The sequence below is a fragment of the Camelus bactrianus genome, chromosome 14 (genome assembly GCF_048773025.1).
Source record: "Camelus bactrianus isolate YW-2024 breed Bactrian camel chromosome 14, ASM4877302v1, whole genome shotgun sequence".
Classification (NCBI taxonomy): Eukaryota; Metazoa; Chordata; class Mammalia; order Artiodactyla; family Camelidae; genus Camelus; species Camelus bactrianus.
Genome location: NC_133552.1, coordinates 17,415,584 through 17,471,913, shown reverse-complemented (window position 1 = coordinate 17,471,913; position 56,330 = coordinate 17,415,584). Strand labels below are relative to the sequence as shown.

The 56,330-nt window shown below is 41.7% G+C and overlaps 1 protein-coding gene across 1 annotated transcript; it reads right to left on the bottom strand.

The window, feature by feature from the left end:
* Window positions 1-1,028: 1,028 nt before the first annotated feature.
* LCP1 (lymphocyte cytosolic protein 1) lies at window positions 1,029-50,459 on the bottom strand. Its single transcript, XM_010951393.3, has 16 exons — window positions 50,331-50,459; window positions 30,724-30,811; window positions 29,973-30,136; window positions 29,674-29,803; window positions 27,802-27,934; window positions 25,339-25,420; window positions 23,256-23,421; window positions 21,559-21,701; window positions 18,740-18,835; window positions 16,655-16,850; window positions 14,371-14,449; window positions 13,658-13,772; window positions 12,620-12,753; window positions 7,599-7,722; window positions 4,764-4,888; window positions 1,029-2,812 (listed from the first exon to the last, which is right to left on the bottom strand). The coding sequence occupies exons 2-16, from the start codon at window positions 30,785-30,787 to the stop codon at window positions 2,680-2,682; spliced, it is 1,884 nt and encodes a 627-aa protein (XP_010949695.1). The 5' UTR covers window positions 30,788-30,811; window positions 50,331-50,459; the 3' UTR covers window positions 1,029-2,679.
* Between the last annotated feature and the right edge of the window lie 5,871 nt (window positions 50,460-56,330).

The following is a 56,330-nucleotide window of genomic DNA, read 5'->3' as shown; positions in this document are numbered from 1 at the left end:
CCATATGAGCGGACTCCAGAGCACACCACGAGACACGGGGGTGGGGAGGTGGCCTACCTTCCACTGGAGACCCTTGGGGACAATTTGACTTTCTGATGCCACACTTGGTTGACGAAAATGTAATCAAGACTTTTAAATTTAGAAAAATGATCATGCTTCCACTGCCGCATTCCTTTAGCCTCTCTTCCCCCAGAGTCTTGGTTTTCTTCCCTTGGTAGTGTTTCTTCTGTTTTCCTGTACCCGTTCAGCCTTTCTGTCCAGGAACCCATCAGTGCAGTCTACACACAAAGAACACCACTCACCATTGGCAGCCTCTTGATGTGAAGGGAAGACCGCTACCTCCTGAGTGTAGAAGCTGCAGGAATAGTCCAGCCAGGAAAGAGCCATCTCCCAAAAGCGGCCACTGGTGATGCAGGGGCACATACAAAAGCCCAGCCTCCTAGCAGCTGTGTAGGTGAGCGACACGTCTGCAGGTCAGGATGTGACCATGTCAAACAGAGGCTTTTCTGTCCCAGCAGCCCACCCCCTGGAGCCGGCTGCAGCAGAACCCCACAGCCGACCTCTCCCTCCCCCACCAGCCCAAGCTAGAGAGGAGCCCCCAGGAGCTGCTGGCCTCAAAGGTTCCTCCTCAAATCACCCTAGAAGCCATTTCACACCAGTCCCCAGGTCTGGCTTTTGTTCATGACTGGGTTCAACGTGTTTCTGAGAATTTGTGTCTTACCTTTAGTTTTCTCCTCTTTTTGGTCTTCTTGGTCTAACTTCAGTTTTCAGCTAAAATACATCTCCTTAGACGGTTTCCTCTCTGCTAAGCCTGTCACGCCCAGCCCTCATTAATCACTCGTTACACCTGTCAGTTAATTGTTTAACAGCTTTCTTTCCTGATCAGCTGAGCGCAATGCCGGCCTCATTTACAGGCATGTTCCCCAAACCCTGCGCAGTGCGCAGCACACATCAGGCCCTTGGTGCATGTTGGTTGAATGAATGAACGAGTGAGTTATTGTACACTCTTATGAAACCTTCAGAAGACGTCCAACAGAGGGAGGATTTTATTTGGAGAGGTCTTGAACATTAATTCACCTTCATTTACCCTTAAGGCAGTAACATTCTTCCTGGAGGCAGATGGGGGAGGATCATCGGAGGCTACATTAAATGCAGATTAAGACAAAGCCAACCACTTTGCATTCAGATGCAGCAGAGACACAGGGGATGGGCCCAAAGAAACCACGCACTGGCTTCCTGAGCCCACTACCAGGGAATAGATCCAGCGTGAGGCATTTCAATTGCTTTGGAAAATGGCCAAGTTCCATTACATAGCACCCCTAAAGAGGATACCTCAGTGATGAGCCCTTTCACCACGAGAGAGGGGGGTCGGGTTGTGGGTGCCCAATGCTCTGCTGCAATTTAGCCTTTGGTAGGTTTTCAAGGAAATTGTTTAATCTCTCAGAAGTGCTCAAATTCACACTGTTCCTTTGCTTTTGTTTTGGAATTCTTTAAACATCCAGTAAATTAGCTCTTTGTTAAGCAACTCAGCCAGCTAAGTCTGTGTGTATATAAGTGTGTGTTGGAGGGAGGGGAGTGGGGGCACCGTTTGTTGGCACGTATTGCCCCTGGGAGCTTGGGGGTATCAAAAAAGTAAACACTGATACTATGTCCTGGAAGCAATCAGATACAGGAGGATTTAAATGCAAATGAAGTCAGAGCAGGATGGTTCCCAGGCACCAGAGATTTAGCCATCCCACCATAACTAGACGTAATAGCAGGGCTAAATATCTGGAGAGGCAGCACCAAAGGGCAGATGCTCTATTATGGCTCCACACTGCCCCCCAGTGGCTTTCTGCTCAATGACACCCTCCTTGGATCTAACTTTCCGCGGAGAGAGTTAAAAATCTATCTGAAGGCACAGTATGCAGGATGTTAGATCTAGTCTGAGCCCAGATCCTAGGGCTAAAAACAGAGGGCTTCCTATTGGCTGAACAAACAAAATCTGATGACATTTGGGACCCTCGTCCTGAGAAAAGGCTCTGATGACGAGTCTTCTGCAGGTTACCAGAGACTCTTGGGACCCCAACAGCCCGACTGATTTGTCAGATGAGCCAAGTGGCCCAGGAAGGAGGCTGGTCAGCAGAGCGGGGCCGTGAAGAAGGCATAGCTCTGAGAGGGCGGAGAGCCAAGCCACAGGCAGATAGAGTGTAGGGGAAGGGCGACGCGAAGGAGGCTGCAACAGATCAAACGCTGGCCTCCAGAAGCCGGTTTTAGGACTGGTTTGACGATTCTCCCCTCCTGGTTCTCACCTTGAACAAGAAGGCAGCCACATTAAGCTGGCTGGAAAGATTATGTTAAAATTAACAACACTGCGGCTTCTCTACTTGACTCCAATGGCAAAAGTGGGAAGGGTGCCTCGATAATAAGTTCTTTTTTTCCTCTAGATATTCAAAGAAGCAATCAATTCAATGATTAGAAAAAATTTGTAAGAGACTGGATCTTTTGCAAAGAATAAAGCATTTTCTGTTAAATACACGAAGGCTACTTGGCTGCACAGATATACCCCTTTTGGAATCTCGTATCATGTCACCAACTTGAAATCTTTGGAAATGCTTGACGGGTCCCTGCGTTTCCGGGGAGCACCCAGGGCTGAGCAGTCAAAAACGCGCATGCGCCTCCAGCCCCGCCCGCTGGGTCTTACACCCTCTTCATTCCTCTCCCCATGAGGCAAGCAAACACTGTCATGACCATCTTGGGGTTCACTTCAACCAGATCTTCTGGAAGGGCATACACTCTTGCTCCAATTTTTCGGGCCATGGAGATGGCATACCTAAAAGAGAAAAGAGGAAGAATGAGGGGACCCCTCAGGATCAGTTACAGTCGTTCTATATACGCCATCTCTGTGCTATACACTCCAAACCATAGACTACACATAGAGCTCACTCCTCGCGTGGCGGGAGCAGATCACAGGCTCCCTCCCACGTGTGTGGGCCGATCTGGGTTCGACAAAGCTCCTGACTCCATCAGACCTGCGGTCCGGCCTCCTGCTAATTACCAAATTTATTATTTGTCCTCAGAGAGTTTCCTAACTCCCTCCCCTTTTGATGCCGACACCATGCTTATTCTCTTGGGCTGTCCAGTGGCAGAAAAAGTCATAGAACTGAACAAGAACGTGTGCGAGGGAAAGTCTGCAGACTATGTTTCAACTGTAAGAACATTTGTACAAGGAAGAGGAAAGGGGACGTCTGTCTGTAATACCTCAACCTTATACATCAATTCTTTCACTCCTTGTTCCTTTCTAATCCTCGCCTACATGTATGTGTATTTATTTATGTTACTGTAACAGTAGAATAACCGAGTTTTACATGACACATTTTTCACATAAGATTATCATAGCTGCATTGGAATATTTTTGCTCTGTTTATGGTTAGATGAAGATAATTTTTATTAGTTGTAATCTATTTTCAAATGAGCCCCCGCTGTTACCTGGCAGTTCTTTTACTCGCTTCATTTATTATCTGGTAATGGTTACTACAGAGCTTCTCCAATCCACCCGAGTCCCACCCCTCCCTCTGCTCTCCTAAAATACCTTTACTCTTACTCTGGCCATCAATTAAATTAAGAGCATCAGGCAGGAGTAGTTCCCCATTCTTTCTCCTTGTCCATCTCTCAATCACTTCTTCTATATTAATTATTAATAAAATAAAATTTATTTTCCATTAAAAATATAGAGGAAAAATTGTTCAAAAGTTAGAAACTAGAGCTTAAAAAACAAAAACCAACCATGCTTAATCTTGCCACCACAGCCACTTTTTAGCGTTTTATATAATTCCTTGTACTCATTTTTCTAAATAATTTTGTATCTTTTGCCCTTTCAAGCTAGTGCTTAGCAACCTGGGCTCTGGAGTCAGACTTTGAATCTCAGCTGAACAACTTAAGATTTGTTAATCCTCAAGCAAGTTCCTTAAACCTATCACATCCCCCTTGAACATTTAGGCTCAAGGTCTTTTTGTTCTGTTGTTTTTTAAAAAAATGTCTGGGTCTTCATCTATGTCCTTCCTTCCGCTGCAATATTTGTCCTACCTCTCTCACCTGTTGGGCTCCTCCTTACTGGTCCTTTCGATCCACGCCAGCTTAGATGCTACATAGCAGGGCTTCAGTTCCCTTTCCATCCCCTCCGGAGCACCCGGAATCCTCCTTCCACACTATCCATCACACTCTTCTGTAACTGCTGTCTAATTACTTATCTTCTCTCCACTAGATTGTGCATCCGCATACCAGGAACCCACATCCCCCACTGTTCCAAACTGGGAACAGAGAGAAGGGCGCTGCTGGGGTTACGTGCAAATGGCAGCTGCTCTCAAGCTGGTGAAGACTCTGGTCTTGGGCCCCACCTCTGCCCACGCACATCCACGGATACTCACAAACAGGGGGGTTTATATTTGTGGCCACTGTGGACTTTATTTAGGAAGTCTCCCAAAGGTTATGATTAGGAAATTGGTTTTCTGAAACTAGAGAATTGCCTATCAATCGAAAGAGTCAATTGTTTTCCATTTCAATTGTTTTTAGTTGTTTTTTGTCTTGTGCCTGTGAACACTTGGGGCCTTAACCTGCTATTGCATGGTATGGAAAATAATGATGGTGGGAACGCATAAGTCATGAGAAGAAAAAGCATCAACAGTGAAACTAAAATGTCTGCACAAAGGCGCAGGCACTAGACCTCACAGCTGCCCAGCGGCCAGTTGGTTCTCCCCCCCCGGACCTCAGGTTTAGTTACATACTTTGCATTGTTGAGTTTCTCTTCATCGTTCAGGTTTTCTGTCTTCAGAAGGTCATAGTTAATGGAACCTGGCTGGATGGCGTCGATGAGATCCAGAACAGGCAGACTTGTGCTAATCTTTGGATCCTGCACAGAGAGAAAGCATGGGTTTCATCAATATGCCTCCAAGTTACTTCTATTTGGCTCAAGGGTCATGGGTGGTTCTTTCCTCTTAAAGATGAAACATATACATCCTGTCTGGGAAATGCCACATGTGTGTGGCACATGGTGGTTCCAACCCACTGTCGTTTCTGTAGGGACATCCGTAGCCTCCCGGTGGCTCACTAAGCAGAGGAAACCCATTGTCTGCCAACAGACAGAGGGCCATTCTCAAATAGTGAATGGAAGTTTGCACAACTAGAGGAAAACAGAGGGGCTAAAGTATGTTTTATTTAACTACTGGTTATTGGTAGAGGAAGGGATGATTTGAAAAAAAAAAAAATCAGAAAGGAAAGACTAAAGATATTAAGAGGAATCTTGCTTCATTTGAGAGAGGAACATCCCAGGGGTAACGGGCAGGGACAGTGACGAGGTCTCAGTTGGACAGGAGATTTCAGTAAATGGTCCTCTCCTAGGGACCTCAGGGAAAGAAAAGAGTCTGGGAGACAGTGACAGCAATTATATTAGATGCAACGACAGTAACTAATATTTGTTTGTATCTCACGGTGTGCTCAGCACTTTCTATAGATTATCTCACTTCTTGCCATAGCCTTGGATGGAGGCAGCTAATCTTAATTTACAGCGAACAAAGGGAGCTTCTGAGGTCAAATGACTTGCTGATAAGTGGTGGGGCTGGGATTTGAACCAGCTATTCTGACTTAAAATCCTGGGCTCTTTCTTTGGCACTTTGTAAGCGGTTTGATGGGCACACCCAGAGCTGTGAATGCTTCTAAGGTGAGAACGCACAAAACTCTGCACCATCTTTTCTCTCTCCCCAGGGACCTGTGAGTACAGACATGGAGAGGCAACTGCGTGTCACCGTCTGAGCAGTCAGGTCCAAACACCTCACACCTTGAGGGTCCATATCAGAACCAATTCTAAGCAAGAAGCAAGACATAGGACCCCTGCTAGAGGCAAGGTCTTTGCAGTGGTCCTCTGTAGACACAGAATAACATACTTTTAAAAAGTTTGTTTATGTATTTATTTATTTATGTATTTATTTATGTATGTATGTATTTATTTATTTATAATGGAGATCCTGGGGATAGAACCTGAGCTTCTATCTCCACAGAATTTTTTGGTGAAGAAGCACAGGGGAAGCCACACGGAAAGACACGAGTTTTGCCTTCATTCTTACTTTCTTCCCGCAGTCTCGCTGGGCTGACGGGCAGAGAAACGGCCAGCAGCTGGCCACGTTCATAGGTGAGGGACAAGGGCTGTTTCCACTGTGGTTGATCAGGAGTGGGCTGTGTTTATTTTTTAAGGGTTTCACTGAAAAGCAGTGTGGGGCTAATTTGACATTTTCCTTTTGTGGTCCTTTTTACCTGATCAGTTCTGTAATGACTCAGTGAGAAGACAGAAGAAAATAAGCCCAGAGCATCACAAGGAACAATAAAACCTGTCAAACATTTCCATGAATCCTTACAGGACCATCCCAGAAGCTTCAGGGTAACGCAGTGGGCAGCATCACTGCCAAGGGACAGCTGTTTCACAGAGAGATGCACCCGTGGGGCTGTTTAACCGGTCACTGCGTGGCCATGGTCACGTGACCCATCGATACATTCTGCTCTATAGCCTCACCTCGCAGCTAAAAGGTGTTTTCCCCTCTCAGATGGGTCACCACCTGCAGTTACCCGCTGTAACCTCAGGAGTCACCTGAGCTCCAGTTCCCTGACTGTAAAAATGGGGAAGTGGTGAAGCTGTCTTCACTGCATCTGTGACGATGAAATGAGGAGCCCCCAGGACAAACAAGGGGCCCCTGGTACCCAGAGCGCGATCCAGCCTGAGTGCCTTTCCCCACCGCCTTTCCAAATCCCGCTCTCTTTATGGAAGAACTTGCTCACATCTGTCCGGCCTCCACTCCCACCTCTCCTCAGCTCCCCAGATGCAAGGGATGCTAAGTGGAGGGGGTACCGAGCTGGCTGTTTCGTGTGCTGAGCTCACCAGCCTAGAGACAGCCCTTCTGCCCTTTCTGGGAGGGGAGAGATTTCCACTTTTTTCTTGATTTTGAAGCAGAGGACTGATATCATGATGAACTGCCTCATCGACCCTGTTAACATAACGGAAGGGGCCCCTCCCCCGAGTCTTGACCTTTAAACCAGAAAAATGTAGTTGAGATGCAACACAGACATTCTAATATGGACCAAGGGTGCAGGGCCCTTGAGGAAGGATCCAACTAATGTATAAAACATGAGCTGAGAAATGTAATAAAATATAATGCTGTGATTAATAAAAAGGGGATTTGGATACAAGTAAACAACTGCTTTTTCTCAAAAAAAACACCGCATGGGAGCTCTTTAAGCATTTTACATTTCACCTTCATTATGTTAATAATCTGAATCATGGAGCTGTACACATTTAAAAAATATTATGTTTCTTACTCCTTCGGAAGAACGATGCCTAAAATCACATATAAAATGGGTTTTTTAAATTGGTTATTATGGGAGAAAATGACAAGAAATTCATCAACGAACTGACCTAGGAACATCAAAACAATGCTTGGGTCATTCAAGCAAAATCAAAATGGGAGGGGAGCCTCAGAGACCTCTCCCTGGAGGTCGCCCTTGAAACCAGAGTGAACACAGTGAAGATGAGCACGAAGCTCTGGTGGCCGTGAGCAGCAGACAGAGCATGTTACCTTGAAACTAGAGATGGATGAACTTTTCTCCGCTTCCTTCAGTGTCTCATTCACCCAGTTGACAATAATGTCATCGTTGACCTTCTGCCCGCCTCCAATGTCTTCAAGAATATTCAGTGTGTACCTGAGCGAAATCAGGAATGATTTCTCTTTTGTAAGTAAGTTCATTTGTGTCTTTTTCTTTTTTTAATACAAAACAGAAACAAACAGACATAGAAAACAAGCTTATGGTTACCAGGGGAAAAAGGAGGTGGGGAGGGATAAACTGGGAGTTCCGGATTTGCAGATACTAATTACTATACACAAAATAGGTAAGTAACAAGTTTCTACTGTGTAGCACAGGGAACTGTATTCAATATCTTGCAGTAATCTATAATGAAAAAGAATATGAAAAGGAATATATGTATGTATATGTATGACTGAAACATTATGCTGTGAACCAGAAATTGACACAACACTGTAAGCTGACTGTACTTCAATAAAAATAAAAAGAATGATTTCTGGAGAAGAGTTGCTAAATAATTCTTTATCACAGAGAGTTGCCAGCATAGAAAAGTTCTTTTTTTCCCCTGGGTCTGTCACAGAAGATGGCCTGGACAACATTACATTTGAGGATAAAAAGAATATATAACAATATTAGTTCCTTTTAGAGTAACAAAATGTAAATTTATGGTGAGAGAGAGATGCAGAGGGAATAGCACTGTCATTGTCAGATGAGAAAGCAGAAGACAAGAGAAGGAAAGAGAACGGAGCCAAGGATTTGAAGCAGTGATGCTTTTCTTAAAGGAACCATTACCATCAAGGCACAATTCAATGTTAGAAAAGCCCAAAGGGGTCCTCTGCCACCTTAAGGGAGATGCGGGGGGGGGGTGTTAAATGGAATCAGACGCCTGCTTGTGAGGACATCAGAACAACAAAGGGAGGAAGGGTTAGTATCGGTTGGAGACTTCATTCTAGACAGTCCACTGGGCACCAAGTGCAAATTCGAAATTTAAAAGATCAATTTGGCTTGTGTCTACCTAGGATTTTCCTTGTGAGATAATCACTCCCTATCATCAAACACGTTTGGGGGGAACTGTGCTATTAAACGGAATCTTCCAGGTAAGATCTGGATGTTGCTGGTGTTTGCGCACCGCGCTGGGCTGAAAGGCCCTCTGTCAAAACACAACGGCCCCTGCAGCCAGGGCCTCACCCAGCAGTGGAGGACGGGTCGGGTGTGCGGCTGGAGGGGCCGTGATTACAACTTACATGCCTTCCTGGCACCGGACACTTGTTTTATTCATTTAACATGTGACTCAGAGGGACAAGCCTCGTTCTGTTTTTCCAGGACCTGTCCCAACTTTACTGCCCACAGCCCGCTTGATTTGGGGAGCAGCCTCTCTTTTGCCTGCCTCTGACTCTTGGTTCATTCTTGGTAACATATCACTGCCAGCAGCCTTCTTGCCTCAGGCTTTTGTCTACAAATTTACACACGCAACATGCCAGCTTTCCATTCTGAGAACGATTTCCAGGCTACTGAAGGGGAAAGGGAGGTTTCAGCTTCCATTTGTACTTAGGGGGAAACAATGACGTGCCATTTATTGTCCAGATAAATGACCAAATTAGCACATCTGTGCAATCTAATGAAATAAATTCCAGCTAGAACTGGCTCTAAATTGATTAGATCTGTTACTGTGTGGCACAGAGAGAAAAAAAATTCCTTTCTGGTGGTATTTACATAATTATCAGTCATTTCATTGCCGTCAATAGTAACGTATTTCTCCGTCCATTTTCTCATAAGCACAGTTCTTGTAAACACTCACGAGCAATATGACTTATTAACCAGCTGGAGACACAGCAACAAACTGGACTTTATCATATACATACCAGCCTTAAACAATGACATTGGGTTGCATTTTTAGAAAACTTCCAAAACAAAAATCATATTACAAGGTGATTTTCAGATATTATGAAATGTGAAATAGAATAGAGTTGTCCTGAGTTATTTTTTAATCACAAAAATAGAAAATATCAAAGATTATTTCAGCTCCAAACCCATGATTGATTTATCTGCTGCAACTAAAGACTTTTGCTTTTTTTTTTTTTAAAGCAATCAGTACCCAAAGTCAATCTGTTAAGAATTAAAAGCATGTGTGAAAGAAAATAGAGACTAGCTCAGAAATCATTTCCGAAAATATACTGGTGAGAATGTCCATTAGGAACTTTCAGTGATGTTCTAGATACATGCAATAAATAGAAGCTAGAGGTAAAGTTTCTTTAGCGCTAGAGTTTTCTGTGCCAGAGAAGCCTTATGACGTCTGCCTTCAGTCATTACAGAGATCCCAGTTTAGAAAGGGGGAGTGGAGCACCATACTTGATAAAGCAAATGTAAATCAGGTAGTTAAGTTGGTTATGATCACTTCTGATTATCCTTCCTTACCTGGAGACACTAACGTAATTACTCCAAGGACCATTATAAATATTAGGATCTGCAGACAGTGGCTTGGGAATAAAGCTCAAGTGCTTAGGGACAAGACAAATCCTGTCTCTGCTATTACCTTGTTAGACATAATGTAATGTGACATATGGTTTCCAGGGCTTCCTTCCAGGTAGGAAAATGAATGCAGTCACACTAACATGGGTTCTAATTAAGGAATGGAGGACTTCTGCCTGCCTCATGCTTTCGTATGCAACATGGCTTATTTTTCTCACCATTTATTTTCTATCTGTATACTTTGTTATATTCTACCGTTGTTTAAATAATACAGCCACATAGCTCTCATGTTAATCAAATTTTTATTTGGCTCTAAAAGATATCTAAAGTTCTCTGTTAAAGAACTAGCAGGAAATTCTGCTACTTGTCATGATGCAGTAACAGAGACCAGATTACTCATTGCCTTAAACACGTAAAACACAATGAAAAAATATGAAACAATGCTGTTCAGCCACTGGACAACAGGAAGTGTAAAACAGTGGTCCCCAAGAGAAGGAAAACAATTGTGGTGAGCCCTGACTGTCCCAGCATGTTGCATGGAGAGGGTCCAGGCTGCAGTGGAGGGAGAGGGTCCAGGCTGCAGTGGCGGGAGAGAGAACTCAGACAGAGCATGGCCATCCTCCTGAGTGGAGGAGACAGGGCTGAGAACTAAAGGAAGCCAGGGCACCAAGAATTTGAGTGGCAGAACAGCAGGGAGCAGACTGCTGCCTGGAGAGGACCAGTCACCTAGAAAGAAAGCTCTAGAGATCTTCAGAGGGTTGGTGGCAAGTCTTTAGCTGAGTACTACTCAGTGCACGCATGTGCGGGAACTACTGGAGGCTGGGAAAAGAACTTTCAGAATGAATGGACAGGATAATTCTTGGAGCTCACACAGGCTGGAATAAATTGGGTTCCCACCAGTCAGAATGGAAAAATCTCATGAGACATGGAACATTCAGTAAAATACTCAGAAGAGCGGATCTCAGTATTGAGAGATAAAATTAGCTCAAGACTAATTAAGCTTTTAAGCAAGCCTCGAAAGGATCAAACCGTGTTTAAGTAACTGCATCCCAAGACAAAATTCAGGAACGTTTAAAGGGTTACAGAAATATCCAGCACACTGTAAGATAAAACTCACAATGCCTCACATACAATGAAAAATTAGTAGACATGCAAAGAAGCAGGAGAATGTGACCCATAATGAGGGGAAAAATCAGTTAACAGAAACAGACCTAGAACTAACAGTTATTGTAATTGTATTGTATATATTCAAAAAGGTTAACGAGATATGGGAGATGTCAGACCTAAATCAAATTTCTATACATGAAAACTATAATGTCTGAGATAAAAAAACATATACACTGAATGGGGTTAACAGTAGACGTTGCAGAAGAAGAGAGTGGTGAATTTAAGACAGGGCAATAGCAATCTCAAATGAAACAGAGAGAGGGAAACGCAAAGGAAAAAGATGATTTGAGCATCAGTGAACTCTGGGCTAACTTCAATGACCAAATATATGTGTACCTGGAGTTCCCAAATAACTAGGGTGGGTGGGTACAGGAGTCATATTGGAAGAAATAAAAGCCCCAAATTTCCCAAATTTGATGAAAACTATAAACCCACAGATTCAAGAAGCTCAACAAACCTCAAGCTCAAGAAAAACCAAAGTATATCATAATCAAATTGCTTAAAATCAGTGATTAAGAGAAAATCTTAAAAGATGCCAGAGGAAAAAAGATGTATTATATACGGAGGGACAAAGATAAGAATGACAACAGAGCAACTAAACCTCAATTTAAAAAAAAAAAGGAATGACAACAGATTTCTCATTGGAAACAATGGAAGCCAGAAGTCAATGAACATGATCTTCAAAATACTGATAGAAAAAACTATCAGCGTAGAATTCTACACTCAGAGAAAATATCTTGCAAACGTGAAAACGAAATAAAGACGTTTTCAGACACGAAGGTGAAATAATTCCTCACCCATGATCTGCACTATTAGAAATACTTCTAGTAGAAGGCAAATCATATTAGGTGGAAATCTGTATCTACACTATACAAAGAAGGACACCTGAAATGACAAATATGTAGGCAAATAGGGCATATTTCTCTCCTTAGTTTGAAAGTCCTGTTGAAAGATAAGTGACTATATTTACACAAATCAGTTAAAAGGATGGAAAAAAGATATGTCATGCTAAACTAATCAATAAGCTGGAGTGGCTTTATTAATACCAGGAAAGGGAGGTTTCAGAGAAAATGGTATTACCAGGCATAAAGAGGGTCACTCTGCATTGAAAAAGGGTGTTTCATTGAGAGGACATACTCTAAAACACTGATGACCCTAATAACAGACTTTCAAAGCACCTGAAACAAAACTGATTGAACTGAAAGGAGAAAGAAAAACAAAAAAGCAAAACAGGACACCCCCACAACAGTCCTTTGGTTTTAAGTTTAGCTTAAAATATAGTTTTATTGGATTAAATCACATCCCTGAAATTTGCTAGTATTTTATTTTGCTAGATAATATAACCCATTCAATAAAATACCATTGCCCTGAGTTGCATTACCTTCTCATCAACTGCCAAATCAGGGCCAGTGTTAGGGTGCGGTTTCCTTCATTGAGATCTTGCCCACCGATGCCAACCAGGGAAAACTTAGCTTGATTCTTCCCCAGTTCCACAGCATAGTTACAGTTCTCAAGCTGTTAATGAGCAGGGAGGAAAACAATGAATGTCATCATCTCTATGATGAGAAATACCAGAGAAAGTAAGATAATAAAATAAAGCCACAAAAGGAAATAACTTAAGGGCAGATCGAATGACCTCTCAAGTCTCTCCTGGGTCTGCAATTCTGGATTCTAAACTAGTCAAATAATTTTCCGCCTTTTCTTCAATAGAACCCCTCACTTCCACTAACAAAAATATTCATAGTGTACTTCAAGTGCAGAACCCAAATGAATGACTGTTATAAACATTTTCATGGCTATATCACACTATGTAACTGGAGGGCTATAGTTGGTAACCTGTCTATAATATTCCTAAAATGGTTAAATTCAAAGAGATTGAAATGGCAAATCTGGATTCTTCATCCTGTACGCACACAGTAGACTGAGATGTGGGACAGGTATTCCTGTGGCTACTATGCCTAGATCACTAGGTTACAGAGACAAGAAATGCAGGGGAAGGTTTGCCTCAACCCCATGACTGCTTTTACAAAACAACATGTCCTCATTGCGTTGAGAGTAGACATATGATTTGTACAAGTCAAACTGTTAGTACCCGGCTTCAATTCTTTAGAAAATTAGAATGAGGATCTTGCTGAGAGAAAAGCAACCCTGTAGCTCTGCTTGCTCTAATTACCTTAATTAGAATTTTTACATCATAACATTTAAAGACATCCAACATGGAATTATAAATAAGTAATCAACTGAAATAATGAACCCACTTTAATCAAACCATTCAGATTCCTGATTGCTGTACTATAATTGAATCCCTGGATAAACATTTCTTATCTAAGTTTGGCCTCCTGATAAAGTATTCACAAGGCGCTCTTGCAGGCTCGAGGCTTCACCTGCCTACTAGAAGGTCAGAAGAGTCGTTGTTTACCTTCTTCATATTACCCCCCAGTTTGGGGTATGGCGGTTTGTTTACTCTGTTCCAATCAACAGGGACTTTAATCTTTTCATAGAGCTGGAAGATGACCAGGGCATCTGACAAGTCACTGAACAAAAACAAACACAAGAGAATTCTCAGATCCCCAGCATTTATGAAGGGCCTGCAGTGGGCTGGGCACTTCCTTACACCTTAGCTCAAGGCACATTCACGGGAACTTGGTGACATCAGTAGCTCTATCTTCAGAGGTGAAGAAACTCTGACTCAGTTTCAGAGAAGGGGAGGAAACTTACTGGAGGTCTCCCCCGTGTGAGGGTGGGGGTGGGGTGCCTATGTCCCTTCAACAGAAACATGCTGCCTCCGGGAAAAGAAATGTGATCTAACAAATGGCACAGGAGACACAACCATGAACTTAACATTGACTGTCTGGCCTGCATGTGAGCAGATCCTGGGTTTACAACGTGTATCAATTAGTCCTTTTGCTGCTGGGGTATGATTTTGTACTAAGCACACAGCAAAGCTGACGGATGGAAGTGAGTTCCTCAGATGAAGATTCAACATCAGTCTCTCAGCTTGGCATTTCCCCCTGCTCATCCAGGTGCACACATTTTGTGAAGAGCATTGCACAGGGGGTGGTATTTGAAATCTTGGGGATCTTTCCACATCGTGGTATCTCACATTAAGGAAGAGTCACCCAATATTCTTACCTGTACAAATGATTGACTCGAGGGTTAACACCCAAGGAATTCATCCAGTTCCTAAATGTCCGCTCTTCTCTTGTCTCACCTAAATGAATGAAGACCGGTTATCTTCCAGGCACCTAGAAACACTCCTTTTTTTCATGATCAAAATTTAATGAAAGAGGCTGTAATAAACACTGAAAATAGAATGAAAAAATATATAAACTCTAATTGATTTGGATGAGGGTTTCTATTCTCTTTGTTTTTTGGGGGGGTAATTAGGTTTATTTATTAAATTTTTAATGGAGGTACTGGGGATTGAACCCAGGACCTATGCATGCTAAGCACGCACTCTACCACTGACCTATACCCTCCTCCTCACCCAAGAGTTGCTACTCTGTGTTAATTTTTTTCCATTTCAATTCAACAAGTGTTTCTATGACATCTGTTAGTAGCATGCAAGAGCCCGTGTGGGGAAACTGTTACGAGTTGGCCCTTAAAGGCTTACATTCCTTCTGGAAAAAACAAGACTTTCAGGCATCAAAGAGGGATCATGCAAGCTAGAGGACTAGCATACGAGGTAGATATATTTGCTACTTGAGTTGAAATGAAGGAGAGACTTGTAGGGGCTAAATTCAGAGGGAGTGGAATTTGAGCTTTATCTTGTAGGGCTAGTAAAATCTGGAGAGGAGAGAGGAGAGGATCTGGGCGGATAAACAGGAAATGGCAGTAGGAGACAGTGTAAATGTGAACACAAAGGGAGCGACAGGCAAGGTCTGTATTAAAACCATTAGGGACTGATTTTTCAGGGGTCTGTGTTGTACAGTTCACAGAGATAAGGCTTCTAGTGGCTGGAACCATAATCAGGGATCTCTGAATGCCAGGTAGCAGATTTTTGGTTGATATATTAGACAATGACAGTCATTATGGGTTCTTTATTTATTACTATAATAAATTCTTGAGCAAGGCAGAGAGATATAATGAAAGCAGTACTGTGATGTGCCTGGCAGCAGTGTGCAGAGTTACTGACAGGCAATATGCATTTAAATTAAACACACCGAGGGGACAGCGTTTGACACTGGCACATGGGCACATTCAAGTGCTTGATGGATGGAGGACCAGGCCCCTCAGACCTATTGAAATGGTTGGTGTATGATTTAATAAGAGTCCAGAAGAGCAGAAAGGAAAAAATAACAATCTCAAAGTCATTCTGTAGGAAGAATTATTAGTACTTGCTGATTCAATAGATTTAGGGGCAAAGGAGAGGAAGATATCAAAGTGGAACCCAGGGTTTTGGTGACTGAAGGGGAAAAAAGGTGGTATGATGAAAGGAAATGGAGAATTTCTATAGGAGGGTGGATGGGATGGGGGTGGGGCAGGTGGAAAGGCAGTGGGGGAGGAGAAATGATCATTCTGTGTTGTACATGCTGAATTTCAAGTGACAGTGCCTTCAAGTAGGAGTGTTCTAGAGGCAGCTGGAAATGGCTGATTAGAGAGCTTGATATATATATTTGGTAGCCAACAGAATGCATGGACCCCCTGACCACAATTTATCAAATGATACAAATGCAGCAATGTTGGAACACGGATTGATTTTGCATTTCCAGCTAAAGCTGAAGAAAAGGATCAACCAATACTGGATTTCCCTTCTTTCGTGATACTCATTTATTACTACTTTGGTATTGATTTTTCTGTCTCAGTGTTGGGACTAATTCATGACGAAAAAAAGAAAAGTAAACATCTCTGGCACTTCTTTCTGTTAGAACTTGACTAAAAGTGTGTGATTTTTGTCCAGTCTTAGGGCATTAACCCCCAAAATATAACTGTCATGGATTTTGCGCCAGAAATATTATTTTGTGGTCCTTATTACCGAAGTCAAACAAGCAAAACAAAAATCTCAGTAAGTACCTCTTAGCGTAAGTTAAATATCATTTTTAGATGATGAGTGGCTGCAATTTCTTGCCTCTAGGAATTAACATTTAGTCCATTAAGTACATAAATTAGGTTTTTGGAGCTCAGGATTTATTTCATCCGATAATTGAATACATTGTCTTCCCTAAAACATTTAATTCTGGTAATGGATGGAGCCTATGTATAATGAATGTGATATAATGGTATTTGATTATTCTTGCTTGGCTGTAATTGACTTGATTAATCTATTTATTCTTTGTTATGTTCCAGAGAATTGATGACCAGTTTGCAAATCTTCCATGTGAGGGGCTTATATTTGCTTAGGAGGTGATTTTGAATGGTCCCTGAATTAGAATTGTGAATGTTTTTCTGAACACTTAAGCAACTGGTCTCCAGTTACCTTCAAGAGCCCCCCAGTCGATGTCCTGGTTCTCTGGTTTGTGCAGGGCAGGGTATCTGTTAAAGAGGTTGGCAATGAAAGCCAAGTTCAACTTGGGGTTCCCTCGGACGACATCTGTGGCTGTGACAAACTGTCGGCAGCCCAGCCTCTCCGCCTGCTGCAACATGCATTCTGCCCTCTGGATGTCATCCTTCTCCTGCAATGAGAAAGGACAGACGTCTCAAGGCTGGGTCAAGGCTCTCCAGGCACAAAGTAGGCACTGATAACATGAGAAAGAGATGGGAATCTTACTGAAACCCTTAGTATTTAACCTCAGACATACACTTAGTCACAGCAAATTATTACCTGCATTTGCCTGAACCAAAATCAGAAAGTCACAGTAAAAGGAATGGTAAAAGTTAAGTAATCGAGTCCTCCCATCTCTCTACAGAACAGAACCATTTCAGGTGAATGGTTGTTTGTCTTGTTTTCAAAGAGATTTAGTAGATTTTACAATTTTATCATTTAAGTTGATCTTTATTTTCAACCATCAGGTTTCCTTTTTCTTATCTTGCATAGACCTCACGAAAAATGTTTATTTATTAAGTAATAAATTACATTCCTGGGGGTTGGGGGTGTAGCTCGGTGGTAGAGCGCATGTTTAGCATGCACAAGGTCCTGGGTTCAATCCCCAGTACCTCTGTTTAAAAAAAATTACATTCCTATTTTCAGTGCAAAGATATTTCTATCTGCCAGAAAGAACTTCTGATTAGCTTAACCACCTTTCCTACCCTGACTTGCTATACTTGCAACTCAGACAAAATAAACATGATCAGTAAGTTAAGCTACATAGTGTCATTGATAAATATATAATATCAATTTAGCTTTTGCAGACTTTAGACTGGGGATCACTCAGTTAACAGATTAAAAGTCTATTCAAATAGTTCTGGAGAATCTCCAGGCATTTGTAAGCAGACTCTTATTAGAAGACTAAAGTTTTGTTGAAATATATTATTCCACTGCCCTTAACAGTCTTAAAAGTCTATGAAATCACCAATTTTCAGAAAACAGAAGTTATTAAAACTGGAATTATTTCTTACTATAGGTTATACATTATACATTTCACAAGCTTTACCTCTTATTCAGGAATGAGTTAACTTTAATACCAACTCATTGGATTTAACCCTAATGATATTAAATGAGGTGCAAGAATGAATAAGGCAACTTCTGTAGATCAACACTGAGGTGTTGGCAAAACTGAAGTTATAATTGTGCCCATTGTTTTTATTAAGTCCTCACCAGACACCAGTAAGAATTCAGATGACCCTGTCCAGTCATTTTCTCCCATGACCCTCAATGGTGGTATGAGGCAGGGCTGTGGTGCGTGAATTCTGGAGCCATCCTTGGCTTAAATCCTTGCCATGCCACGTACTGGCTTTGTGGCCAGGAGGTGATTATTAGCTTCACTAACCATCAGTTTTCTCAACTATAAGACAGAGTTATTAACACATACTTCAGTGACATTTGCAAGGATTAGAGGCTGTGTAAGCAACGTGCCCAGCATATATACTTGGCGCATAGCAAGAACTCAGCTATGGGGTTTCTTCTGATTATTATTAATAGAGGAAAGAACCCCAGCTTCCGATCACATAACTTCCAATAATCTGTCATGTGATCTTGGACATATTAAAGAACCTCCCCAAGTCTCAGTTTTTTTCACCACAATAGTGGGAGTTTACCTATTTGTATTAATACCCCACCTATTTCCAGAAACAATATTCAGGTACCAAAAAATGGAAAAAATCATCCTTCTTGGTGTCACAGAGCCCATTAAACGATGGGACTTACGCAGAAGCGCCTCCGATGGTTTACGGCATTTAACTAGCGTTAGTTTCTTTCTTTCCTTAATGTTTATTTCCCGATTCCACTTTCCACAATTACCCCACCCCCACCCCCAAAACTGTTAACAGTTTTTCACAACTGAGCAGGGCTCTAAGCAGAGATGTGCACTCAGGGAACATGGAGTCAGGATCACCAGGGCCATGGCAACCGCCAAGGCAGCGGAAGCACCGCGTTCTCCTAACACGGCTCGGGGCGTGGCCTTACCCTTAGTCCTGACATGTCAATAACAACAGCAGGGACGCCTTCTTCATCCCCTTTAGGAGCCACCTGTTCAAGCAGGTGGTAATAAGCTTTGGAGTCCTGTGAGAAATGAAGAAATTACAATTTCAAAATGGCACAGCTAATTACATACTTAGCACAACAATAATTTCCCCCAAGCAAACACATTTCATTTCTTATTCAACTCTCATTCAAGAATGCAACTTAATTAACAAAGCTGGAAATATTCACTAATTGGAATTTTCTATTTGTCTCTTTACGTATTATAAATATACTTTTAAAATTATATTTCTTTTTAAAAGGAGTATAACAGTTTGTTTTTTTTTTAAAGGACATACATAAAAGGCAACCCAAAGAAAGAAATACTATTCTGTTGTCCTTAGGGGAGAAAAATAATTTATTTACATGTATTAAATTGTATACAGGAAAATATATATACCTTTATATTGCTGTAGAAGTCAGTCAGCTAAGGTTTAATTTAAAAAAAAAAAAAGTGACAGAAAAAGGAAGCAGAAGTTTAAAGCAGAGTTTAAAAGTACATTTACATGGACAATCAGCAAAAGAAAAAGATTTTAAAGACAGAAAATTGAAGCATTCACAAGCAGTCTTTATGTAAAAGGAGAAATGTTAAGTGCATTTAATGTTTATTGAGAAGCTAGAAAAAGTGGCTAAATTTACTTATTGCAGAGTGGATATAGATATTGAATTCTCCTGTTTTCTTAGATTCTGGAAATAAGCTTTTTGACAAAAAATTCTCTGAACCATAGTCTTCAAATTGTGTTTATTCTCACTCAATGAAATCATAAAGATTTTCAGGTAATTTATTTAAATCATTTAAAGACTGAAAAATCAGCTGTTGCTCTGTTTGTTTTTTAAAACTGGGTGGGGCCTGAGGGGAGCAGAGGTAGCTCATGACTTTAGAAAGATGAGAACAGAGCACACCAGCTGTGGATGCTACACCCAGGAAACTGATTTTCATCTCTTTGCTCTACCTCCCCCATCTCTTTCTTTTCACTGTAGCTATTTTGAAGTCAGTGAAAGTTCTGTGCAGGTGTTAGGCATGAATAAAATCTGTCCACTGCACATTACCTCTGTTCAGCTTTGCTAAGAGTCCTCTCATTTCACCTGACCCTAAGAAATTTTTCTCACTCACTCTAGGATGGGAGCTATGCCCACCTTCGCTGACTTTGAATCATTTAAGGGCACCTCCCAAAGCTGCTGTACGCTCAGATTTACAGGTCACAGCACCAACCTTGGATGAGATGCAGCTGCTCCCTGAAAACAGGCACAACCACTGCATAAGTGCTCAGCTGGCCAGCTCCTATCTCATTAAGCCCAAAATGGTAATGCTTCTAAAGAACACAGCCTTTCAGTGAGAGGAAATCAGGTCCATTTAGGGCTCCAATCAAACATCTTAATTTTGTCTGCAAAGTTTGAGAATTTTGGATGAAATAATTGCAGAGCCTAACTGTTGAGCATCAGAGGAGATAATACTGTCCAGCTCACATTACATTCCAGTTTGGCTTGTGGTGCTAGAGGAACGTTCATAACCAATGCAAGTTGCACAGTAAGAAAAAATGATTTCGGCATTATTAGCTTATGTCTCAAGGAATGGGGGACTTTCCATTTAGAAGTTTCACTCTCACTGGCACTGGGCCTGGCAGACCTTGAGTTCTAAACACCATTGAGTCCACAGCAGGGGGAAGCTGTCACTCAAAGAATTACAAGCCTGGATTGACTCTTAGTGAGTCACGTGGCCTTTCCTCTGACTATTGCTTTTCGCAGAAAATGTCTTTAACTTTTGAGAAAGTGGAGACAAATGTTTTTTCTCACGTTGCATACCTGCAACTCATACCACTGGGGACAGACGTTTCTCCCTAATCCTTAAGCTCTATCTCTGTCCATCTGCCATCAATGCCAACAAGCTGTTCCTTTCACCTTGACATGGAACTCTGCACAGACTTGAAAACCACGGTGCCTGCTTCCCTCAGCCCTTCCCCTTTTGGATCTCTGTGGTAGGACTGATTGTGTCTTCCACATTTTCTGGGGTTAATTCTCATGGCAGAGAGTTTCCAGAATCATTATCTTTTAAAAACCACCCTGGTTTCTACAAACAAAAAGCTTTCAAGAAATTCACGAGTCATTTTAGAGAAGCAGTATGGTGGTCCAGTAATGCGGACCATGGAGGTCAACTGCTCGATTTGAGTCCTGACCCCATTCCCCAGCTATGTGAACTTGAACAAGTTACTTAAATTCTGTTTACCTCTGCAAAATGAGAAAGCAATAATCACTATCTCAAAGATCTGTTGTGAGTATTAAATGAGTCAATCATGTATAAAGCAGTTACAACAGTGCTTGGCATGCGGTACACACTGTTTGCTATGATTAGTATAATTAGAAGAGTAATCCTAGCTTAATTTTTTTTTAAAGGAATCCTCACCTGATGCTTCCATTGATAAAATCAGAATGACAGACAATCCTACTCAGACTCGCTTTACCTGAAAATCAGTCTCATCTCTTGCCCTTCCTCTGTCTCACCCTCATCCCTCTATGTCCTGATATCAAAACTCCAGGGACACCCTTCTGATGCTGTGCAGTCGCCAGGACCCTGGACAGATCTGCACGGGGCCCAGCACTGGAGATGCACATGGACCCTTGACAACAGCGAGGGCTCCAAACAGCACCGGCCAGTCTAACCCTAGAACTTCTGAAGAGACGAGGCCCATACCTCTGTCTTTTCTCCATTTATGCCCAAATCCCCTTCACTGTGGTGCTTAGCCACGTTCAAACGACACCCCTCCTACCTTGATGTCGGTGCTGAAGTTGTTGATTTTGTTGCAGCCTGCATTTTCCAGGTGGTAATTAGCCCACCGCAGCAGGAGCTCCTCGGGGGAGAGTTTCATCAAGTCCTCCAGGCTCTCCCCTTCTCTCAAAAGAGCAACCAGAGCTGAAGAAGCACAAAAACCAAAGAAAAATAAGTACAGGCACTATCTGAGGGGATTAGTTATAACAAACTGAACTCTGCCGAAAAGTCAAAGATAACAATGTTATCTCTCTGGGATAAAGGGACTTATAGCCTTTCCCATGGAACAAACACTTTATTATTATTCCCTAAAAAGAGATGCAAGGTATTGTGAGCTCATTTATTATCCCCATTTTTCAGGTGGAGAAGACAAGTCACTAATGAATGTCTGTGCCTTGACTAACAATACAGTGGCAGAGCCCAGAACATTCTGACTCAAGAGTCTTGGTTGGGTCTTTCAGACCATGTTTCATGATACGACAATATTTTACTTTTAAGAGATCAATTTCACAATAATGACAATGTCCCCTGGTCTATTCCCATAGGTGTTTTATATTTCAAGTGCTTACTTGCATAATTATAGCATCTCAAAAAGTGTAAGCAACTCTTTCCTCTATGTTTCTCAGATGAATAAATAATTTTGCTCAGCTGGAAGGTTTAAACTTAGCTGAGATCATTATTTGCAAATCAATATTCTCTCTTGTGGGTTCCAAGTTTCCAATTTGCTCTCTTCTTCTTCTTTATATTCTGTTTAATATATTGGTTTTAAAATGGTATCCCAGGATTCTTTCCTGGTTATTTTGATTAGGAGACATAAATAAAATGGATACAATAACTAAAGGTTAGAATTTGGCTACAGATTTCATATTAGTAAGATCCGTACAGGAAAAATGAAAAGTAACTGTGTTTCACATACTTATCAAGGTCTACTACTACTATCTAAAGGACTGGCTGTAATTTAAATGCTTAAGATGCTGACAGCAAATGGAATAAGATTGACAGCTACACTGCAAATATTAACTACTGTATATAAAATAGATAAACAAAAAGTTTCTTCTATAAAGCACTGGGAACTATATTTAATACTTTGTAATAATCTATAATGAAAAAGAATATATATATGTGTGACTGAAACATTATGTTGTTTCAGTCACACATATATAGTGTTTCAACAACACTAGAAATTGACACAACATTGTAAACTGACTATACTTCAATTAAAAAAAAAGAAAGACTGACAGCTACAACACTTAGCTGAGAACTCTGAAACCCTAAATGTAATTTCCTACCACCTTGGTAAGAAAGAGACCGAGTTTCTCCGAACCGGGTGCTGAAAATGAATTTGAATCGCTTTATAATACACAAGTTTAAAATAGCCTAATTTGTTCACATAGTGTCTAAAGGCAAAGTGAGCTCAGAAGAGCTATTGAGGTTGGAGTCCCAGACAGCTAGACTGAGCTATGGGTCCTAAACAAGTATTATTATTGGTCTGTGGTCTTAAAAAGCTTTTGCTCTGTCATTTTATAAAGTCTGCTCGGTGTGGACAGAATCAGTGCAATGAACACAAGGGACTGGATATAAGTACAGGTTCCAAAACTGAGGACTCTGAGCCTGACCTTCCTGACGTCCTCCTACCGCCCACACACATGAATTAGTAAAAAGCCGAGCCGTCAACGTCGTCTGAGGCTTTGCTCATACCTTCATTTCTGCTGAGTTCGATGTCGGCAAACAACCCAATCTTGATGACTTGCCACAACAGTCCCAGCACCAGGTAAGGCTTCCCCTCCTTTAGGTCCTCAGCCCCAATATTAACCACGTGGCACCCGATGGCTGAGGCTGAGTTCAGGGCCAGGTTCAAATTCTCCTGAAGGAGAAACAGGAGGCAAGTTTTGTTTTGGACTTTGCTGATGTCAGATGATCAGGACTGATTGGAGGCAGCAACAATGCTTTGCTTCTGGAAAGTTCATAGGTCTAGAGGCATTGCTATTCACTCGATTTTTAACACAGAAAAAAGACAGTGAGTGACACTTGGAAGAGAAAATCCGGTCACCCAGACACTGGGCTCATGCAGGGCCTGGTCAGTTAAGCCAGAACCTGGAGTTGGAGGCTCATTCTGGTCAGGATGAAAGTAATGAATCTGACTTTTCCACACTGTTCTGTGATGGAGTCTCCATACTCAGTATCTTTACCAGCCATTAGTAAAGGGGCACTTTTTTTTTTTTTTCTTAATGGAGGTACTGGGGATTGAACCCAGGACCTCATGCATGCTAAGCACGTGCTCTATCACTGAGCTATGTCCTTCCCCCAAAGGGACACTTTTGAGGGCAGTCATTGTCTTGTCACTGGCTATCATTAATCACACAATTGTTGATGTAAATCAAGTTCATAAAAGAGAGGAACAAAATAGCCCTTTGACTTTCAGATTGGATATTGAAGGAATGAAAAAACACAAACCAAATTCCTGGAAAAGACAGAGTGGTTTTTACTAGGACAATTTACTGGGTATCCATAACATCTAGGGACCTTGAGTTCACACACACACACATGCACACGCACGTACAGATTATATGTTCTTACAACTATTAATAATGTATGTAAGGTAACATATATGATTGGAATAGGGTCAATGAAATTTTCTGTCTAGCGTCTTTATAGAGTTGACCTTTGAACAACACGGGTTTGAACTGCTTGGATCCACTTACATGCAGGTTTTTTAAAATACTACAGTACTACATGAGCCACGGATGGTTGAATTTGAGGATGCAGAACCGTGGTGATGGAGGAACCAAGTATAGAGGGGCCAGACTATAAATTATATTTGGATTGTTGACTGAGTGGAGGGTTGACACCCCAAACCCCACTGTTCAAGGGGCAACTGTACCATTATTTTTGGGTCCACAAAGGAGGAGATATCAGAGTCAAAGATGTACAAAACCTGTTTTAATGATAAATTAAAAACAAAACAAAATACAGGCCACTAATGAACTGGGAAGGGGACTATCAGAAGAAAAGTGGGTTTTGCCTTAGCGTAGAGCTCAAATGACCAGTGAAAAAGATCATGTCTACTTACGGCTGAGATTAAAATTTCACATCAAGATGAAATTTATCATTAACTGCCCTCACACACACTTAATTGTGGTTCCCACCTTGGTTACGGCTGCCATTTTTTAAGAACTTAGGGTTGCTTAAATCCAAACAGGACAAAATATATTGTTCATGATTTAAGTAGTGAGACATGGTATCTGAGCAGGGAGATTACAGTGATGTTAAAACACTGGAACGTAGCACAGAAATGCAGCTTACTTACCATCAGTCACTGTTGCAGTTAATCAACAAATTGAAGGCATAAAAGCAAGTTACATTTATCACACTGGTGGCTGTAGCCAATACTGCTGTGAAGGCTGCCAGGGTACTTCCCGTTCTGTACCCCCCCACTTCTTAGAAAGGCTAATATTTTCAGATAAAATGCTGTGTATCTGGCATCAGCTCAAAGACAAATTACTAGGGAAAGTTTCAGTTAAAACTTTTTTAGCCAGTGTGATTTTTATTCGTGAGTGGCCCAAACAAAGGAAGACTGCCCCAATTACTAACACTCTCTAACCTTCCCCTCTCCGCTATATTAATAAAAGACAAAATAGAAGTTTGCCCCCTGTTCCCACTAGTCATGACAAATCACCAGCCCAAAGCCTGGGTTTTTGGGAGTAACGTCTGAGCGCCTGGAAAAGGCTGACTCAGCAGTGATGAGCACGGTCCTACCTTCAGGTCACACCGGAAGACGTACCTGGATGGTGAAAGGGGTGAGTTTCCTTTTGTTGATTGTTCTTTCGTCAATTGTATCCGGCACTGATAGGTTGATCATTTTACTGAAAGACAAAGAAAGCAGGCTTCTAAATGAAAGAGTCTAGTGACAATGAATTAAATTCTAGCAATGCCATAAGGAAACAAGACGGCCACATAATCTGTGCTACCCAGGGTTCAGGTATAAGATCAGTTGTGCAATTTTGACTGGATTCAAGCCATCTGTGGGAAAGGTCAGTGTTCCTTGAAGTCATGCCAATATACTGAGGCAAGAAATACGGATCTTACTTCATTCATTCACTTAAAAAGCTGGAAGATTATTCTGGTTCCCTTAGCACGTCAGGAAATTCTGGCTGGAGAACCAAAGCAGATTCTCCATGAGTCCTTTACTTCCGCAGTCTTGAAAATTGTCCCCACTATATGAAAGATTATTCTGTACTCTTTTGCGCTATTTATATAATGTCTAAATTGCTACTTGACACCTGGTCAAACTCTACTTCAACTAATTATATGATAAAATGTTTCATTTCCGCCTGTAGTCATTATAGTACCAGTACTTTAGGAACTTCTCCCACTTAAGTATCAACCTCCCACACTGACCAGACATCCAAAATAAGCAGTAATTATTTATGAAAAACTGATTTGACCCGGTTATCATTGGTTTAACATATAATGGGGCATTAAAAATAAATTTCCTTACAAACTACTATTATAAAATTGATAAACAACAAGGTCCTAATGTATAGCATAGGAAACTACGTTCAATATCTTGTAATGACCTATAATGAAAAAGAACATATATATGTACAACTGAATCATTAATGCTGTACACCAGAAACTAACACAACATTGTAAATCAAGTATTCTTCAATTTAAAAATAAATAAATAATTTTCCCTGGGTCACTTCCATCTTATTTAAAGAAAAGAAGTTAGGGGAAAAAAATCCAAAGGAAAAACAACAAAATCAAAGAATAGTAAACTTGAATTGACTATTTCTTTTTTTTAATAAGAGACATCAGCATTAACATTTTTTTCCCTAACAATCTTTAAGCAACTACCTTTTCTTTTGGTTGTTCTTTAAAGATTTATTTCCATAACTTTGTCATGTGTGTGTGTGTATCATATATTTAAATAAAAGGCACTTTACTGCAATTTAGGGAAAACAAACCCCTAAATCATTATTTGAAAAATATAAAACGATAGTGAACTAGAAGCTCTGGGAGATGGCAGTGGGGAGGGGTGGCTTAAAAAAAGTATAGGATAGCTCTGCCCTTGAAAGGCTTATAGTCAAATGACAGAGACCAAATGCACTGATACAAAAGTTACGTAACAGCTCAAAGCAGAACATTATAATGGCTCCCAAAGTATTATAAACAATATATGCTTTAAGAATTCAGTGGAGGGAGTGATCCCCCGGGGCTGGGCTAGACCGGAAATGGTAATGGATTTGTGTAGGAGGAGAGGATGTGGAAGGGAACTCTTAAAAAGGAAAATAAAAGTCAAAGCCAGAGTTGCAAGTTGTAAGCAGGGGTGTGTGGGGGAGAGTGAGGCCAGCTGCTGACACGTCCGGTCATTCACACGCCCCTTCACTAGCACCTGGCCGGGTACTTGAGTCCTGGGGGTCTTGGGAAGTAAAACTGGAAAGAGATTGAGGGAAGACCAGGGGGTGTGTTGGGTGTCGACTGGAAGAGTCAGGACTTGATCTGAGAGGCTAGGTTTTAAATGTCTCTTTTAAGCAGTGGGACTTTCTAAAAATGAAATCTCTTGGTGAACTCTAATAAATAAAATACCCAAAGTGAATTCTGCAGAGTAGAGGAGAGGGGGCTCAAAGTCTTGACCACACACCCTTCCCTCCAACTCCAGAGCCCACCCGAGATGGGGCATTTCAAGCTTCCTCACTCACACCGCTTCTTACAGTGACAGAGAGGCTGCCAAAGACAGCACCCTGAGAGACCAACCGTGCTGAGAGGCCAGTGCTCCCGCAGAGAGAATACACCCCTCCTTCTCCAGGTGCCCTTAGCATCTGTGCACCACCCAGTGGTCCCCGTGCTTAAGGACTTGCACTGCCCTGTTTCAGTCATCGTGCTGCTATGACCCATTCAACTCCATCTACTCTCATGGCGGGCCAGGCTCAGATGAAGCAAAATGACATGTATTCCAAAACAATTGCTTTGGACCTCGTGTTACTACGTCTCTGTGTTCACGCTTGTCTCTGTGCTGCATATCCCTCTCCTCCACCCACGTGGTAACAGTCTTACATTTCTCATTATGAGTTGCTTTCGAAACCAGTTTGCTCTCCTTGACCTGCCACGTGAAAGTCCAGAAAAGCATTTCAGATCTGGCTCAGCACCAAAGGAAGTGGGCCCAGGATAAATACAGAGAGTTGTGGATATTCCAGATATGTTTAGGGAAACCTCTGGAAGCCAAGAAGGTAGTGTTATTTACCAAAGGACAATGCCATCTCCAACAGCGCTGAAGAGATCATTGGTGTTTGGATTCATGGGGATGACGTGCCGGCAATCAGGGTCATTTTCCAGGGCTTTGTTTATCCAGTTGACAAAGGCATACTTCTCTTCCTCTGTAAGTAAATGAGGCAGACGACTTATTCGCAAAGTGAAAATCTGATACAAACAAAACCACACACATGGATCTTAGATTCTCATGCCCAGGAGAGACATTGTGAGGCTAATCTTGGTCTGTTAGCCTATCATCTCACATTTACTGACATTTAAAAATCTCAAAGGACTTGGCAAATAGGCACAGAATCTCTGTTCACTCCAAGTCATAAAACATACATATAGCAAGCAGATTTAGAAGCTACGTACATGAAAATATATTTAGAAGCAAATATATACAGATCTTATTTTCTATATGTAAATATGTACATAATTAAAATTTTAAATTAATATTTATGTACACTTTATGTATGTGGCGTAATGCTTACAGGATAAAACTCAGGGTTCTGCCTTTAGCCCTGCTGATTTAGATGTGGGATGATCACAGATGATCTTTGCAACGTCTGAGCTTCTTTATGCAATTACAGGTATCCCCCGCCTTTTGAAAGTTTGCTCTGTGCCACCTTGCCTTTACAAAAGACCTACCTTAGTACCTGTTTGTACTAACCAAAAGAAATCCGAAGAGGATTTTTACTTTTGCAAAAAAAGGTGAAAAGCAAAAATAGCACTGAGTGCTTGCTTTGCAGTGAGCTCTTAGAGAAGCAGTGGGCACCCCTCGTAGCAAGACTAGTCCCATCCAGCTCCATCCCCAGGAACTCCAGGCAGCATCTCAGCATCGAGCTGCCATAGCTTTGAACTGTATCTGTGAGCATCCGTCTAACCTCCATTTATTCTGTTCGTCAGCAAGATACGCCCTAAGGTAACTGCTGCTTCGCTTCACATCATTTTGGTTTATGAAAGGTTTCATAGGAACTCTCTACTTTCAGAGAACAGGGGTAAAATGTAAAATGATATTGCTATGAAATGACATCACTTGTGATATGATCTTTCTTTCCTGTCAGTAAAGCTTCCAGAAGTTGATTTTAGAAATTTTAATAAAGCCTCAAGTGATGCCTTACAGCCCAGCACTGTGTTTTCCAAGTTGCGTGTCACTGAAAACTACGGTGTCCCTCAGAAGAATCCTGCGTCACAAAAACACTGCACAGCAGAACATTTTCTTGAAGATTTCTACTGCACATTTGCATAGCAAAAGGCTGTGAAATTTTCTATATTTAAAAATAAAGGGCTGAACTTAATCTTCAAAATTCCAGATGTCACGGAACCATGAACCGATCTTTAAGATCAACTAATGTTTTGAAGGTCTCAGGTTGGGAATTCTTGCATCACTGAACTGTTTGGGCTGTTAGAAGTTTCCAGTGGCTGTTGGATGGCAGCCTTCAGAATAAATAAACAGTTTTCCTCCAAATCAATGAAAACACAATTTTTTTTTGGCCCACTCAGCCAGCATTTAGAATAATCATGAATGTTTGAGGAAGAAGCCTGGGTAGCTCATTTTGTCCAGAAGATTTACAAAGGAATTTTGGCAGCCTTTGATGTATTTTTTTTCAATGCTGATGAGATTATCCAGTATTGGACCTGACCTAGAGCCAGAACTTCTGGCCCACTTGTGCATCAGAAAACAGGCAGGCAGTAGTCAATAAACATGTTAACTTCTGTCTTTCTTTGCACCCCTTAGGTTTGAACACTGAGTTTGGACTCTGTAACCCCAGAAGACAAGGCTCCCATTGAGCTGGTTCCCTCTCCCCTCAGCTCACCCCCACACTCTCTCCACCTCCCCTCCCCCACTGGTTGGTGCACCCACCTGAATAGGAGTGTTGGGTACCAACACTGGACTGCTCTGAAGTGCCTCCAATTGCACAAATCCCTTCCTTCTTATTGATTGCTTTTCTAAAGGTCTTGGCAACATCTGTGCTTTTTAGGCCATGAAAAACCTGCAAAAACATAATGTATCTTTAGAAGCCTGATCTGTGATTGAGAAAAACCACAAAGGAAAGAATAAGTAACGTTGAAGCCAGGAGGGTGGGAATGCATTTCTGGTTATTTTTTAAACTGAACTTGCAAGGTTCAAAGGCAGCTCCTTGGATTCTGTGTCATACTCACCTTGATAAACTCATCAAAGCTGATCTTCCCGTCCTGGTTCAGGTCACCTGTAGCCATCAGGTTTTCTGTAATTTCTCTCACTCTGTACCCAGGCAGAGGCAAGCAGGCAGCCTTGAACAAGTCATTCAGCTCATTGCAGCTGATGTACCCATTGCCATCGGTATCTGTAAGGCAAATGAGGAGCTGAAGGTTCGGGGCAGTTCGGGTCACAGTACAAAGAGAGATGAGAAGGCTGGATGGGAGGGGATGGGCAGGAGAGGGGTCATGGATGGCCTGACCCCATGCAAAGTCAGAATCTCACAAGAGGCCTGTTCTATTGGAGACAGGCATTAGCATCACTTGCAACATACAAGAGTCATAATTTCAGCAGAGGTTCTGGCAACAGACCTGAAGAGACGCTTACAGAAACAGATGGGAAAATAAATCACAGGCTGAGAGCCACAGAGTAAGAAAAAGCGTGGAATAGTAGAAACACAAAGGAAACCAAAGAAAGCAGATGAGCTATAAAAGAATAGACTTAGAGGCCATTTGCAGGAAAAGCTACAGGTGAGAAAGGGTCCATATTCTATGTTTTGATAGAAAAAGAAGTAATTTCTTGAAGCATAGCTTTCAAAAAGAAGTCTCCCCAGCTCCTCTAACCAATACCACTGTATTCCAGTTCTTTCTGCTATTTGCTTATGTCACCATTTCATTGACTGTCCTGAAGCTACTAAAAGAGAATTGTGTGACTTGAGGTATCAGATCTACTCACCAACTTTGGCAAAAGCTTCTCTGAGCTCCATCATTTCTTCATCGGATACTGATCCTCTGGCCATTTTTTATTGCTTTAGGCAACAGATCTGCAGAGAGGGGAGAACACAGGAGTGACTGCTGCGAATCTTACTTCTCAAAGCATCACACTGAGAAGCAATTCCCATTTCTTAAGTGAAGAAATAGTCCTCTGCATCCCTCATGACTTACAACCATCTTTCCAACATGTGGGAAGTAGCCTTTTTCTTAACCCTCCATGGTGGTCTCCAAAGATGGTCCTCAGCCACTTCTCTCCTCCCCGTGTGCACAGATGGCTCCTTACACTGAGAGATGGAGCTTATTTCCCTCTCCTTGAATCTGAGCTGATCCTGTGACTGCTCTGACCATTTAGAAGCCTGGAGAAGCCATGTCTGCGGCTGGAAGCTTCTGCTTCCTGACTTTTAGAATGCTCATCCTGGGGATGTTCCTCTTGGAACCCAGCCGCCGTGCTGTGAGGTGTCTAAGCCACATGAAGAATGAGAACTGGATGCTCTGGGTAACAGTCTGTGCTCCCAGCTAACATTGAACATTCCAGCCCCTCTGAGCCCCCAGATGAACACAGTCCCAGCCGACATCACATAAGCAGAATTGCCCAGCCACCCAACAGAATCAAGAGATGATCAAATGGTAGTTGTTTTAAATCACGACCTTTTGGAGTAGTTTGAAACACAGAAATATACAACTAAAACGCAACTTATATATACATGTCTTTTTTAGGGATATTTTCCTGTTCATATTTAAAATGAATGTTTGACTAAGCCAACAGATGAATTTTATAACTTCAAAGGGAGTTATGAAAGTTCTCTAAATACTTAAGAGGAAGGGAATCTAACCCTCTAATAATTCATATATGGGAATTTGAGGGACTTTTTAATGTGTTCTCAGAAAGGCTAGCATTGGCTAAGAAACTCAAAATGCTAGTGCTGGAGAAATTTCCCTTTTCCTGTGCATTATTGCTGCCCTCTAGTGGGCAGAAAGAGAATGCAACAGAAAGTGGATTATATTGTCTCTAGCTAATCCACTACCCGATGTTTCAAATAGGAGCTTCATTAAAGCTTTCCGGATTTCCTGGTGGGGAGGGGCTATGTGGGGTGGGAGTGTGAAAGATGGGGTATTCCTATGTATGAATATATTTTGGGCACTTTAGTGAAGTTACTGATTTAAAAAATATTTAAAATTTGTGACAGGATGTTGTTTCAAATGGATTTCCCTTTCTGTATTTTCACATCATTTTATAGTGTTTTTCTTGTTCTTAGTGACAATGAACAACCACACAAAAAAGGGAACAGTTTTAACCCTTAGACCTGTAGGCCAAAAATGCATTACACTCAATTTTGCAAATCCACATCCATTGTCCACCAACTCACTATCCTGTCACACACATACACCAGTGGTTCCAAACTTGTGTTTTCCCAAGCAACTCTCTGTGAAGAGAAACCTTACTTGTAAATAACAGTGAACAAATAAAAAAAATCACAACTCTTGGGAGGGATAAATTAGGAGTTTGGGATTAACAGATATACATCACAATATATAAAATAGATAAACAACAAGGATTTACTGTATAGCACAGAGAACTATATTCAAAATCTTGCAACAACTTACAATGGAAAAGAATCTGAAAAAGAACATATATATGTATATGTATAATTGAATCACCTTGCTGTACACCTGAAACTAACACAACATTGTAAATCAACTATACTTCAATCAAAAAAAAAAAAAAAAAACAAAAAACAAAAACCAACTCTCAGAGCCTTTGGTTGAAAAAACCCAAATATCCATCCATACCTCCACTATCCCTCCTCCTTGTTACCTTACGCACTGGTGGGAACTCCAGGGGGCTTGATTTAAAAATCGTGGAACTACGTATATTATTATTTCAAATCATCATGTTGTACCCCTTAAACTTATCCAGGGTTAAAACCATCTTTTATTATCAATAAAAATGTATTGCATTATTATTTACCTTATATCTAACAAGATACTGGTCCACTGAGTTCTCTGATGGAAGGCGGAAACTGTTGAGGGCTTAACGGTATAAGGAAACGCAATCTCACTTACCCATCACAACACCCCTCAGAGGCAGGTACTGGCTACCTGACTTTCTTGCTCTCATCCCCTTCCTTCCTTTTCTATTTGTCTGTTTCTCTCTCTGTCTCTCTCCTTCCTTCCTTCCTCGCTCCCTCCCTTTCTTCTGTTTCTTCTGTTTGTTTGTTTGTTTCTTTTTTTTAACCAAGCCTTGTTCCAAAAACATTTTGAGCCCACCTACAAAGATATATCCAAACCTAAGACCTAAACCAATCAAAGCATGTGATCAGTGAGAAGGAGTAATTAGCATAGATGAAATAAGAAAGCAGGGAAGAGCTTTAAGATTTCAAACACATGGTTAGGTCTGCACATTTTGCTAGAAGTAGGCTGAAAATCTAGCTCCGAGTCCTCTAGATGCTAAATGCAAAAAAGGAAACACATCAGTTACCTAACCCCCGCTGTCTACATGAGACAAACCAGTTTTCTTAGGGCAGCAGGACTGAGGTCTGACAGCAATATCTCCACTCTGGAGAAGAGGACGCTTGTAGGATGTAGTAAATACAAGCGTTGTGTTTCTTATAATGTCTCTCATTGAAGGCTGATGGCTTAGGCACCTGTATTCCTACTTTAGAGAGCAGGAACCAGAAGCTCAGAGAAGTTAAGGTTCATCTCTGAGATCACACAGCTGGACAGAGGAGCAGCAGGATTCCAAGGCTCCAGTCTTTTCTCCTCTCCCGCGCGGTCTGCTCATAGTGCCTTCGCATTGCCATTAGGCGCTCATTTCATCCATCCCTCCAACCGTTCATCCAGCAATTATTCATTAAGTATAAAATATGTCTAGCCCCATGGGGGCTAAAAAGAAATCAAACTCTTTTGGCATGCCCCCACCCCCGCAAATACGATATTATATACTTGGAAGGGGCCAAGAGAGTAGATGTTAAACATCTCACCACACACACACACACACATACACACACACACACATATACACACACACACAAGGTAACTATGTGAGGTGATAGATGTGTTAACTAACCTTATTGTGGTGACCATTTCACAATATATACATATATCAAATCATCATGTTGTACCCCTTAAACTTATCCAGTGCTATATGTCAATTCTGTTTCAATAAAGCTGGGGAAAATTTTTGTAAAAAAAGAAAAAAAAAGAAATCAAGGCTTCTGTTGTAAGAAAGTAGTATATAACTTTCTATAATACTTCACTAAATTCTCAGCTCTCCTTTATAGCAATACTCCATAGATGCACTAAGAGAAGGCTCTCTTCCATCATATTTTAGCAAGGCCTTTGACGAAATCTAGTCTAAAGCCCTAGACCTGTCTTGCCCTTCTTGTTGTGGAGTGTCTTTTTTTTTTTTTTTTTAATGGAGTTATTGGGGATTGAACCCAGGACCTTGTGCAGGCCAGGCATGCACTCTACCACTGAGCTATAGCCTCCTGGCTTGGGGTGTCTTTATTTCTTGGTTCATGGATGTTCATGGGATTATGAGATAAATTCCTTCATTTACAAATATTTATGGCTGACTACTGCAAGCCAGGCATCGTTCTTCCTTTCAGGTGAGGCATATCTGTGCTGCCCTACACTCTGAAAACATGAAATAATGTTAAAGGTAAAGAGAATAAACAAGGTCTCTGAATCTAGACTCGGCTTTTCCTCTGACAGGAGTTTTCGATTTTACAGCACAGTGAGAAACTGGAGAGAAATACATATAAAGGCAGAAAATAAGACTGGATTTTAAGGATCAAGGGCAGGGATGAGGAATAAAGGAGAGAATTACAGTGTTGGGTGAGAAAGAAAATTAAAGATCACAGTACAGTGAAAAAGCAGAGGAAATATTTTAGCATAAAAATTGCAGGACCCGTTCAAATAAAAGAAGGGGAAACAGAGTTAGTTTAAAACCATGTGATTTTTTAAACCATGGCAGGTAGGACAAGATGGAAAACCTTGAGCATCTGGAAAACCACAGTTTTCTAAGACATTTATAAATGAAGAGGATCAACTTGGAGAAGCCAAACAGCCTTCAAACTAAAAAAATCCAAAACCCTTCCGTGATTTAATAGCTAAAGGAAAAGAGAACAGATTGAATTAGTTTACAGGGTGAATTGGAGATGGAATAGCCAACAGCCTAAATTACTGTGATACAGTTCGTTGTTTGTTGGGCTTGGACATGAATTGATATCTGGAGAGAAATCTCTTTTACCATCAGAATGAGCTGTAAGTCCTGGAAACACAGCTCCAACATTTAGAGACAGAAGGCACCTTAGAAATAATTTTTAGTACAACTCTCTCATTTTATAGATAAGGAGACTGAAGTTCCGACGAGATGAAATGCTTCGTCTAAGCACAAGTCCTCAAAGCCATGCCAGGCTAGAGTTTGTAAACGCAGTTGCTCAAAGAGCAGAGCAGGAAGAGGGACCATTAACAGAGCCGTTAACAACCAGAACTGAGAAGAGGCCCTTTACCTAATTGAACTGAGTGAGCAAACGGCTGCAGTTTCACAAAGCAGCGAGGCAGGAAGAGGGCGGGGAGTAATTAATGCAAAAACAAGCAGATCAGACCATTTCTAAGAAGGATATTGCTGGGGTTAGAATCAAATATTAGGTACGTTACACTGTATTAATAGGTTTATCTAAAAAAAAAAACGCATCTGTTTTAATTCTTGCATATTTGATGGTTTGGGTTATAATAACATTAGTAAGATTCATGAGGATAATTGACAAGGGTTTGTTCGCAAATTACTGGCACCTTGTTGGTAGCTGACCCTAGAGGGGTCCCTGCCCTCACAGGATGGGCTGTGGCATTTGGACCAAAAACTAAGTGGCTGAGGAGGACAGGCGTGTCCCTTCCGGAGTGTGAACAAACAAGCAGTTTCTTGGACTCTGTTTTACCACTCCTGCAGTACGGAGGCCCTTTTAAATGACCACATTCACTGTATTTTGCCAGGAACCGTTTTAAGGTCTTTTACAAATCAGTGCTCAATTTTGGAACCCCATTTCAGAATCACTGCACAAATCATAAATCTAAGAAGACAAACCCTAAATCATTCATCTAAGTCGCATCTTGCTGCTAGTTTTTCTGTGAGCACTTATCTTTATTAAATCAATAATGATAAACTCCCAGGACATTTGGCCAAAGAAAGTACCAGTTATTCTTTTTTATAAGATTATTTTTACAGTCATAAAAAAATTAAAAACTGCCCTCCCCCCACCCCAAACTGCAAAAGCCACAAAACCTGTTCATTCCTTTAGGTCAGCGAATTTTGAGTCTCTGTTTAAAGGAGGCTGGTATTTTCCAGATCGGTAGTGAAAAGAGACTTTCTGAGAATGACTTCTTATAAGAAAAGCACCTGACTCAAATTCCCTGAAGTCTGAATGGAGAAACTATTTGTAGGCGTTTACTATAGAACCCAGGGCTGCAGAATTTACAGAAGGAAGGGCATTCTCTAAAAGTAAAAATGGAAGCTGAATTTTCTCTGAGGCGTTTCATAACTGACAATGAAAAGCAGCAGAAAGGTTAATAAAAGGTGACAGAGTGCCGGCAGATGTGGAACAAAATGGCTCATGGGCTCATCATTTCTGAAAGGAGGTGATGCTATGCTGGTCAGTATTTTGATTCAATGGATTGATACCCAATTATATAACTGCCAGGATCAGAGCAGCATCTGTAACCCGGCATCACATTGCCAAGGGACTCTTTTGAATGTGCCCTACTTTTCCTGCAACTTGACACAGTGGGTAAAGTAAAACTGGAAACTCAGGACCCAAATTCCAACCTTTACCTCAACAAGTTCAGTCCGTATCCAGGGGGATATTGCAGAACTTCCGAACACCTCATTGAGCAGTAAGTAACCCCAAACAACACGTCACCCAGAACGCATTAATACTGCAACTCTTAACGTTAGACTATGACGGTTAAAGAAGTGAAACATAAAATACCTGGGACTCCAAAGCCAAATAAAATCCCCATAAATTTTTTTAAAAGCCACCATGCTGAAGTTACATCAGATAAGGAAGGAGTTTGCCTTCCACCTAATCCTGTTCCCTTCCTTTTACAAAGCAGAACACTTTAGGGAGTCTAGCCGTCAGTACCTTACTGTGTGTGCTTGGGAAACTATTTCTCTGTGGACACAGACGTTCCAGACTTTCACATAAAGGTTGATTCTGAAAATGTATTTTTAAAATGCCTTTGTTTTTAAGAAACCAACTAATTATTAATGGCCTCAAATACAGATGGCCACTTAAAAGAGGCTCTTATGAATTCTTTTGTCTAAAATCTCTTTTAGATTGTCTTTTCTCTCCCTGCAGATACACTGATTCTCCCAAGGCGGCTGCAGAGGGCGGAATCCTCTCTGCAGTCTTGGAGGTAAATGTGGCAGGAATGAGGCTCGGGAAGGCTACCCCAGCACAGACCTGGCAGATCTCCTCTCTACTGTGGGTGTAGACACTCCTGGGAAGCCAGCAGCCCAGATTGCTCCAAACAGGCCGAACCTGATGTTGCTCTGTGAGTCTCTGTGGTTTGAACATTCAGTTGAGGGGCCCCTGAAGCTGTATTAGCCCCGCACCCAGAGCCCAGCTCTGTCCCCAGCTGAGACACACCCAACTCCCCGCCTCCTCCATGGCACACCCTGATGCCTCTTCTTTACCAAGTGGCCCAACCCTATTAAGGATGTGACACAGAGCAAACCTCTTTCAAGCAAAGGGGATATCCCAGGCTGGGGTTGGGGAGCCCCTCACTGCCTTGGCTTCTCCTTCCCTGGGTGTAGACAACAATACTCCTGGTGTTTACATCTAGAAAAGCCACAGCCTCCCTTCATTTCACACTCACCACAAGGACTTAAGATCTGGCCTTTCCCTGACTGAAAGCTCAGGGGACCCTAAATATATCTTTTCAAAAAGCTGGATATTATCACGGGCTAGTTGATGATCCACCATGACACTGTTATCTCAATGTCAGACATCACTGATTCATTCATTCATTCACTCCACCTACAAGTCTGCGTGCAAAGCACTGCCCTGGCTGCCGGGTTACAAGCACAGGGGCCACAAAGACTGAGGCTTCATAACGCCCACGGGTAAATGTCAAGTTTCAAAGGCAACACAGAGACTGCAGCTCGTTACTGCGAAATAGCACAGTAAAAAGAGTTCTGAAGATCAACAATGAACAAGTGAAAAGGCTAAACACAGGGCTGCGAGGGGATAAAAAAAAGATTAGATAAGAGTAAGAAATCACAGAAGCTTATAAAAAAAATATTGAACATCTCAATCAGCCCATGCAATACATTTATACCCGTGGACATCTCCAGAATGAAATAACTGGCAGGGAGTGGAAGAGAGAGCGTGGGGTCCAGGAGACCTAGGCTGCTACCTGTCTGTGTAATGCCAGGCTCTGTTTTGCCTCCTGGGACCAAAGTTTCCTCATACGTAAATTGAGAGATGAAGTCCTTTCCATGCTAAAATTTCCAAAAGTTCCCGAGCCGACAAGTGCGTGCACAAGTTAGAGCCAAGGTAAGGTGTATTTCAAATGAGCCTAGAAATAGGGCCAGGAGCCATCTGGAGCTGTGGCCATGGCCCTAAGGCCTCTTCTGGGGAGGTCCCTCCTCTCAGGGGGACCCAGCGTCTCCCAGCCCCGCCTGGCTCCTGCTCTTACCTCAGCTGCAAGTAAAGCTCTGTCCTCACGCATTCTCCTCACTGACCAAGGCAGATGCCCACTGCTCAGCCGCTCGACTGCTCAGCACAGAATAGGGAAGTTACCAGAATGGCACGTGAGGTCTGCTTTCTGGGCTGCCACCGCGTCCATCTTAAGTCACTCTGACCCAGTTCACTCTGAGTGTCTAGGCAAACCTGTATACAAACTGCCCCAGAAAGAGAACCATCTGCTATTTTCTAAAAAATATCCAAATAAGGAAACCCTACAACGTCTCAGGTGTCTCACATCCCTACCCTGTAACCTAAGTCTTTCCTGATACGATTAAAGCTCCCTTTTCTTGGGCTGTTCTCAGAGGGAGTTACAGAAGCTGCTCGATCCATAAAAATTCCGTCACATGCCTTGGTGATTGCCATGGGGCCTTTAAAAAAAATTCTTTTAACCTGTTTTGGAGTGGCTTTTTCCCCTCCAAATCTTTAATAGTTTTCTTTGCTATCTTCTAGGTCTATTCCAAGCCCCTTAAATGACAGAAGAATAACAGAGTCATAGGATGTAGAGGTAAAGGGACCTTAGGGACTTTCTATCTGGCCACCTTCCTCCTGTCACAGAGAGTGAAATGACACCCAGGTGAAAGGGTGTACCCAGCGTCACAGACCCCGCTGGGACTGGAGTCCCGGCCCCTTATCTCTCCTCTTGCCTTTATAATAAGTTTTCAAACCTAGAAGGGCATGCTCTTCTTTAAGTAAGACCCACTCAACATATAGTAAAGTATAATTCCCCTGTGATTTCGAATATCTCATGAATATAATTTCATGTACGTTTCCCGCACACGAGGAACTTAATCTAGGCATTGAGAAGGCAGCGTCCAGGTCTGGGCTACAAACAACGTGTGTCAAATACCACATACACAGCCTACTGGCACCTCCTGGGTGACAATGACCGAGGCAAAGTGAATGCTCCCTGTATTCACCTGTACATCCATTCTTGACTTTGCAGGAAGGACTACACTAAAATAACTCACCCCGAGGCAGTGTTCTAAAGAGAAAATGCCAGATTCAAAGATGAATACTAACATGATCCCTTTAAGACTTCTGAAATCAGCAAGGTTCAGATGCTCTGTTCTTTTGGCTGCTGAGTGGGGCTCAGTGAGCCTTTTCTCCTCTGAGCCCCGGCTCAGACCTCTGCACCCTGGCCCCCATGGCCACATCCATTCCTTCCAGCAGATTATGAGATCACAAATGATAAGATGTCTCACAGTAACGCCACGTGTCTGGCATCTGGCAGGTACCCAGGAAATTAGCTGTAGCCAGGAGCAAACCAACCCATAAACTAATGGTACCCAAGGCTTCAGAAGGCTACTATCACATTCTTGGAGGAGTTTAACAAAAAATATTCTTGTGTATATTCTTATCAGATCCCTCCCGCTGAAAGATACAAACATCAGAACAAAGCAAGTGGATGCGTCAAGTTTACAGGAAACCACTTTGCGGGACAAACGACTTTGAGGAGTTAATATGGGGACCAAAGAGTTGATATAGGGCTAGGGTCCCTAGGTAGTCTTTAACTAGCCTGGGAATGCTTCCTGGCCCCACCCAGCCAGCCACCCCCAGCCAGCCACCGGAGGGTTCTGTCTTGGGTAGCGGAGCCCCAGGCTGGGCTTCTTCAGGCAGTTTCTATAAACCCTGCTGGCCGCCGCAGATGCTCTCATCTCTACCTGCCTACACAGTGTCTGACTTGGAGCTAAGTCCTGCCAAGGTGGGAGGAAGGGGATTGCGGTGTGGAGGCAGAGCAGGACTGAAAGGAGGGTAAAAACCAGCCAGGATGCACAAACTCCACACAGGAACACACAGGAAATAATTAGGATTGGCTGTTAGAGTTCATCTGAATGTAATCTGCACATCACTATCTGGACTATGAAATCCATCCTCTGGTCATTCTAAGTGTCTGCCACTCGGTGGATTCATACATTTATTTGTACATTTCTTCTTTCCACAAATATCTGCCAACTACCTACTCTATGCCAGGTCGTGGGTTAGATACTGGCAACCAAAAGATAAGGTGGGGCTGACCTGTTTATTAGGGGAGAGAGGCACCAGTCACTAGAATTCGGGGAGACTTTTTAGATCCACAGGAAGGGGCAAAATAGCTCTTCCCTGGGGAGCCAAGCATGGCGCCCGGGAAGAAGTGACATGTGACCTGGTTTCCACAGACAAGGAGGAGATTGTGCAAAGATCAGTCAGCCTTTTCCTTACTCATGTAGAATGATGCATCTGTATTCTCTCCGTAGAAAGGTTATCTCTGCTAGAATCAGAGAAAACAAGAGCTAAAGGAAGAATGAGAAGACCAGTTAGTCGACGCTAAACGTTTCACGTGCGTTATCACATTTAACTCCACCATAGCCCTACGGAGCACTATCATGATTTCCTCTTCATAGATGAGGGAACTGAGATTTAAGTAACTGGCCCAGGGTTACGCTGCCCTGAATTGGGGGAGCCTCACACTTGTGCTAGGTGGGGACAGCACCCGACACTGGCCTCCAGGCTACTGGCGACATGGACGTGGGCCTTGCTGGAAGCACCTTTCCTAGCGCCTCTGGCCCTTGAATTTCTGTGTCTCAAGGTTCTCTTCTCTCCTCTGGGGTTACTCAGCTCTGAGCTCATGTAAATCGGGCACACACTCACACTTCTGCAAGATGACTTATGACAGGGGCTATTCCTGGGTTCTTTTAAGAAGTTCTAAGTTCTCTCCAGCTCCTCAGTATCTCAAGGAAAGAGCTAAGAAGAGTAAGAACCCACCAGGATTGATCTTGCCCACTCCTGCCTGGCTCCCCTGCCTCCAGTGGACAGAGGGATCCTCTCCGTGAGCAGCCTCTGCACCTGTCAACCCCTCACTTTTAATAACGCACTGGCCTTGTCCCAGGCACTGGAGATCAAAGATGACTAGCAAATAGTCCTTGCTCTTGAGGGAACACACAGTCCCGTGAAGGAAAATGTGCCACTTAAAAACCACAATCATCTTAACACTTTAAAGGTATTATTATCGTGGTGTTAGGGGAGCCCAGAGCAGGAAGCACTTAACTCTGCCCTAGAAGAGAGGGGAAAGCTTTCCAAAGAAGGTGATGTTGACTCTTGAGCTACATCTTAGAGAACCAATAGAAGTTTTCCAAAGAGACAAAATGGGAAAGGGCACTTCACTTCATGTAAGAGAAAACAGCCCTACAGAGTGAGGAGACAGGCAGCAGCCCATGGAGGAGACTGCTGGGGGTTGAGTCTGACTGGCGAGGGATGTGGGAGGCAGAACCCCAGGAGGGGAGCTGGGGGACGTGCCACCGTGGTTCCTTTCCTCACTAGCTCATTTCCAGAAGGAAAACCTTGGTGATCTAGGCTCTCTCCCCTGGCTTTCTTCAGTTACAACGCTTACTGGAATACAAATACTCCTCCACCTTCTCAAATGGCAAAATGATTCTGCCCAGAAACCATTTCGGTGCACGTGTATACACACAGCTGCCTCCCTGTGGCACCATCTCCCGTTAGACAGAGTGGCTCTGCAAAGTGAGGAGGAAACTGGACATGATAGAAAATGGGAAAATGGGGGCCCTGAAAAGTGAAGTTGCTCCCCAAAGCCTCAAAGTGAGTCAGTGACTAATCAGAAAGGAGAAGTAGCACCTCTGGAATTTTAGTTTGGTCTAACCAAAGGGTGGGAAAAACACAAGTCAATTTCCATTTAAAGGAACCTAGGGGTTTAAAAAAAAATCCTTAAGACGTACAGTCCATGAAATGTACTTTACATCTTCCCCACGGGGATGGAGAGGAGAATAAAGGGAGGAGCCTCTTCCCTGTGTTTCAAGAACAGCAGAGTCTGAGTTTACAGCTTCACCTGTGCTAGAACATGACTCACCCTCTCCCAGGCTAAATGAGTGTGGAGGCAGTTCACGTGTCCCACAAACCTCATCCAGATGCGAACGATTTTATCTTCCTTTATGAAATTAAGCTTGCTACATACATAAGAAGAATTAACTAGGAAGCAACATGGTGTGCCGAAAAGATGTCTGATTTTCTGATGCAACAGCTTCTTGCTGTGGACTTGTGTTCACGTTACTTAAATTTTCTGAGCCTCAGTTTCTTCATATGTAAAAAGGTTTAATAGAAATCCTCAAAAAAGTAAGCCAACCAACAGAAAAGAAAACAACAGTTAAATCCAACAGAAGAAAAGTGAGGGACTCTGATGAAGACGACGATTATTGAATTTAGAGACTGGAACTTAATGGAACAATTCTAGGATTTAATACTTGGCAGAAGTTAAGATCTGATTGAATGTTTACTTTGTTTATTGTCTATATGCCTTATATGCCTTTTGAAAATAAACTTCTTATGCAAACTTTAAAAAGAGGAAATATTAATAGTGCAACCACAGTGTTCATACAGTTGCGTTAGAATTAAATGAGGTAAAGTGTTTAAATTGTATACAACAGTGCTTGAGAAGGAAAGAAGGAAGGAAGGAGGGAGGGAGGGAAGGAAAAAATAAATAAGAACCAGAACTTCTACAAAATCAACTTGGGGAACAAGGCCAATTTCCACTATATATTGTATGAAATAGTATGTAGAGTCACGGACTGAAATTCACACCTAACTGGATGTATGCAGTGTGTGTGGGTGGGTGGAAATTTAGATTTCACACCAATGCTTTTATCTCCAAATGTTCTTAGCGTGGCTTCCTCTGGCACTTGTACCACATTTCTCCTCCAGAGTCCTTGAAGTCATTTTCAAAAGGTCTTGCGGAACTAGTAGGTGACACCAACTAGAAGCCAACAGCATTGGTGTTGGCTGATCTCGTGTTGAGTGGTCAAGGGACTCCGGGCTTAGTCTTGTCTGAATACTTATTGTGGAAAGTACCTTTTAACAGTTGAGGAAGTGTGGCCAGAGTGGGAAAATATAGAGCAATCTCAAGAAAAGCGTGACCACATCCACTGTGAGTCATGAAGAGAAAAGAGATCTTTGGGTATCTGTGATGAAGACCATTGGGCTACATCTCCTTACGCTCAGGTCCTCCAGTGCTTGGGGACCGAACCTGTTAGCCTCTTCTCTGCCTCTGTGTGTTATCCACTCCCTAACTCTCTAGGCATTTTCTCTGTTGTAGTTCGAGCTGGAAAAACACTAAGACGATGTGCAGCTGACACTTGTATACTGGCAATGACAACAGAAGCTTCTATTCATTCTCAATAATGTGACCTCATTTTCTATGGGCTCCTTGGGGGAGTTCTTTTAGAATTTCTAAAAACAAGTTCGTTCTCACAAAAAATGAGAAGCTACAGATAAACTGAGACAGGATTTTGTATTAGTTGAATGGGCTACACTTATCTTCACTTTGTTGGAAGCCACAGTTTGGTTGGCAAAGATTTACCAATGCCAATTTACAGAGGGACATGCTATAACATTTCTGTTCAATTTTACAACAACCAAACAGCCTAGTTGAATCCCTTCATTATTCTTATTTTGAGGACTTTGTAAAATAAAATCCTCAAGCATTTATTTGTTTGTTTTTTCAAATATGTTTGGTATACTAGCAGACCCATCAAAAGTAGAGCATTCTACCTGATGGAAAATTAGGAATAATCATCGAATATTCAATCACAGAAAAGGATATTCAGACCTATTACAAAGTAGACGGTGGATCATGTTAGAAAATGCAGTGCAATTTAAACAGATATGGTTTACACATTTAAGAAACTGTGAATATTAAAATGGAAAAGAGACAAAGTGTGAATCTTGGCTTTGGCACTTAACTGGCTCTGTGACCTTGGACTTAATCCTCCCTGAACCTCAGTTTGGTCATCTGGTATAAGAAGATGGTAACATCAAACTTATGCAGCTTTTGTGTGGAAATATGAGAACAAATATATGTCAAGTGCTTAGCATAATCTAGCCAATAGCAAGGGCTCAATACTTAGCAGTGAGGATGCGTGCAGCAGAGCGAAACACGCACACAGACAGATGAAACAGGGAAATGGGCCCAAGAGCAGACCCAGGGAACAGGCAGGACTTTTCCTGATTTTGTAGATGAGGAAACCAAGCTGCAGGAGGCTTCAGAGACTTGCTCAGGCACCACATTTCATAAAAGGCTGGAAAAGGAATCCAAATTTGCCTCCAAATTTGCTCTCTTCTTTATTCCACACCTGTTGTCTCGTGCACAGAAACTGCACTCAGACTCACAAGCCTTAAAAAATTGACATTATCTATGATATTTAATACGTTATATATTATACACATTATATTCAATCAGCAGACAGATTGTGTCCCAATTGTCTTTCCCTGTGGTCATAGGAAAGAAACAGAATCAGGGATATTTTGATGAAAAAAAACTCAACTTGAAAGACAATGAGGGAAGGGAAAAATCTGAAAAAGTCCTCAAAGGTGTCTGCGATATTTCCAAAGGGAAAAACTGTAATGTTATAAAGCATTGGAAATGACGGGGTAAGTGCATCCACGTCTTTGAGATGAAGAAAGGGGGCTCGATAATGCAAAGCTGCATTCCTGCTCCTCATGTTCTCTTCACATCTACTATGTAACTTTCTCCATAAGGGATGCATATTCCAATCTTCTTTCTTGGTCTCGCTCTCCTGGTAACAGTCATGTGGGCTGATGGCATCAGGGAGGTGCAAGGATCCACATTTTAAAATGTTACACCTGAGGTTAACAAAGATGCAGTTCGAAGTCTAAATTTTGCCTGAGGAACAGCAAAAAGGAAGAGGATGCAAATTTTACACAAATGCACTTGTGCACCTCTTTACTTCATACATTTGGATACACCGTTTGGACCAATTTCGGTGACAATGACTAGACTGAGGGATCAAAATGCAGGGTATTATTTAATTGTAAAGCAATTATTCCATCTATTCACTTCCCTCTTGAAAACGCAACCAGAGAAAAAAGGAAAACAAATTATCCGGGAGAGTGCAATTCACATGCAGCATTCATTTGCCTGCCAAATTTGGTGTCTTGGCTTTTCTGTCTGTGGAGACAATAATCTCTTTTCCATTTTAGTTCAGTCAGTCAAGATGGTGTGTGTGTGTGTGTTTGAGAGAGAGAGAGAGGGGTTGGGGGAGAGAGAGAGGGACAGGTAGACACAGAGAGAGGGTGTGTAAGCGTGTCCATCCGTCCATGTAGCTGGTGCTAGACTAAAGCAAGAATCAATGCCACAACCACAAACTGTGGCTTTCTTGGCAAGTTCCTCAATTTAACATCTTAGCTTTTCCTTCCGCCAGAAAAAACAACTGACCATATTTGAGAAACAAGCCTCCTTAGAACTTAAAGTGGGGCTGAGGCAGGCATGGCTCTGAAGTTGAGCAAAACTTATTTTAACTCAGCAAGTGGGTCGCTTTTTACCTCTTTTTACCTCTATTCTTCAACTCACAATTAAAACCATCTTCCATTCTTTCACAGTTTTTAGAACACCTCTATTTGGCCACTACCATGTAATTATACATATGTGTGCTTAGGTATAAATACTAAATTGTTTATTTGTGCCTATCAGTCACAACAGTTAGAAAATGTGAGTGCCACTTGACTAAAGTGTTGTAACCCTTTTTGACTGAAAACTTTTCAAAGCTTTTGAGGGCAGAGAGCATGTTCTGTGACCCACGCAGAGGCATCTAAGTTGGTAAAAACCAAACAGTCAAATGCAAAGAGGGGCTGAATAAATACTGATAATGATGATGTTGATAAAGGATAGTCTTTAATAAAAGCAATTTATTTGGGATAAATTACGATTATTTGAGCTCAACTCAAGAGTTTAGGTAGAAATAAGCATGGTCTGCTGCTTGTTTACTCCAGGAGGTTCCCCCTGGAATTCGGCAGTTAATACAAAATTGATTCAGTTGTAGAAAATTAAAGTAATAAAATATTTGAATGAATTAACTTGCCTTCAGAAATGAAGGTAACACCAGTAACTACCTCTCAAAATTGTTGTGATGACTATATGCATCAGTATAGTCAAAACACTTAGAAAAACACTCAATTCAAAATGAGTAGCAGACAAATCTTTGGCATTATTATTTGGGTGATAAATTCAAATTCTTTGTTCCCCCTCTGCTGCTTGCAGTATCTTACAAGATGGAGCGATTATGAAATTACTGGGAAGACTGATGTAATGACTGAAACTGACAAAGCAAAACAACGAGAACAGTCAATAGCATAAGGAAGTTGAATCAGGAGGGAACTGAGGAAACGGGGACCTGCCATTCGGGGAGCCCGGTGGTCACAGCAGCTGTAGGGAGATGCCCCTAGAAGATGCGTATCTGATGGGGTGGTAACTTCTTAGAACTTCAACATGAAAACAATGTGAAACATGAACTCTGTTGACTTAAGGAGTGCACTGCCATCTGGCAAAATAGGGAACCTTGAAACCCTTGGATCCTGCTGGCACTGATTAGTGTTTTATTTTGGTGGACTCCAATTCTCATTTGTATTTCTGTAGGGTTCACTATGCAGATGGGATAGCATCATTTCATTTGATGATATCTGTGAGCTGGGAAACTAGCAGACAAAAAAAAAAATCCTTTAACAATTAGAGTAAATAGCGTCATTCTCCTGCAAAATCTAACAGTCATAAAGTCCAAAGCCTTCATAATCTTACCTTATAAAATTTTGACTCTTCATAAATATAGTCTTATGAGCAAATTTCTTATTTTTTTTTTAACCTAACCTGATTTAAAAATTCATTTGGCATCTCTCCTGTATACACAGAGTGGCCTTTACTCTTTAGGTAACAAGAAGAAGTTGCCTTGAGAATAATCCAAAGTGAATAAGTTAAAAGTTAATGATATCTGTTCCCTGTGTTCTTGGTCATCAAAGAAGCCCATTACAGGTACCTAGTTTTGGTAAGGGTAGCTAAGTTTTAACTCAATTAATGTATTTAGACTAAAATAATGAGATTATAATTTTGCCTGTTTGCTATGGTCATTGGACAATTTCTTACATTTCTTGAAGTCAATGTCTATCTAGTGCTTTGGGGCTAAAATGAAGAATAGTGCTTTGGCAAAAAGGAAGCATAATAGAAGGCAAAGTATTATATTATCATTGTATCCTCTCTCATCACAGTCACTGGGGGAACTCAGTAAATATCAACAAATGAAATCAAAGAAAAGAGTTCCATGCATATCCAAGGAACTGAGAAAAGACACTTGTGACAAATTTTCAACTCGGTAAATACCTTGAGCACTTGCTATGTGCCAGGAGAGACAGAGAAGGAGCTCAGGTTGTCGGCAAATAGTGATTACTGCTCTACTTACTCTAAAATCAAAGCATTAAGCAAACACACATAGAAAAAACAGTAGAGCCAAGAAAGGTGGGGGCAGGGACCAGGAGGTAAGACCTACAAAAGGACATATTTCTTGAAGTGAGCCTTGAAAAAGAATCAGACGTTTTACAAATGAAGAAGAAAGCAATTGGAGAAAGAACTGGAGTGAAAAGAAGTGAAAGAACATGGAACTTTCTCATGGCTTGTGGTCTTGTGCACCCAGAACATGGGCAAGTGAAGGGGGAGAGAAGGAGGGGGAGCTAGAGCAGAAGGAAACGACAAGAAATAAGGTTGGGGAAGTGGTTAAGGCAAGTTTGTGAAGGCACACAATTCTTGAGTAAAATGATGCATTAATTAAAAGAAAATGCTTCTATTATATGAAACCCACAATGATATCTCTTATTTATGAAAATAAAAATGTTTCTGGGTTTTCTGCAATTTTTTTTCTGCTCTCTCTCTCCAAATCATGAATGCCAAGACTCCTTTAGTCAGCTTCAGACCTAAAAGCCTGTAATTATCGACACCTGTAATTATCGGAAAAGTATGCTGGTGTAAAAGGGAGGATCTGGAATAGACAATGCTTACAGGGAGGCAGAATGGAGCCTGAAATCCTGGCTCCCTACTGCCTCTCGCCCCCTCCAGCTGCCCAAGGACCTTGGGCCACTTCCTTCAATGATCTAAGCCCACTCCTCATCTCTATAGGTGGTGGAGGATTAAATGAGGTCATGCAAAACGAGTGGTTTACACAGTAAGTGCTCATAAATACACAGTGTTATTACCACTTGTCCTGTCCTCTCTAATTTAAATAGATACATTTGAATGAGAAATTTACTTGTTGGCCTCCCACTCCCCAAAGGGTTCGGCAAAAGAATTAGAAATGGAGTTAAAACACCGAAATTGTTTCCCAAATCACCGATCATCAAGGCATAATTTATGAAGGAGACAAAATTTAAAATGTGACAAAGGAAAGCACCCCTAGGGTAATAGCTAATGAAGTGTCCCACCTCAGCTGTGCTTGTTCAAGGACAAGACCCCGAAGATTCTTCCCTGATGTCACTGGGAGTGAACAAGAGTGAAGAGGGATGGATATTTTACAACATACCAGGTTGATGTGCTAACAGTCTAAACTTGACTTAAATCAAGAGACTTTTTTCTGCTTTGAATTAATTGTTTCATACTGTTTTAGTCCCTCCCAATGTAAGAAAAATGCTGACATACTTTTGCTTCCTAATTCATTTTATTCTCATTAATATTTTCACTTAAAAGAAGACAGCACATTTTTAACCTGTTCTTTTTTGGGGGTTCAAGTCCTCTTGCCCCAGTTCCACATTTTTGCTAGTTTAAAACTATTTGGGTGAGATGCGTAACACAATATTGATGCTCACGCTTTGCAACGTCCATAAATTCGCATTTATAGGTAAATGGTCAGTTCCATTCAAATCTGCCTGTGCGGATGCTCTTTAAACCACTTTAGTTACTAGAAACCAATTATGACACATTTATGTAAATTCAAAATCCACCAAAAACAAAGGATACACCACCTTCGTTTAATGATATTTTTTAAATTGTCCTAAGGAAGTAATTTTAGGAAAAAAAGTTGCTATAGTTGATTAAGAAAAATTAGGTTTTGATAAGTATGCTGATAAATGAATCCATTTCCAGTCCTAACGGCTTCTATGTTTATTGTCTGTCAATGGTTCTTATAATATTGTTGAATAATAATTAAATAAAGGCTGATGAGACAAGAGCATGCTACAAAGTCTATGTTTCAACAACGTTTCTGGAGTAAATATCCCATATCAACTTTATACAAATGAAGACGGAATTGTAGACGGAAGGCTTTCCTCCACAAGTTAGTGATCATTTGTATGGTCATAAGGATAACAAATAGTTCAGACAATTCTATGAAACAGCACAATTAAGCAACATAAATTGCTTTTATTTTTAGAGATGAAATGGAGAAGAGGCAGCTTCTAATTCCATGTGGTTACTAAGCACACCTGTTAAAAACCGTTGGCGCCAAAAATCACTCAAATAACCAGTATCACACTCAGTAATATATGACTCAAGATGTTAATATAGCCACCAAAGTACTGTGCAGAAGGTTTTTAGAAAAACAGAACCACAGGAGCTAAAATTAAACCATCCCCATTAGGCCAATGAGCAGCACAATCTAAATGATCGATACCTGCTTTCCTGACAACATTTGAAAGTAGCTAAAATCACAGCAAATAGCCTTCCTGAAATGAAGCCATAGACATAAATCCAAACATAGTTTGGTTTAAAAAGGAAAAAAAATAATCAGATTTTTTTCTGGGGGTGATAACTGTGGATCACTGGAGAAGAAGCTGCTCCAGAGAGCACAGGGGAGGTGTCCCACCCTGCCTGGCCACATGAGGTGACTGCAGCTTTGCTGGCCAGTTAAACGGTGGCGGTGGCGGGGCTCACACAGGGCAAGGGTGACTGACAGGTGCTCAGACCTCTAGTCCCCTGGAGGCAAAATCCACAATCCACAGAAACAGCCGCCCAACAAGCCAAGCATCATAAGCACTTAAACAAAGAGACATAAAGAAGATTTACCTCGGAGAAAAATTGTCCTCAGTGGTACTGGTGTGTGACCAGAAGCCCCTTCTTTCTGATCTGCAGAACAACTCTGTCAACCCCGGGTGTGTGGTCACAAGGCAGGAAGTGACTAGAATGACAAATCATCAGCCAGGGAAGAAACAGATCTTGTCTTTATAAGGACATTTTACTTAACTTTTTTTTTTATGTCCCCTCCCCCGCAAAAAAATCACCTGACAGGTCACATTGAAATTCAGAAGCCTCTTACCACTTCCTCTTTATAAGCATTTTTCTCTCTCCTTCCCTCTTTCTCCTCTAACTGGTCTCACAGGCCTTGGGCTACTTAAACCTGTCTGATTCCAGATAACAAGGCAAGGTGCTCTGACCCTAGTTGTGAATGCAATGCTCTGGTGCTTAGCTCCTTACGGCAAAGATAAACAAATTGTTCATTTTTAATGAAAGAGCCAAGGAGAAAGGTGGCAGTCCACCTGAAACAAGCTAAAAGGGATTTCCCTGGGAAAGTTCCGCCCCAGGCAAAACCAGACGCCTCTTAAGAGTCCTGGAACAATGATCTTATTGGTGCAAACAAAACAAAATGATCTCTTTAAGGGGAAGGGCCCGAAACGGAAGGTCACCATATTATTTACTCATTCTTTTATTTATAGAATATCGATGTACTAGGGATCTCTTTAACCCAATTAAAGATTTCAATTATTTAGATGCTTCTTACAAAGAGCACCAGCAGATCACGTGGGCAGCTGCTCTAGTTAAATTCCTTCCTACAGACCAGCTTTATTTTTTGAGTGCATATTTTATAAAATTAGCAAACGAATTTTAAAAGTTCTATGCTATGCCCAAACCCTGAATACTTGTCCTGAGGGCTGATTCTCTCTTCAAATGGAAGTCCTCAAGTCTAACAGCGGTGAAGGTTGTACAGCATCCTGAGTGATGCTGACCAACCATTATGCACAATGTGTCTCCACGTTGCCTGGAGCCTGTGCTCGGCTCCAGCAGCCAGCCTGCTGTTGAGGAATGAGAATATGAGGCTGTGTCCCAGGTCTGATGGAGAGTTGAAGATGCTCTTATAGTTTAATAGGCGTCTGTATTTGCCAGGGGCTTGGGACCCAGCCAGGGGGTGTTCTGGCTGGGGCACAGGGGTTGGGGGCGGAATGCTGCTCTCGTATGTCTTTGGCTTTTTTGACTTCTCCTCTAGAAAGTTCCTGCTTCTGACCTCAAATGTCAGGCCCAGATGTTCTGGTCTCTCTACTTCATTAGCTAGTGGTGTGGCAACATCTTGGTCAGAACCCTACAGGAGAGGGAGGGCAGAAGAACAGGAAGAGAGGGTGGATATTTGGTCCGTTCTAGAAGTGGTTCAGCTCACAGAGAATGGTCAGGCCTCTTGTGACTCCGCAGGGAAGACTGAGGGAATAAGTCGGACCCTATTTGCTCCAGCGCATAATCACTCCCAAGTAATACATTGTGGGGCAGAGCCAGGGGTAGGGTTGAGGCAGGGGGAAGGGGTCAGGGCACAGCCATTCAAGGAATGACACAACAATTAACACCAAAATTGTGGAAGATTCAACCCCCAGTAGAGCTTGAGGCCCAAGATAGTGGGAGATTTGACTTCCAGTAGACCTTGAGCTTCATTATACACGCATTGTAATATATTAACATGATAAATAACATGCCCACAGGTGCCATGACAGTTCCAGGACTCACCATAAAAGGTCAAAGAGTGAGTGGTGGCCCAATTCCTGGGAATCCCAGCTCCTTCCCCAGGGTAGTTGGAATAATACTTCCACTTGGTGTGTGTGAAGCTACCAAGCCCATAAAAACTGGCACCACTGTGCCTCATGGCCTCTCTCGCTCCCTTGTCTTCGAAGATAGTGTGCACTCTGCCTATGGAGTGTGTATCTACTTTTACTTTAACCTGAGCACCCAACCCCTACACCTCGTGGCCTTTCTCTCGCCTTCTGAAACAGCCTATACTCTATGTAGTATGTATCTCTCTAAATAAATGTATCTTCACTCAACTGTGGCTCACTCTTAAATTCTTTCCTGTGCAAAGCCAAGGAACCACACTTGGCAGGGCATGTCCCAGGGACTCAGCTGAGACCTGGGACACAGCCCTCCTCTTGCCTCACATTCGTTTTGCCTGCATCAGGGGCGGTTCAAGAGGCACCTAAATTCTTTCAGGACACCAGAGACACATCCATGTATCATTGTGGCAGGACTGATTATGCTACAAAGCAGCCAAATGCTGGTGTTTTTCATCCTGGCAGGAATAATCATCAGTCAGGACCCTGCAGCAGCACAGATAATATCTTGATGGTTTTGAGGATGAAAAAAATGTGAGATTGAAGGAGAATTTATAAAATGGCCTCATTTAGGCTAACAGATTGCTTATTCTTATGCTTGCCCTTAAAATGGTCAACTAACCTGACTGACCAGTTGCTACTCACAGCTCCAGGCCTGTTGTTAAAATCAAGCTATTAATTTTACTGTTTCTGCTTTATTCCAGTAATTGAAAGTAATAATCATACTTGGTTTCTGAGTTGCTCTCCAGGGAGGTCATGGAACTGTAACCTTACAAAATAGCCTGAATTACCAAGAAGACCATGCCTTGGGTGCTTATGAGATAAACAGATCGACAAAGTGACAACCACTAGCCTCTACAGGATTGGTCGCCTGGAGACATCATGATGCCACTCTAAGTCTTATGACAAGAAAATGATTCTGTTGATTGTTATCAATGTTTTATTGTTTGAGCTATGGCTATATAATCACCCTGCTCCATCCCCAAGGTGGGCTCACAGTTTTGAAGGCACCAGCCTGCTGTGAGTCCCCTTTGCCCAGTAAAGGAATAAAGCTGTCTCTTTTCTTCTATGCTCTAAGATCCTGTCTCTGAGTTTCAGTTTGGCTTGTCAGGGACAGGAGCCAATCTTTTGGCAACAAATTTGTGGTGCCCAACGTGAGTTGCAAGACCACCCTCTCTCCTAAGGGGCTTCAGGTTCCACCCCACTGCCTGGTCAAAAATGCTCAAACGACTGACCCTCCGTGCCAACAGGAGGGACAACGGAGGATGCAGCCCAGCAGCTGCCAGAGCCTATTTTTTTCTGGGGATCCTTTTGTCCCTTGCCCTTCTGCCTGTCAATGGACCGCAGTCGGCTGAATTAACCCCTTGGAGGGAGAAAAGATGGCTCTGTTTCTTCTGAAGCATTGCATCTGATTAGCAAGCCTAGGTTAAGTTCCCGGTGATGACCGAGGACCCTTGATCTCCCATTGGGAGTTCTAATTAGACAGGTGGGGAACTCCCATCTGAATCTGAATAATGGGTACCCATCTGTAATGGAGATCTCAGGTTAAGAGAATTTGGAATTGAAAGTAGAATTTGAATTATTTGTAAGTTTGGAATTTGAATTTGCTTTAGCCTGTCATTTGTAATTTTGTGTTTCCATCTACTGACAAAGGCCTGATATTATAATCTGAAATCTGCATTTGTATTTTGTATTTGGAATAAGTTACTATGGTGGGGGGGGGTGCGCTGTCTATTCCATCCAATAGCCCATTAGGTAAGATCTTGAATGATTGGTCTAATTATAGTTATCCACCTATGACTAAGAAAATGAATGGTTTTAGGAGCCACTTAGAAGGAGGCCCAATGTCTAAATCAAGGGAATCTACAAATGCCTGTGGTAGACGTGGCCGTTCACGCTGCCAAGCCAAACTGGGACCCCAATACCACCGAAGGTCTGATGATGCTAAATCATTACAGACAATGTGTTCTAACTGGCCTCAGAAAGGGCTTCCAGAAACAGACTAGCTTACCAAGGTACAAGCCCTAAAACAAGAGCCAGCAGAAAACCCATCCACTTTTCCAGAACGGATCCGTCAGGCTTATGAAAAGTACACCAACCACCCTAAATCCTGACGATCCAAAAAATGTGCACATGGTGAATATGACTCTCCTAAGCCAAAGCTCAGATGACCCAGGGTGCAAATTAAACAAGCCTGAAGGAGCCATAGGCAAGAACCCCGGGGAATTACTGGAAATTGCCTTTGAAGTCAGTGAACGTTCTGATAGCAACTCACCCGGGGGCCTTTAGTAAACAGAAGCCCAAAGGGCAAAAGGGAGATAAGAAAAAGCCAACTGTGACTATTAATCAGTCTGTCTGTTGCAAAGAGGAGGGACACTGGAGAAAGGATTGCCCAAAACTAAAATCAAAGAAAGAAAGCAGGAAGAACAAGCACCTTCCAATGTAACGGTCACCTAAGGAACCACAGACGAGGAAGGTGATGACTGATGGGGCCCAGGGCTCTTGGCCATCTTAAGGACTCCCATAACAACTGCCACGCAAGAGCCCCGGGTACAACCGACAGTGGGCTCTCAACTAGTGGACTTCCTAGTGGATACTGGAGTGGCATACTCAGTTCTGAACTGTAAATTGGGAATACTGCTAGAAACTTCTGTCCCACTACCAATGACTCAACCACTGTTACGACCTCTGGAATGCAAATTTTGAGAAAGTGGGTAAGTAATTTGGAACTTGGCTTGTCAAGAACAAATAGAAATCTTAAATGTCTTTCATAGAAGTTAGTAAAAATGTTTAGCTATTTAGCCAGGAAACTTTGATTTGTTCCATCTGCCAGAAACCCAATTTGAATCTAACCTCTTGTAACTGATGAATCTTACATTGTTGTACCTGATTCATGGCTAGAATCTTGGAATGGGAACCATGAGGTTTGTGTGTCATAGATGTATGCTATAGCCAAAATTAATTTGTAAAAGAGCTCTATTTAATTAGCTTAAAGAGAATTAAAATGATTATATAAATACTCAGGAATGTAAACAAAACTGGCGAGAATGAAAATCAGGTTCACGTGATCTAGAAAATATTCAATATGGAATTGATACCAGGTATTTGAAGCTAGCTTAAGCTTATTGGTTTGATTAATATAGACATGTCTTTAGATTCATTAATGTTAAGCATAAAAATTTTATTGTACTTAGGTTTAATAGAAGTCCAATAAGACCTTGCCATACCTGCTACAAATTAGTCAGGAAGAAAAATAACTTCGTATAATATTCTTATCAATAACTTAAATGCAAATAAGAAAGATCCTTTGGGTAGACTCTTTAGGAATGATTATTTCAGGAATGTCTACTCAAATGATCTCCCCAGATAGTTGATAATTTAGCACAATTTTAAAATTCCAAGTTAAGTTAAAGGATGGAAGTTTATTAAACAGGTAGGTCACTTCCAGATAAAATACGATACTGAAACATTAATTACTGAGTATTAACTTCCTCCTACAGAGAAACTAAAGGTATTTAGAAATATTAGTAACTGTTTGGTGCCTGAAATATTCTCTATTATTAAGGGAAACATCTCAATATGCTAGGAAAGTAAGATGAGTGTTTTCAGTAAAAGAAGGTATGAGGAATGGAATTGTATTTTCTTAATGGAAAAAGAGTGATTTTGTCCTAGAGCTGGTTGCTTCTAAACGGAAAAGAAATAAGGGACAAAATAATATGGATACAGAAAGTTGTGGAAGGTTTATGGAAGAGGAACCCTGAGAAAAGAGTTTTGTACATGGTTGGGATTAGCTAAGCGTAGAATAAATTTAGTTGAGTACATAAATCTTTGAAGTAAGCTGGTACAAGACTAGATTTAGTTTTCTCTGTTAAGAGGACAAAATTTTCTTAAAATGTTAATCTGCCTTTAGTAATAGATTGTGAAGTTTCTTTTACCCCTAAGTGATTTGTTCTGTATCTGCCTTTAAAATATTTTTATTGCTATCTTGGGAATAAGTATTGCTTCATAGTGACCTATGCTTTTATCTGATCATGTGTTTTGAAACTTTTTAACAAGCTTCCCAAATATCAAATTTTAATCAGAGTTCTTTTGACCTCTAGCTAACCTTGGGATGCTTCAGAGGGCCCTTGAAGCATCCCAAAGAGCGATTTTAAACTAGTAAGTTTCATTCGGTATGTTAAATTACATGGGAAGTATTGTC

What these genes read in the sequence shown, in the direction of transcription:
- LCP1 (XM_010951393.3), bottom strand. Translation starts at nt 30,787, where the DNA reads ATGGCCAGAGGATCAGTATCCGATGAAGAAATGATGGAGCTCAGAGAA. An exon ending in GGAGATGGCATTGTCCTTTG is followed by an intron (nt 25,421 to 27,801) that starts GTAAATAACACT and finishes TTTGTCTTTCAG; the next exon opens with TAAAATGATCAACCTATCAG. An exon ending in ACTTCAGCACCGACATCAAG is followed by an intron (nt 18,836 to 21,558) that starts GTAGGAGGGGTG and finishes CATTTCTCACAG; the next exon opens with GACTCCAAAGCTTATTACCA.